This window comes from Mastacembelus armatus, chromosome 21 (genome assembly GCF_900324485.2).
Source record: "Mastacembelus armatus chromosome 21, fMasArm1.2, whole genome shotgun sequence".
NCBI lineage: Eukaryota > Metazoa > Chordata > Actinopteri > Synbranchiformes > Mastacembelidae > Mastacembelus > Mastacembelus armatus.
In genome coordinates, this window is record NC_046653.1 from 26,666,649 (window position 1) to 26,727,596 (window position 60,948).

A 60,948-nucleotide genomic window follows, 5' to 3' on the forward strand; every position below is an offset into this window, starting at 1 on the left:
GAGTTCTACCAAAACCTGATTGTTGAGTATTCATATGGTACAGCCGTTGATGATTTACTCCCGATTTTACCATATACATACACAGTGAAAGGAGATCCCCGTACTAGTTATACCATCAAAACACTAAGCAGTGTGTATACTACTAAAGTAGGGAGCAACATTACCAGTGGGTTTTTGACTGAGCTTAAGACTCTAGCCAAGCTAAGCGGCAAAGATTATGGGGAGGTGTTAAAAGAGATGATGTCTAAAATCAGTGAAGACATCGAAGCAATGAGCCCTATCACAGAGAGGGTTTCCCCCACACATGTCGAGACTACCACTATGACACCACACCTTGACGAGCAGCAACTCTCTATCTTGCCTCCAGTCGTCTCCCACAAAGACGACGCTCTCGGTGGCACAGAGTCAATTCTGATTACTCACGGAACCAGAGTCCCTTCCCTTTCAGTAAGTGATGTGAACCCCCCAGAAATACAGAAGGTTGTCGTTGAGCATATCGTGAAGAGAGAAGATGCTGGCCAGCACTTGCAGTCTCCAGTGAGGCTCCGCCCCTTCTCTGGGAAGGTTCCCAGGCCGAATAATGAATCTGATTATGAGGCTTGGCACTCACATGTTGAGCTGCTCTTAACTGATCCTAGCATGTCACAACTCCAGGTGTCCAGAAGGATTCTTGAGAGTTTGCTTTCACCTGCGGCAGATGTAGTCAGAGGTCTACGGCCTGATTCGCCTCCTGTGGCTTACTTACAGCTGCTGGACTCAGCTTTCGATGCAGTCCAGGATGGTGAGGAACTTTTTGCCCAGTTTATGAACACGCTCCAGGATCCAGGTGAAAGGCCCTCCAGTTACCTTCAGCGGCTGCAGATCTCTTTAAATCGGACTGTAAAACGTGGTGGGGTTGCACCTGGAGAGGCAGACAGGCATCTCCTTAAGCAGTTTTGTAGAGGATGTTGGGATAGTACCCTGCTGTCTACTCTGCAGCTAGATCAAAAGAGAACCAGTCCCCCTACATTCCCAGAGCTCTTGCTGATGTTACGCACGGAGGAAGATCGACAGCAGACAAAAGCCAATCGCATGAAAAAACACATTGGTGCTACTAAGCCACGAGCCCTACTTCAGTCACACAGTGCATGTGCTTGTGCAGAACCAAAAGAGAGACCAGACATCAGTTCCAATGCTGTTGAAGGTCTCATGAAACAGGTGGCTAACCTGCAAACCCAGATAGCCTCCTTTATGACTCAGAAAAAGGGAAATGGGGTTGGTAAGAAAGGAGCGGTTAGGAAACCTCAGGCCAAAATGTCAAATCAAGACAACACAAGTATAGATGTGTTAGTACAGACAAAGCAGAGTCAGGCAGCCAGGCCTAGACCATGGTACTGTTTTAACTGTGGGGAAGATGGTCACATTGCTCCGGCATGCACTGAGGCTGCGAACCCCGCTTTAGTGGCTAGGAAAAAGAAACAGTTAGAGGAGAAGCAGTATGCATGGGAAATGCAAAGCAGCTCCAACTCTCATTTAAACAGATAACAGTTCCTGTTGTGGGACAAACAGGAACTGAAGGAAGCCAACAGCGTCCCTCAGATGTGAGCAACAAAAGTAAAGCAAGTGATATCCTCGAACATTCCAATAAGAGCAATTCGTTCAGATTCCCAAAGGGGTTGGTTGGTACTAAAAGTACAGCTCAAGTTATTATTGACGGTGAGGAAGTTAACTGTCTAATTGATACAGGTTCACAGGTCACAACGGTCCCTCAGTCATTTTATGCACAGCATTTCTTAGGGGAAGAAATTAAGCCACTGCATGATCTCTTAGAGGTAGAGGGGGCAAATGGGCAGTTTGTACCATATTTGGGTTATATTGAAATGACTGTAACTTTTCCAAAAGTGTTTGTAGGAGCACCAATTGATGTACACACACTCGCCTTAGTTGTCCCTGATCTCAGAGCCACTACACAGCCCCTTGTACTGATAGGTACCAATGCCCTTGATGTATTGTATGACATTTATTCTGAAACAGGCATGACACACACTCAGCCCATTTCACATGGCTACAAAGCAGTTCTTAAAATTCTCGGGCTTAGGAAAAAGCAGATTGGTGCTAGCTATTGTGGCACTGTGAGGCTGCAGGGTGGGAGTCCTCAGGTTATTCCAGCAGGCAAAACTGTAGTGGTTGAAGGGGTGACTACAGCAAGTGGGTTTCAGCATGAGAGGTCAGTTGTTGTTGAGCAACCATCTTCAGTCTCTCTACCAGGTGGTTTGTTAGTAAGAACCGGCTTGGTCAACCTTCCAAAGCAGCGACCCTACAGGTTGCCTGTTGCAATTCATAATGAGTCTGGCCATGATATCACCATTCCTGCAAAGTGCACAGTAGCGGAAATTAGTGCTTACCAGAGCATCTTGTCAAAACAACACACGGTGGCAGAGTCACATGAGACATCCCCGACTCTTTCAGAAACTGAGTCGCCTCAAACCCCCAGCTTAAACTTCAATTTTGGAGAGTCCCCGATTCCCCCTGAATGGAAAGAGCGCATCACTCACCAGCTCAACAACATGTCTGGCGTGTTTGCACAGCATGATCTGGATTTTGGCCGAACTGACAAAGTAACACACCATATAAAACTCTCTGACAAGACTCCTTTTAAACAGCGGGCTCGATCGATACACCCCCAGGACATTGAGGCTGTTCGGAAGCACATACAGGAGCTTCTTGACGCAGGAGTTATCAGGGAGTCGGAATCACCATTTTCGTCACCAATTGTCGTGGTCAAGAAAAAGAATGGTCAGGTTCGCTTGTGCATTGATTACAGGCGCTTAAATCTCCAGACCATAAAAGATGCATATGCCCTTCCGAAGTTGGAGGATACATTCTCGGCACTCAATGGCTCCCAATGGTTTTCCGTCCTTGACTTGAAATCGGGATATTACCAAATTGAGGTTGAGGAGGCAGACAAGCCGAAGACTGCTTTTGTATGCCCTCTTGGCTTCTGGGAGTTCAACCGAATGCCTCAAGGGGTGACTAATGCCCCTGGCACTTTCCAGCGATTAATGGAAAAGTGCATGGGGGACATGCATCTGAAGGAAGTGTTAGTTTTCCTTGATGACTTGATTGTGTTTTCAAAGACCCTGGAGGAACATGAAGCAAGGTTGATGAAGGTGCTTACTCGCCTTAAAGAATTTGGGTTGAAACTATCTCCAGAAAAGTGCACATTTTTTCAGATTTCAGTCCGTTACCTTGGTCACGTGGTCTCCAGGGATGGCGTAGAGACTGATCCGGAGAAGGTAGCTGCACTTAAATCGTGGCCAGTCCCCCAGAACTTACGAGAACTGAGATCTTTTCTTGGGTTCGCTGGGTACTATAGGAGGTTTGTTAAAGGTTACTCCAGCATTGTTAAACCTCTCCACAACCTTACATCTGGCTATCCGCCTTCTCGGAGGAAGGTCGGACTGAAGCAAAGAGCAGATCAGTACCGGAGTCCGAAGGAGTCCTTTGGGCCTCGATGGACACCGAGTTGCCAGCAGGCTTTTGAGCAGGTTATTGAGAGACTCACCTCTGCCCCAGTCTTGGGTTTTGCTGATCCCCAGAAGCCCTACATGCTTCACACCGATGCCAGTACCATCGGGCTCGGTGCTGTCTTGTATCAGGAGCAGGAGGGCCAGTCTCGGGTTATTGCATATGCAAGCAGAGGGTTATCTTCTAGTGAGAGTCGCTACCCTGCACACAAACTGGAATTTCTGGCATTAAAGTGGGCAGTAACGGAAAAGTTCAGTGATTATCTGTATGGTAACCACTTCACCGTCGTTACGGACAGTAACCCACTGACTTATATACTGACTTCTGCCAAGCTTGATGCAACGAGCTACAGATGGCTGGCAGCGCTGTCCACGTTCTCTTTCAAACTCCTTTATAGGCCTGGAAAGCAAAATGGTGATGCTGATGGGTTGTCCCGCAGACCTCAGGAGAGGCTGGTTGATGACCCCAAATCTCTAAAAGAGAAAGAACGCATACTCAAGTTCACTAGAGATCATTTTTCTGACCCAGAGTTCATAAATGCAGTAGATCAGGCAGTTGTGCAAGCGGTATGCGAGAGGCAGCTTCTCTATAGCAGCAGCCTCGACAGCCAAAGCAGTACTGATAACATTGCTCTGGTTGAATGCCTTGCTGTCTCAGCTGATGCTGTGCCCGACAGCTATGCGCAAGAATATCAGCATGGGGGATTTCCAGTTATCCCCCACTTGACTGAAGCAGAGTTGGCAGATAAGCAGAGAGTTGACCCATGTTTAAGACATGTCATTTCTCAGCTTGAGCATGGTGACAAACCACCCCCCACCTTGAGGAATGAGCTCCCTGAGCTTCCACTCCTCTTGAGAGAGCTAAACCGACTGGAGCTTCTGAATGACATCTTGTACAGGCGACGCCAAGTAGGGCCGGAGGTAACTTTCCAGCTTGTACTCCCAGTTGAGCTTCGTGACATAGTTTTGACCAGCCTGCATGACCATATGGGCCATATGGGAATTGGCCGTACAATGGATCTCGTAAGAACCAGATTTTATTGGCCAAAGATGGCTTTGGATATTGAAAGGAAGGTGAGGACTTGTGGTAGGTGCGTACGGAGGAAGGCACCACCCGAGAGGGCATCGCCTCTTGTCAACATCAAGACCACAAGACCGCTCGAACTCCTCTGCATGGACTTTCTCAGCCTTGAACCTGACAGAAGTGGGACCAAAGACATCCTTGTGATCACAGATCACTTTACAAAATTTGCAGTGGCCATTCCGACGGCCAATCAGAAAGCCCGCACAGTTGCGAAGTGCCTGTGGGAGAATTTTATGGTGCACTATGGTATACCAGAAAGGCTCCATAGTGACCAAGGGCCAGATTTTGAGTCCCGCATGATAAAGGAGCTTTGTCAGATGGCTGGTATACAGAAAGGGAGGACGACACCGTACCACCCTAGGGGAAACCCCGTTGAGCGATTTAATCGCACCTTATTAGACATGCTAGGCACCCTTCACGACCAAGAGAAATCTCATTGGCGTGATTTTGTAAAGCCCCTGGTACACGCCTACAATTGTTCTAAGAATGACACGACAGGTTTTACACCATACGAATTGATGTTTGGTCGTCAACCCCGGTTACCAGTTGATCTGGTGTTTGGATTGCCAGTGAAAATGGGCCGGCACACGTCTCATTCTGATTATGTACAAAGCCTCAAATCACGTCTTGAACAAAGCTATAAGATAGCTATAGACAATGCTAACAAAACAGCGCACAAGAACAAGGCGAGGTTTGACAGGTGCGTAACTGCCTCAGACTTGGAAGCTGGAGATAGAGTACTGGTGAGGGATGTCCGCATTCGGGGAAAACATAAGATCTCAGACAGATGGGAGTCAAATGTTTATGTAGTGGTGAGCAGAGCAGGTAAACTTCCGGTGTATACCATCAAACCTGAAAGCAAAGATGGCCCTCTAAGGACGCTGCATAGAGACTTGTTACTTCCATGCGGATATTTGCCGAAAAATGAAAATAATGAGCCCGTCAGGAAACCTGCGAGGAGGCCAGCGACCCGTGCGAATCCTGCCGTGGATACCGGTGATTTCTCAGAGGATGAGGATGATGAAGTTATACCAGCGTACTGGTTTAGGCAACCCCCAGGTTCTCAGGTCTCCCAAACCTATGAGAGTGTGGAACAGGTTGATCCAGCGGCATCTGGTGCACACCAGCTGCAACATGCCACACCTCTGGATGTGTGTCCTGTGACGAGTCCTGTAAATACCCAAACTCTTGACTGTATTCCCAAAATCACCAACTCATTGGAGGGGCCTGCTTGTCACCAGATTGACAATGAGCGGTTGTTAAATGAAAGAGTCATACCCACCGAACGAAGCAGTACAGCAGACATCAGATATACAAGGGAAGGATGTAACTTGCCTGACACTGTTCACCCTGTGGAAGGAGGGAACTTGTCTGACGAAATTAATGATATTCAAAATGACCATTACACTCCATCTTCAGACTTGGTGGAGAGTGGTGAGGAAATAAGTGACCACGGAATTGATGAACCTGAGAAGGGTAAAGAGATTGAAACAGAGACAGCAGCAAGGGCAGAGACAGAGAGACCAACAGATGCAGGCCCCTTGGTCAGGAGGTCAGAAAGGATACGACAGCCGCCAAGAAGACTTGATTATCCTGAACTTGGAACTCCAATTGTCTCAGCAGTAAAGTCATTCCTGTACAGGTTGACCACTGCTCTGCTTGAAGCTGCAAATGAGGATGACAGCTCTCATCTTCATGTTCCGCCCCCTCCGATAGTAACGTCTCAACCATTATCATGTACAGGGACGCACATGAGTTCAAGGGGGGAGGATGTAACCTAGGTTTCAAATGCACAAATCAAATGGATGGATCATTGTGTGATTTTAGGTGCATGTTAAGAAAGGGTTAATGTTTTGGCTCTGTGGTCGGACATTGAGCTGGCCAATCAGCAAGCTAGCTAGCGTAATTGCCATCTAGCAGTTCCGCATTTCATTGTCCATGTTTTCCGGTTTTCACTGTGCGGACACAGCATGTGCGCCGCTCAGTAAATCGCAAAGACCATCTGTTGCCATCCGACTGGAAAGAAATGGTGCACAGAGCCGAATGTCTGATAAACTGATGTGGAAACTGTGAAACTACTCAATGGTGAGCGGTGTTGTTATGTTGAGAGACGTGATGAGTTACATTACATGTCGTATTATCGAGTCATGGTAATCTGAGGGTTAATTTTTGTGCATTTCTCTTACTGTTACCGGTGCAGCGAGGGATAAATAAGCACGTGAACCTAAATGCCCTAGGTTATTATCTGTGATTTAGTTAGGTCAAGTTAAAGGTGCAATATATGATTTGTTTTCCAATGCCAATATAATTGTTGATTGAACGTTTTTATGTAAAGAGGAGAAAATTCTCTGAATGTATTAACTTTTGATTGTGTTTACAGTTTATTAGGTAAATAGAATTGCTTGAACCAAAGATTTAAATTGTTGTACAACTAAACTTTGATATTTGATCTTAATTAATTGACATATCGCGAGGTGATAGGTTAATTAATTAATGCTTATGACTGGAGAATTACTGGATATGGTTTATTCTGACAGTATAAAACTAACTGGGATTGTTTGGGTTAATTTGACCTGTTTGTAGGTCAGGTTTATTCCCCGGGTACAGGAAACCCCAGAGGGATTTGAACTCATCCATGCCGATGAGTTCCATCTGAAGAACACCCACCTTCGGAGATTTGTTCCTTGGAGGGAGGATATTCCGGCACGTTTGACTTGAAGAGTTCCTAGTGGATACTAGGTGGCGAGCCAGTTTTGGATTACAGAGAGAGGATTTCTACGTAAAGGGCTTCCTGAATCCCCTCAATCACGGATTGTGTGGTAGGATCACTGTCGCTGACACAGACTTCAAGGGCCCCAACGGTTGACTATTGACTCTGGGAGAGTTTTATTTTATTTTTCAAGTGCACATTTTATTATTCAATTTATTTTCATTACTCTGTTTAAAGACTGTTTTGTGTCATTTACAAATTGTTATTAATACAATTGGTTCAATATAATTCATTCATTGTGTTGTTCCTTATTGACATTCAACCACTGGCTCATGAGAATCTGGCATCTTCTGGTGCTGGTCCAAATTTGATATTATTGAGATTTCCTAACTGTGCTCATATTACCAGGTCTTAAGTGAGGTTACACTACCCTTTAGTTCCTCATCTAGACCACTGCACAAATCTACCCCACACCAAGTGATAAAGGTTTTTAAAGTGGTACGAGCACCCTATTTTTTCAGATTCATTTATCCTCATAAGTTATATCTTCCGTTCCTATCACTGAACATTTTTTGAAAATTGTTCAGAAATAAATTGTGCCTTGATTTATACATTACTTGTAGAGATTTAAATTTAACTAGATCTTCAATTTTTATTGTTTGTGGCCTTAAAAACAGCAGGTTTGTGTGGTCCCAAAAACCAGTTTTATGTACAATCCTTATGGCTTTTTTTGTAGAATAAATGGAGTGTTTAGGTTTGTACTATATATATTACCCTACACCTCAAGACAGTAACTGACGTATGTTAATCTAAGTGTGCAGTAAACAGTAGTGCTGTTTCTAGCCTGGAAAAAATGTCTATTAACATATAAAAAAGCTCTCCGTAAAGCCAGAACTACATACTATTCATCACTAATAGAGGAAAATAAGAACAATCCCAGGTTTCTTTTCAGCACTGTAGCCAGGCTGACAAAAAGTCACAGCTCTGTTGAGCCCAGTGTTCCCTTAGCTCTCAGCAGTGATGAATTTATGAGTTTCTTTACAAATAAAATCACAACTATTGGAGATAAAATTCAGCAGATGCTTCCTATACCTGCAATAAATGAATCTTCTACTGCAGTAGCTCTTGAATCATCTGTAGGACCTCAGTTATGTTTAGACTGCTTCTCTCCCATAGATCTCTCTGAATTTACATCAGTAGTTGCTTCATCAAAATCATTAACATGTCTCTTAGACCCCATCCCGACTAGACTGCTTAAAGACACCCTGCCATTAATTAACTCATCTTTATTAGACTTGGTAAATTTATCTCTAGTATCAGGCTATGTACCACAGGCCTTTAAGACTGCAGTAATCAAACCTTTACTCAAAAAGCCTAGTGTTGATCCAGGATTCTTGGCTATTTATAGTCCAATATCCATGAACTATTTGAAGATTTTCAATCAGGATTTAGAGCACATCATAGTACAGAAACAGCACTGTTAAAAGTTACGAACGATCTTCTCTTAGCCTCAGATAATGGACTTGTTTCTATACTTGTCCTCCTAGACCTTAGTGCTGCATTCGACACCATTGACCACAACATCTTATTACAGAGACTGGAGCATGTGACTGGTATCAGAGGAACACCGTAAAAATGGTTCCAATCCTATTTATGGGACAGATTCCAGTTTGTTCATGTCCATGATGAACCTTACACATGCACAAAAGTTAGTTATGGAGTTCCACAAGGCTCTGTGCTAGGACCGATTCTGTTCACCCTGTACATGCTTCCTTTAGGCTATGTCATTAGGATCATGTATCTATCTATGAAACCTGATAACACAAACCAGTTAACCAGACTTCAAGCCTTTCTAACTGACATAAAGGCCTGGATGACCAGTAACTTTTTACTTTTAAACTCAGAGAAAACAGAAGTCATTATATTTGGGCCAAAAAATCTCAGAAATAACTTTTCTAAAATTATAGCTACTTTAGATGGCCTAACCCTGGCATCCAGCACTATTGTGAAAAACCTTGGAGTTATTTTTGACCAGGACATGTCCTTTAACTAACACATAAAAGAAATCTCTAGAACTGCCTTCTTTCACCTGCGCAACATTGCCAAAATTAGGAACATCCTGTCTCAAAATGATGCAGAAAAACTAGTCCATGCATTTGTTACCTCAAGGCTAGATTATTGTATCTCATTACTATCTGGATGTCCCAGTATCTCGATAAAAAGCCTCCAGATAATCTAGAATGCTGCAGCCAGAGTCCTGACAGGAACTAGCAAAACAGATCATATTTCTCCTATATTAGCTTCTCTGCATTGGTTCCCTGTAAAATACAGAATAGAATTTAAAATCCTTCTTCTCACATACAAATCCCTCCATGATCAAGCTTCTTCATACCGTAAAGACCTCATAGTACCATATTATCCCAATAGAGTACTTCGCTCTCAGAGTGCAGGTCTACTTGTGGTTCCCAGAGTTTCCAAAAGCCTTTAGCTATCAAGCTCCTCTCCTGTGGAACCAGCTCCCAGTCTGGGTTCAGGATTAGGCCGACTGGGTATTGGTATTGATATGCTGAGTGAAGGAGAGAGTACCACATGAACACATTATACAGTATGTCTGTCATTGGATTGTCTAATGCATTCACTGATACCCGACCTTGACATGAACTTGTGTGTGTGTTGAAATATTGCAACAAATACAAACCTCCAGAATACAAAGTGAACTGCTTGACTCTGTGGGTTGATTTTTATCAGCTTGTTTCTCCCTCCATGGATCTCATTAAACTCTCCACCAAGAGCTGTCGTCATGTGAACAACATCAGACTCTTCAGGCCTGAACCCGTGGAGGCCCATGGTATAGCTGACACAGGCAGTTTCCTATGGTGCTAATGTGTTGGGGGCACAGAGAAGGATAAACCTTCAGCATGGTCTGTGGACTGTGACCTCCACTACAGACATATGGACACTGCAACAATTAATATGTCCATATGTGCCTGAGTTGCCATTGCTGTCCTACACTGTAGTGGGCGCTGTGGACTAAACTACTGTAAACACACAGGAAGGCTGCTGTAGAAGCAGAAAAGCCAAATGTGATGGTTGTTAGTTAGATCATTGATAGAGGCGTCACACAAACACAGGTGACAATAACCTGATGAGATCAAGGTGAAATCAAAAATTCAGGCTTCCAGTTGCACCAAGTGAAAGACCATCTGATGCAGTATGAGGTATTGATTCTAACTGTGAGGAGCTAAAGGCAAATAATAAAAATAGCCACAGTTTGTGATTGGCCCATATTGAAGGACCAGCACCATTTGAGGGCTGTCAGCTTAGTTCCCAAATCCTACTGTCCATATGTCAAACTGTCCTTGAGCTGGAGGTCAGTGTGCTTGGGATCAGGATTAAAACCCTCAACGGTCAAGAAGAACACGGGCTTGGAGCAGGATGTATGAAGAGTATATGGATGCAGTGCCTGGAAAGTGTTAATGTGAGTAGATGGCAGTGAAGCTCTGGAGGCAGACTGGGAATCTGAATGGAGACCGACTGAGCTGGCTGACTCTCGGGCTAGGTGACTGTCCTCTGTTGAGGACAGCTGAGTCAGGAATGGCTTCAACATCAAACTTTTGGAGCACTTAATGGTGCTGTATGGCTGAGAAGATCATGTATTTGGAAGGCCTAAATGTATCTAATGACCTTGTCTAGTGATATGTCTCACTCTCCAGAAAAGACAAGGCAAGTCTCCACAGCAAAAAGACTGCTAGACATCAACAATGATGAACTGACAGCGATGCAATTTGGGGCCTGGTACAAACGGGCCTGGTACAAACCAGAGGTCAAGCGAGCTGCAGAGTACTGGGTCTGGTCCACAGATTGAGTTGAAGCAGAATAAAAGCAGACTGGAACAGATGCATGGCAATCAGAATGATCCTGGCCCCTGTCTTTGAGGCAGGAGGTAACATGATCAGGACCTGCTGGGGAACAGTCATATATGAGGCTACAGAAAAGCTATGGGACCTGGTATTAGTCAGAAATAAAAGTTGAACTCCTCCACCTGGGGCAGGATCTCTCCCCTGGCCTGGAGATGGCAAGCCACCTTTTTCCGGTTGAGTACAATGGCCTCAGACTTGGAGGTGCTGATTCTCATCCCACACGCTTCACACTGGGTGGCAAACCGCCCCAGTGCACGCTGGAAATCCTGGCTCGATGGATCCAACAGGACAACATCATCTACAAAAAGCAGAGATGAAATCCTGTGTCCTGAACTCCCTCTGGCCCCTGGCTGCACCTAGACATTCTGTCCTGCCCTGCCGGAGTCCAACGTACACTGGGAACAGGTCTGACTTACTACGGGAAATGCAAACCAAGCTCCTGCTCCGTTTGTACGGAGGATAGCCCTCAGCAAAGGGCCCTGGACCCCATACTCCTGGAGCACCTGCCACAGAATGTCACGAATGCCTTCTCCAAGTCCACAAAACACATGTGGTCTGTTTGGGCAAACTCCCATGAACCCTTGAGCACCCTCGAGAGAGTGTAGAGTTGGTCCAGTGTTCCACGGCCAAGACGGAAACCGCATTGTTCCTCCAAGATCCGAGGATCGACCACCGGCCGGATCCTCCTCTCCAGCACCCTGGCACAGACCTTCCCCGAGAGGCTGAGGAGTGTGATTCCTTTGTAATTGGAACACACCCTCCAGTCCCCCTTCTTAAAAAGAGGAACCACCACCTGGTCTGCCAATCCAGGGGTATTGTTCCCGAATGCCACGCGATGTTGCACAGGCGTGTCAGCCATGACAGCCCAACAACATCCAGAGACTTAAGGTACTCGGGGCGGATCTCATCCACCCCCGGTGCTTTGCCACCGAGGAGCTGCCGAACTACCTCAGTGACTTCAGCTTGGGTGATGGATGGATCAGCCTCCGAATCCCCAGCCCCTGCTTCCCTTATGGAAGACGTGTTGACGGGATTGAGGAGATCCTCGAACTACCTTCCAACGTCCGACAATATCCCCAGTTGAGGTCAGCAGCTCCCCACTTCCACTGTTCCACTTCCCCCTCCTGAGGCGCCGGATGGTTTGCCGGAATTTCTTTGGGGCCAACAGGTAGTCCTTCTCCATGGCCTCACCGAACTCCTCCCATACCGGAGTTTTTGCCACCATTATCGCCTGGGCTGCAGCACACTTGGCCCAACGGTACCCGTCAGCTGCTTTGGGAGTCCCACAAGCCAACCAAGCTCGGTAGGACTCATTCTCCAGCTTGACGGTGTCCCTTACCTCCGGTGTCCACCACCAGGTTCTGGGATTGCTGCCATGACAGGCACCCAAAACCTTACGGCCACAGCTCCTAGTCGCCGCGTCGACAATGGAAGTGGAAAACATGGTCCATTCGGACTCAATGTCCTCAGCCTCCCCTGGGATCTGGTAGAAGCTCTCTCGGAGGTGTGAGTTAAAGACCCCTCCGCCAGCGGATCCACCCTTATGCTTGAACATAGTGTTCATTATGGACAAACTGTGACTAGCACAGAAGTCCAGCAACAGAACACCACTCGGGTTTGTATCAGGGAGACCGTTCCTCTCAGTCATGCCTCTCCAGGTTTCACTGTCGCTGCCCACATGAGCATTGAAGTCCCCCAACAGAGTTATGGAGTCCCCAGTAGGAGCACCTTTCAGCACCCCCCGAGAGACTCCAACAAGGCCGGGTACTCTGAGAGAGACCTATCCCCGAAGGCACAGGGAAACGATCCTTTTACTCCGGGGGTAAAACTCCAACATGTGCCGGCTGAGCTGGGGAGCTATGAGCAAGCCCACACCAGCTCGCCGCCTGTCACCGCGAGCAACTCCAGAGTAGAAGAGAGTCCAGCCCCTTTCAAGGAGCTGGGTTCCAGAGCCCAGGCTGTGCGTGGAGGTGAGCCCGACTATTTCTAATCGGTACCGCTCTACCTCCCGCACAAGCTCAGCCCCCCCCCTCAGTGAGGTGACATTCTGTGGTAGAAATTTTGAGAGTTGCGAATTCTCAGAAAACAACCACAAGTGTGATGAATCATCTCAGGTTTAATTTCATGCGCATGGAGAGAGGACTTCAGTAAGCATTCTCTGACTTTGTGTTACAGTACTCAGGTTATATATGTTTGACAAGAGAGGGGTGGACTAATCTTGAACAGACCCACATGTTTGTTCAGGTATCTATCTTCAGCCTTCTTACCATCAAAGAAACAATTTGTTGGCAGTTATTTACAATCCTCTACCCTAAAACACTAAACCAATAAACAGACAGAACCACATACCATCAGAGGGTCAAGCAAACATTCATCCCCCACACTGGTTAAGTCAGTGACCATTTGCCGGGTGGGGCCCCGGCTTCGCCGTGCCGGTCGACGTCACGGTCTTCGGTTTTTTCTTCATAAGAGGTCACTGAACCGCTCTTAGTCTGGTCCGTCACCTAGGACCTGTTTGACTTGGGAGACCCTGCCAGGGGCATATAGCCCCGGACAACATAGCTCCTAGGATCATGCGGGCACTTAAACCCCTCCATGACAATAAGTTGGCGGTTCAAGGAGGGGGTCGCGGTCTAAGTCTCTGTTAGTAAATGATTTGATAACTGATCACTAAATTGACTTACTCTGTCTTACTGAAACCTGGTTACAGCAGGATGAATATGTCAGTCTGAATGAATCAACCCCCCTCAGTCATAAAAATTATCATGTTCCTCGAAGCACAGGTCGAGGTGGAGGAGTAGCTGCAATCTTCCACTCAAACTTATTATTAAACTTTCATCCTCAGAACAATTTTAACTCATTTGAGAGCCTCACTCTTAGTCTCTCACATCCAAACTGGAAAACACAAAAACCAGTTCTACTTGTCATTGTGTACAGTCCACCTGTCCCTTACTCAGAGCTTTTCACTTTTAATCCGTATGAACGTAAGGAGAAGTATGTTTTCTCCTGTCTTCCTCATTACAGGTAATATGATCCCGCCTCATACTGTTCACATGTAAATAATCTGAAGTGAACCAGGTAAATATGTGCACGCCCCCAAGAAATGACATAAAACGCCAAACTTCATCATAGAATTTACTCACTTTTCTGTGTTTGGATGATGGAATGCTATGCGGTTGAAGATGTCCTTCGTATGTTCCAGACAGAGACAAATAGTTTAGTTTGTTCTCAGAGTAAAAACATGACTCAAATGATGAATGTTTGACTGCATTGTTTTGTGTTGTGCTTCACTAATCCCCTCTATGCCACATTGACTGAAAGGCTCATTATGCAGGTCTTTGTTTAGTTGTTCAGTGCGTCTTTTGTCTTCTCAGGTAAATCACATGACTATTCATCCTGAGACACACCTTCTTGCATCTGCCCTCTCTAAACAAAAAGTATCTTAGAAAATTTAAGTCAGTATTTTGTTTACTGTGAATGAGTGAACAAGATGACCTTCACATCATTTTGAAGCAAACACTTTAAACTACAACATCCAGTTCTCCAAAGTCTTGTGAACCAATGTCCTGTTTGTGTTTTATGGCCTTATTTCAGTGACTTAAAATTGTAGTCTTTCACTAACCATGCATGTTTTCTCAAAAACACAATCATGTATAAACTTGCTGCTCACATATTATTGTAGCCCAGTTTGTGCTGATTACAGTGTTATCAGACTTTAGCCATTAATATGTTTAAAAGACACTGAAAAAAGCACAAATGTCAGGGCATATAAAAATTTGTCCAAGCCCCCAAACACCCTTAGACCCCAGACTTCCTGTCTGATTTAGTGCTTAGTTCAGATACAGTCATTATAGTGGGAGATTTTAACATTCATGTAGATGTTGAAAATAACAGTCTCAGCACTGCATTTAATTCAATATTAGATTCAATTGGTTTCATTCAAAATGTTAATAAACCCACCCACTGTTTCAATCACACCCTTGATCTTGTTCTGACCTATGGCATCGAAATTGAACATTTAATAGTTTTACCCCAAAATCCTATTTTGTCAGATCATTCTTTAAAAACTTTTGAATTTAAGATGATGGATCATGCAGCGTTTGGAAGAAAATTCCACTACAGCAGATGTTTATCTGACAACGCTGTTAATAAATTTAAGAAAATGATTCCATCTTTATTTACATCTATGCCAAGTATAAACATAGTGGAGGGCAGCTGCTTCAATCCCACTCCCTACCAAATTGATCATATTGTTGACAGTGCAGCAGCCTCACTGTGTGAAACGCTTGATACTGTGGCCCCTCTGAAAAAGAAGTTAGTGAATCAGAGGAGATTAGCCCCATGGTGTAATTTACATATTTGTACCTTAAAGCAGGCATCACGAAGGCTGGAAAGGAAGTGGCGTTCCACAAATTTAGAGGAAATTTTTCTAGCCTGGAAAAACAGTTTATTAACATATAAAAAAGCTCTCCGTAAAGCCAGAACTGCATACTATTCATCACTAATAGAGGAAAATAAGAACAATCCCAGGTTTCTTTTCAGCACTGTAGCCAGGCTGACAAAAAGTCACAGCTCTGTTGAGCCCAGTGTTCCCTTAGCTCTCAGCAGTGATGAATTTATGAGTTTCTTTACAAATAAAATCACAACTATTAGAGATAAAATTCATCAGATGCTTCCTATACCTGCAATTAATGAATCTTCTACTACAGTAGCTCTTGAATCATCTGCAAGACCTCAGTTATGTTTAGACTGATTCTCTCCCATAGATCTCTCTGAATTTACATCAGTAGTTGCTTCATCGAAATCATCAACGTGTCTCTTAGACCCCATCCTGACTAGACTGCTTAAAGACACCCTGCCATTAATGAACTCATCTTTATTAGACTTTATCTCTAGTATCAGGCTACGTACCACAGGCTTTTAAGACTGCAGTAATCAAACCCTTACTGAAAAAGCCTAGTCTTGATCCAGGAGTCTTGGCTAATTACAGACCAATATCCAACCTATCATTTATTTCTAAAATCCTTGAAAAAGCTGTTGCTAAGCAGCTATCAGACCACTTACACAGGGATGAACTATTTGAAGATTTTCAATCAGGATTTAGAGCACATCATAGTACAGAAACAGCACTGTTAAAAGTCACCAACGATCTTCACTTAGTCTCAGATAATGGACTTGTTTTTATACTTGTCCTCCTAGACCTTAGTGCAGCATTTGACACTATTGACCACAACATCTTATTACAGAGACTGGAGCATGTGACTGGTATCAGAGGAAAATGGTTCCAATCTTATTTATCGGACAGATTCCAGTTTGTTCATGTCCATGATGAACCTTCCACACACACAAAAATGTAACTTTTAAGGCTAGACTTAAAACCTTCCTCTTTAACAAAGCGTATAGTTAGGGCTGGCTTCAGGCAACCCTGAACCATCCCTTAGTTATGCTTCTATAGGCCTAGACTGCCCGAGGACCATCGGACCATCACTGAGCTCATAAGGGATTTGTTGGGTTTTTAGCTTTTGTAAAGTGCCTTGAGATTATTTGTATTGTGATTTGGTGCTATACAAATAAAATTGATATAGTGTTTTATCGTCTAGTATGTGCCTTTCTTTACCAATTATTGCAATGCTCTTTGCAATTTTTGATTTGATGCTGGTTATTTGTGGTTTCCAACTTAGTTTATGGTCAAGTGCAAGTCCCAGAAAGTTATGTTTATGAGCGTGAATACTCATATTACCAATTATTTTTTTAAAGTGAATGACAATTTATTGTCATTGAGCCATCTTTTTAACCTGTTCATTTCAGAGATAACCTTAGCTATCAACTGTGTGATTGTGGACTCTTAGAAATATCTAATCCACATTATATAGTGGACAATATAATGTCCATTTAAACAACAAACTGGACTGGTCAAACATGGACACATCATGTTTTGCATTATGATTACAGAAGAAATTAGTGTAGACATAACAACATTTAATAAAAAGAACAGGCCAAAAGCAGATATGGCTTTAGAAGTAACACAGAAAAGTTTGCAAATTTGATTATTACAAAAAATGACTTTCAGAGTAAAACTACAGAGTTTTGATCAGTTTTCCAATTACCACCTCCTGACGTGCAGGCCAAAGCCAAGCAAAAGCCAGAATGACACTGATAGTTCTTTTTGTCATGATAGTTGGATACTGCAGAGGTTTACATATAGACACATACCTGTCATAGGACATGGCTGCCAACAGTAAAAACTCTGAACCTGTTAATATGTAAAACAATGAAAACTGAACCAGACAGGCCTGATATGATATGATCTGTTGTTCAGATAAAAAGTCAATCAGTAGCTTTGGGTAGATATTAGTGCTGTAAAGAACAGAGTTCAGTAACAAAGCTGCAATGAAAATGTACATAGGCTCATGGAGGTCTCTGTGTTTCCAGATCAGGTACACAATAGTAGAATTACTGCAGATTATAAGAATATAAACTATTAAAAAAACCATAAAATAAAGGTATCTGTATTTGTGAACCTCCACATGCCCACCAAGAATAATAATGTCTGTCACATTTAAATCTTCTTCCATTGAGAAAGTCAAACTAAAATATTAAATAAGACAGGCAGATATTATAACAAAATTAGAGAAGAGATTTCAATTTTCAAAGTCATAAAAATGTTTGTTGTATTTGATTCTCTTGTTCACTCTCAGTTACCTGATCTTCAAACTCACTGAGTGCTCATGTCCAAAGCTCAGACATAGAACTGTTGGACCCAGTGACATATTTTTATCAGACTGATTCATCATCCATGGATCTCATTAAACTTTCCACCCAGACTGACTAACATGTAAACAACTTTATCAAACTCTGGAGGCCTGATTGTTGTTAGACCTGGTTTCCTGGAGCTTGGACCTACTAGGTTTGTCAGTAGCACATTACAAGTTATCATGCTGTTCATTTGTATGAAAACTGTCAACATGTGATAATAAAATATACATTCATTATTACTGTCACTTAGCTTCTCATTCAAACTGTCTCTCTTGTTAACTATTTATTACAGCAGCAAAGATATTTTTTTCTGACAGATGTCCAACTCTGTCAGAGGACAATATGGTCAGCTGTTACAGAACACACAGGCCTCATTTTTGAAAGGACATGACTGTCATGATTTGTATATCAAATTGTATGTATCACAACCCCGTCTAACACAAGCACCCAGGACACTGAAGCAAAATATTCCAAGGTTTATTAAATGCAGTACAATGAATTAAATGTGGGTCGTGGTTGTAGGCCAAATGATGATGAGTGTTGATCCAAGACGAGTCGGCAGGTGGTGGTTTCTCCGACGGCCAGTACCGGTACCGCCGGGCTGGTCCTCGGAGATGAAGGTGATATGACTGTCACGGGTCCGCAGAGCAGTATCTGACGGAGTCTGGGTCCCTCTGGGACCTACCAGAGGCCGGGGGCTCTCCAGGCTCGGAAAACAGGAAACAGGAGAGGACCAGGTTAATAAGGAAAGACACAGTAACAGCAACAGTGCTTGCTCCTAACCCTCCTCCGGAGCGGAGAGCTCAGTAGGTGCCAGTTTAGTGTCAACAAACAGACAAAAACGTAATCCACACGAGAAAAAGCGTCCCCCACGTCGAGTCTATTCCTCTTCGTGGGAACAACCGAACAAAGTACAAGAGCTAGCTCCTCCGAGCCGTATCCTCTTGATCAAACACAACAAACACAGACAGGCGCGGGACACACTGGCGATTCCTCCGAATCCCAGTTGTGCAGGACGCTAACCGACTTCCTCAAGAAGCGTACTCCACCGACGCCGAAAAAGAAATAAAAGTCACTTGCCGAAAACTGGAGACTTCTCTGAATCAATCCAGACGTCAAATAGCCGAAGCGTGAATCCTCACTGGTGTACGGCGACAAACAATCCGGCGATTTGTGTCCCCATGATCCCTGCTATTTAAGCAAAGGACCGCAGGTGACACAAATCAGCAATCAACTGTCAAAGAAACTGAAAACAACCAAACCAGTTCCTGTTATGATCCTCAAAAAAAAACAAAACAGGAAGTCCAGACTGCGGATCATGACAATGACAGAGGTTTGTCTTATGGAGGACACAAAGACACCAAAGGGATAGGTCAGGTCCAGAGAGTATAAGAGCTTCTAAGTGATTATTGTATATTTAGAATGTTTATAGTTGTTATAGTTACAATATTTACATTGTTATTGCACCAGTTACAGGTATTGCACTTGGACAGATATTGTTCACGTGTGGGAAAGTTTCATATATAATATACCAACTTTTGTTCCATCACAGATATAATTGCTGTGTGGACTCAACAGAGACCACTGATGTGTATTTCAGCAGGGGGTTGCAGGAAGCAGGTTGTATAAGCATGATTTACATGTTGTGTAACCCCTCAGGAAACCTGCGTTCTTGGTTGATCAAATCAACCCGTCTGGACGTACTGATCGAGTTTCTGCCAACAGTTCATAGTGTTCTGTTGTCAGACAACATGGATTAAGTGTTAAGTGTTCATCAGTGTGATCACACAGGGAAAGATACTGTCTTTGTGTCTGGTTGTTGTGGCATACAGCATTCTGTAGCTCTGATGAGAGGGGAAGAGTTCAAACAATTTGTGACCAGGATGTGAAGGGTCTGCAGAAATCTTCTCTGCCCTCTACTGACCCGCAGAGTGTACAGATTCCTGATGGAGGGCAGCTTGGCACCAGTGATTCTTGCTGCAGCTCAAACTGTCCATTGGAGTCTTTTCCTGTTGTACCTTTCTGATTTACAAGTTTAATTACTCCCCTGCAACATTAGAAAAGTCTTTCTAAAGAAGGCACAGTGTAACTTTAATAAATCACAACATTTTTCTGTTGCAAATTGCATCTGTACCAGAAATGGACCCGGACAAAAATGAAAACTTAAAAGATCAAATGTTTACAGTGTCATTGCCATTTAATAATATTCTGTTCTCCTAATAAATGACTGAGTATCTGCTTGATCTAAAATAATCTACTCCATGTGACTTTCTAATGGAACTGTATATCTTTATTAGGGTTATCCATTATACAGTTAATTTAAAGCTCAATGAAATATTCAGAATGAAACTTATGATCTTGAAATGTCGTGTTTTGGAATAATTGCAGAAATTGATCAGTGGTCACATTCTTGAAGCTGACAATGATCTTACTGTGTGTCAGGAATCAAAACAAATCCTGACAATATTTTACGGACTTTAAATTGCACCGGAATATTAGTCACTTTGAGTAAAATGGCCTTATTGAATGTAAGTCACTTTGTCGTATAAGTCGAACTTTAAAGTCTGCAGTGTAGCGCTTTCCTTTGGGCAGCATTTTCTATTGTGTTACTCTATTACATATAGCTAAGTGTGACCATGAATGTTTTTACTTTTTCGGCAGTACAGTATTATATTGAGCTGAATCAAAAGTGTCATCTAACGCTAATGACTCTTGGACAGAATGACAGTAAATTAACAAGTTGATTTGCAGCATACGCCAGAGAACTAAAAATAAAACATGACTTATATTCTGGGAAATACGGTAGTTTGGTAACGCTTAGTCTAGTCACATCTCTGCCTTGCTATTTCAGAATATGAACTAGCATTGATACAGTTACTGCATTTAATTTTGACAGAACAACTTCTTGAGGTGTTTATAAATTTCTTTCATTTTTAGTCCATATATAATTGGATTAAATAGAGGATTATACACAACTAACTGTAAAGTCATTACTAAACGTGCAGTTTTAGGGAAATCAGTTTCGAGACGAACAGTAATAACATCATATGTTATCAAAAAGAAATAGTTGAATAAAACCATCAGGTGAGGTAAACAGGTCTGTGCAGCTTTTCTCCTGACTTCTCCACAGCTGTGATAACATATTATAAGTATCCTGGTGTATGTAAAAAGTATGAAGAGCACAGGGAGAACAACAACATTCAGCAACATTAAGACACCACATATAGTTATGGCTTTTGAACTCACACAGAAAAGTTTGTAAATTGAGTTATTGCAAAAAATGACTTTCAGAGTAAAACTACAGAGTTTTTGATTAGCGCTCAGTGTTGTTAATCCCACCATCTCACATGCAGGCACAAGCCAAGATAAAGCCAGAAAGACACTGACTGTTCTTTTCCTCATGATAGTTGGATACTGCAGAGGTTTACATATAGACACATACCTGTCATAGGACATGGCTGCCAACAGTAAAAACTCTGAACAGCCCAAAGCATAAAACATAAAATACTGAACCAGACAGGCCTGATACAATATGATCTGTTGTTCAGATAAAAAGTCAATCAGTAGCTTTGGGTAGGTATTAGTGCTGAGAAGAACAGAGTTCAGTAACAAAGCTGCAATGAAAATGTACATAGGCTCATGGAGGTCTCTGTGTTTCCAGATCAGGTACACAATAGTAGAATTACTGCAGATTATTAGAATATAAACTGTTAAAAGAACCATAAAATAAAGGTATCTGTATTTGTGAACCTCCACATGCCCACCAAATGTTATATATGTCACATTTAAATCTTCCTCCATTAAGAAAGACAAACAAGAATACTTTTCAAATAGACAACATAACAGGAATATGTGAATTAAAACAAGGTTTCACCTTGAAGTTTGTAATAGACTCTTCTATCCTGTATTAGACTCTCTTACTCACTCACAGTTACCTGATCTTCAAACTCACTGAGTGCTCATGTCCAAACCTCAGAGAGAGAACTGTTGGACCCTGTGAAATATTTTTATGAGCCTGATTCATCCTCCATGGATCTCATTAAACTTTCCACCCAGACTGACTAACATGTAAACAACTTTATCAAACTCTGGAGGCCTGATTGTTGTTAGAACAGGTTTAAAAACATAATGTTCATTTCCTAGAATATAACAAATGTTTTAATAAAATACTGTACACATCCATGAATATTTCCACTTGTCTTCGTAATAAATCTGTTGTTTTTTTATCACTAAACCATTTTGTTTTTAAAAAAGTCACACGTTGTTTGTTGTGCCCAATATATCCTATGTCCTATTTTCCTAAAAGATTTTTCGCCTGTAAATAGTGAGTGGACTACTACTACTAGACTTCAATTTGGATTTGGGATCTAATCCCTTGGACTGTTTGTTTAGTTGTTAATGACATGTTTGTTTCCAACCTCTGCTTGAACATAGTCTTTGCCTCTTGTGTCTTCCTGACCTCTTACTTTACTGTTCAATTCAATTCAATTCAATTTTATTTGTATAACACCAAATCAGAATACAAATAATCTCAAGGCACTTTACAAAAAAAAAAATACCCAACCAAATTCTTTTGAGCAGGCACTTGGCGACAGTGGAGAGGAAAAACTCCCTTTAACGGAAGAAAAAAACCTCCAGCAGAACCGGGCTCAGTTTGGGCGGCCATCTGCCTCGACCGGTTGGGGTGAGTGGATAGAGCAGAGAGAAAAGAACAGCAACAATAAACAACAGATAGACACTGCAGGTTGGTGGGGCCAGTAACTGCACATCAGCAATATACAGCTCCAGGACCAGGGACACCTGCAGAAGGTACAGAGAGAGAACAGAGAGAGAGAGAGAGAGCACAAAGTTAGTGACATTCAATGGTGGAATATACATGTGAGGTGGGAGGAGAGGAAGAGAGGGGAAGGGAAGGGAGTGTTAGGGTAGGGGAGCTCAGTGCACCAATGGTCCTCGGGCAGTCTAGGCCTATAGCAGCATAACTAATGGATGGTTCAGGGTTACCTGAAGCCAGCCCAAACTACACTGTGAGCACAATTATTAGGCAAGTTGCATTTTTGACGATTGGATTTATTATTTAACAACAACAGTCCTCTTGGTCAAACCAAAATGTTTATAAACTTCAAACCTGAATATTTAAAGAAGTGAATGTGAGGATTTGGCTTTTTTACAAGAATATCTGTGTGTGCATAATTATTAGGCAACTATTAGTATGCAGAATTATTATGCAACTCAAAGAAAAACAAAAATTTTCCCATCTCACTTTTTCTTTTTCATCTGTTAATGTGAGAATAATAAAGAAACAACTCAAACTTTACAAATAAGCATTTTTATCATTTTAAAACATAAATCAGTGACCAATATAGCCACCCTTCTTTTCAATAACTCTCAAAAGTCTTCCATCCATTGTCTGTCAGTTTCTTGATTTCTTGACCATCAATTTTTTGTGCAGCAGCAACCACAGCCTCCCAGACAGCGTTCAGAGAGGTGTACCGTTTTCCTTCACTGTAAATCTTACGTTTAAGAAAGGCCCATAAGTTCTCAATGGGGTTTAGGTCAGGTGAGGAAGGAGGTCTTGTCATTATTCTTTCATCTTTAAGGCCTTTACTGGCTAGCCATGCAGCGGAATACTTTGATGCATGAGATGGAGCATTGTCCTGCATAAAAATCATGGTCTTCTTGAAAGATGCAGACTTTTTCCTGTACCACTGTTTGAAGAGAGTTTCTTATAGAAACTGACAGTAGGTTTGGGAGTTCAGTTTGAGTCCATCTTCCATCTGAAAAAGTCCATCAAGCTCATCTTTAATAAATTCCAGCGCATACCAGTACCCCATCTCCACCTTGCTGGCGTCTGAGTCGGAGTGAAGCTCTATGCCCATTGCTGAGCCAGCCGCGGGCCCATCCGTCTGGTCCATCAAGTGTCACTCTCATCTCATCAGTCTATAAAACTTTTGTAAAATCAGTCTTCAGATATTTCTTGGCCCAGTCTTGGTGTTTCAACTTATGTGTCTTGCTCAGTGGTGGTCGGGTTTCAGCTTTTCTTACCTTGGCCATGTTTCTGAGCACTGAACACCATGTACTTCGGGATATTCCAGGCAGGTTACAGTTCTGGAATAGGACAGCACTGGAAGATAATGGGTTCCTGGTAGCTTCACATTTGATTCAAATCTTTGGCAGTTAATTGGCATCTTTTTCTCTCAACACGTTTCTTGGGACCTTTTTAGGGATTTGCAACAAAATGTTTTATGGTTCTGTGGTCATGACCTAATATCTTGGCAATTTCAAGAGTGCTGCATCCATCTGAAAGATTTTTTCATAATTTTGTCTTTTCGGAGTGTGTTAAATCTTTTTTCTGGCCCATTTTCCCTGAGGAAAAGAAGCTACCTAATAATTGTACACACCTGATATAGGGTGTTGGTGTCCTAGGGCCACACCCTCCCTCAATACACAAATTTACATCACCTTGTATGCTGAAATTCAATTCAATTCAATTCAATTTTATTTGTATAGCGCCAAATCACAATACAAATCATCTCAAGGCACTTTACAAAAACTAAAACTAAAAACCCAACAATTCCCTTATGAGCAAGCACTTGGCGACAGTGGAGAGGAAAAAACTCCCTTTAACGGAAGAAAAAAAAACCTCCAGCAGAACCGGGCTCAGTTTGGGCGGCCATCTGCCTCGACCGGTTGGGGTGAGTGGATAGAGCAGAGAGAAAAGAACAGTAACAATAAACAACAAATAGACACTGCAAGTTGGTGGGGCCAGTAACTGCACATCAGCGATAAACAGCTCCAGGACCAGGGACACCTGCAGAAGGTACAGAGAGAACAGAGAGAGAGAGGGAGAGAGCACAAACTAGGGGAGAGAGAGAGCACAAGGTTAGTAACATTCAATGGTGGAATATACATGAGGTGGGAGGAGAGAAGAGAGAGGAGGGGAGGGGGGGTTAGGGTAGGGGAGCTCAGTGCACCAATGGTCCTCGGGCAGTCTAGGCCTATAGCAGCATAACTAACTAAGGGATGGTTCAGGGTTGCCTGAAGCCAGCCCTAACTATATGCTTTGTCAAAGAGGAAGGTTTTAAGTCTAGCCTTAAAAGTACAGAGAGTGTCTGCCTCCTGAACCCAGACTGGGAACTGGTTCCACAGGAGAGGAGCTTGATAGCTAAAGGCTCTGCCTCACATTCTGCTTTTGAGAACTCTGGGAACCACAAGTAGGCCTGCACTCTGAGAGCGAAGTGGTCTATTGGGATAATATGGTACTATGAGGTCTTTAAGGTATGAAGGAGCTTGATTATGAAGGGATTTGTATGTGAGAAGAAGGATTTTAAATTCTATTCTGGATTCTACAGGGAGCCAGTGAAGAGAAGCTAATATAGGAGAAATATGATCTCACTTGCAAGTTCCAGTCAGGACTCTGGCGGCAGTCTTCTGGATTAACTGGAGGCTTTTTATGGAGATACTGGGACATCCAGATAGTAATGAGTTACAGTAATCTAGCCTTGAGGAAACCAATGCATGGACTAGTTTTTCTGCATCATTTTGAGACAGGATGTTCCTACTTTTGGCAATGTTGTGCAGGTGAAAGAATGCAGTTCTAGAGATCAAGAGAAAAGTTTGTTCTCGCCAGGAGACTTCATACTCCGAGAAACTCAATTACATAAGTTCCTCTCACTGGAGTACACGTTACACTCGCTAAGCATTGTGGGAATCTGACAGAAACTATAATACAGCAGGTAAGACATCGGACATCACCGTTATTTATGACAGATGCTCTCCTTCGTACATAATGTTCGGGCTACCTCTTTCCACAAATTACTAGCATTTGTGTGTCTTTTCATGCCCTACAAGATGCGTTATAAAGATTTTCATAGTACCTCACTTCCCAGCTATTGCCAGGTCCATTGCTAATCCTAACCCTAACTGGCAGTGGAAAAAGCGGGAATGACATTTCCACTTTCCATATTAACCACATCTATTTCAAAATTCTGACCAATAGTTGTCAGACACCACACGAGAAAAAAGTTCTGCCCAGATGATGTGTCAAGAACAAGCTGCGAGAACTCCCAAACCAGGGCTACGAGAAAATAATGACATCATTATTTTCTCGTAGCTCTGGGAGAAAGAAATTTCTCACTTCTCACTAAGTATGTATAGGCCTTTAGCAAGCAAATATTTTGAAGGTAGCTCATAAGTAGACATTTAGAAATCACAAAAATTTACCAGGCTATAATACATTTCTTTTAGCTGAGGATGAAAAAATGCCACCCGTTATTGTTTTATCTGCCATAATTGACAAGTATTTAGGGGCAATGCCTCCATCCTTTTTACATCCTATAGCTGTGACAGATCGACCATTTGACCAGATAATATTCTACTGCATTGATCCACTGCCAAAAACAAAAAGTGTGATGCGGTCATGACAGTGCTGAACTGATTTTTCTCCATCAATGCACTTACAATGATGCAAAACAAGTGTGAGCTACTTGGGCCTAAATTAAGCAAGACCAGTAACGGATGTTTACAGTGTTTTATTAAAACATATTATTGATTTCGATGAAAAATATTATGACTTGTAATAAGCAGTGGAAAATACAGAAGCCCCAGTAAACAACAATCAGGCCTCCAGAGTTTGATAAAGTTGTTTACATGTTAGTCAGTCTGGGTGGAAAGTTTAATGAGATCCATGGAGGATGAATCAGTCTGATAAAAATATTTCAATCGGGCTGATAAAAATATTTCACAGGGTCCAACAGTTCTCTGTCTGAGCTTTGGACATGAGCACTCAGTGAGTTTGAAGATCAGGTAACTGTGAATGAGTAAGAGAGTCTAATACAGGATAGAAGAGTCTATTACAAACCTCCTTGATTTAATTCACATACTCCTGTTGTCTATTTAAAAAACTATTCTTGTTTGTCTTTCTTAATGGAGGAAGATTTAAATGTAACATATATAACATTTGGTGGGCATGTGGAGGTTCACAAATACAGATACCTTTATTTTATGGTTGTTTTAATAGTTTATATTCTAATAATCTGCAGTAATGGTACTATTGTGTACCTGATCTGGAAACACAGAGACCTCCATGAGCCTATGTACATTTTCATTGCAGCTTTGTTACTGAACTCTGTTCTTCTCAGCACTAATATCTACCCAAAGCTACTCATCGACTTTTTATCTGAACAACAGATCACATTTTATCAGGCCTGTCTGGTTCAGTATTTTATGTTTTATGCTTTAGCTGCTTCAGAGTTTTTACTGTTGACAGCCATGTCCTATGACAGGTATGTGTCTATATGTAAACCTCTGCAGTATCCAACTATCATGACAAAAAGAACAATCAGTGTCTTTCTGGCTTTATCTTGGCTTGTGCCTGCATGTGAGATGGCAGGATTAACAACACTGAGCGCTAATCAAAAACTCTGTAGTTTTACCCTGAAAGTCATTTTTTGCAATAACTCAATTTACAAACTTTTCTGTGTGACTTCAAAAGCCATATCTATATATGGTGTCTTAATATTGGTGAATGTTGAGCTTCTCCCTGTGCTCTTCATACTTTTTACATACACCAGGATACTTATAATATGTTATCACAGCTCTGGAGAAGTCAGGAGAAAAGCTGCACAGACCTGTTTACCTCACCTGATGGTTTTATTCAACTATTTCTTTTTGATATCATATGAAGTTATTACAGTTCGACTTGAAACTGATTTCCCTAAAACAGCACGTTTAGTAATGACTTTACAGTTAGTTGTGTATAATCCTCTATTTAATCCAATTATATATGGACTAAAAATGAAAGAAATTTATAAACACCTCAAGAAGTTGTTCTGTCAAAATTAAATGCAGTAACTGTATCAATGCTAATTCATATTCTGAAATAATGTGACCACTGATCAATTTCTGCCATTATTCCAAAACATGACATTTCAAGATCACAAGTTTCATTCTGAATGTTTCATTGTGCTTTAAATTAACTGTATATATGGATATCCCTAATAAAGATATACAGTGGGTACGGAAAGTATTCAGACCCCTTGAAATTTTTCACTCTTTGTGTCATTGCAGCTATTTGCCAAAATCAAAAAAGTTAATTTTATTTCTCATTAATGTACACTCAGCACCCCATCTTGACAGAAAAAAACCAGAAATGTAGAAATTTTTGCAAATTTATTAAAAAAGAAAAACTGAAATATCACATGGTCATAAGTATTCAGACCCTTTGCAGTGACACTCATATTTAACTCACATGCTGTCCATTTCTTCTGATCCTCCTTGAGATGGTTCTGCTCCTTCCCTGGAGTCCAGCTGTGTTTAATTAAACTGATTGGACTTGATTAGGAAAGGCACACACCTGTCTATATAAGACCTTATAGCTCACAGTGCATGTCAGAGCAAATGAGAATCATGAGGTCGCAGGAACTGCCCAAGGAGCTCAGAGACAGAATTGTGGCAAGGCACAGATCTGGCCAAGGTTACAAAAGAATTTCTGCAGCACTCAAGGTTCCTAAGAGCACAGTGGCCTCCATAATCCTCAAATGGAAAAAGTTTGGGACGACCAGAACTCTTCCTAGACCTGGCCGTCCAGCCAAACTGAGCAATCGTGGGAGAAGAGCCTTAGTGAGAGAGGTAAAGAAGAACCCAAAGATCACTGTGGCTGAGCTCCAGAGATGCAGTAGGGAGATGGGAGAAAGTTCCACAAAGTCAACTATCACTGCAGCCCTCCACCAGTCGGGGCTTTATGGCAGAGTGGCCCGACGGAAGCTTCTCCTCACTGCAAGACACATGAAAACCTGCATAGAGTTTGCCAAAAAACACATGAAGGACTCCCAGACTATGAGAAATAAGATTCTCTGGTCTGATGAGACCAAGATTGAACTTTTTGGAGTTAATTGTAAGTGGTATGTGTGGGGAAAACCAGGCACTGCTCATCACCTGCCCAATACAATCCCTACAGTGAAACATGGTGGTGGGAGCATCATGTTGTGGGGGTGTTTTTCAGCTGCAGGGACAGGACGACTGGTTGCAATTGAAGGAAAGATGAATGCGGCCAAGTACAGAGATATCCTGGAAGAAAACCTCTTCCAGAGTGCTCAGGACCTCAGACTGGGCTGAAGGTTCACCTTTCAACAGGACAATGACCCTAAGCACACAGCTAAAATAACAAAGGAGTGGCTTCAGAACAACTCTGTGACTGTTCTTGACTGGCCCAGCCAGAGCCCTGACCTAAACCCAGTTGAGCAAATCTGGAGAGACCTGAAAATGGCTGTCCACCAACGTTCACCATCCAACCTGACAGAACTGGAGAGGATCTGCAAGGAAGAATGGCAGAGGATCTCCAAATCCAGGTGTGAAAAACTTGTTGCATCATTCCCAAGAAGACTCATGGCTGTACTAGCTCAAAAGGGTGCTTCTACTCAATACTGAGCACAGGGTCTGAATACTTATGACCATGTGATATTTCAGTTTTTCTTTTTTAATAAATTTGCAAAAATTTCTACATTTCTGTTTTTTTCTGTCAAGATGGGGTGCTGAGTGTACATTAATGAGAAATAAAATGAACTTTTTTGATTTTGGCAAATGGCTGCAATGACACAAAGAGTGAAAAATTTAAAGGGGTCTGAATACTTTCTGTACCCACTGTACAGTTCCATTAGAAGGTCACATGAAGTAGATTATTTTAGATCAAACAGCTACTCAGTCATTTATTAGGAGAACAGAATTTTGTGTGTGTGTTTTAAGGAGAAGGGTTACAAAAACCCTTAGTTTTGTTCCTGCTAACATCATTGTCCTGTCACACATTAGATTTGTCTTGACATTCATGTGTTTGTGTGTGTATCTTAATCAACCTCGTCAAAGACACATATAGACTTACGCACAAACACGACAACCACTGAATATTAACCTTTCCAGTTTATACTGTTTGGTTTGGTTTCATGCTCACCTGGTCAATGGCAACATTTTGGGCAATATCACAGATTTCAGGAATGCTGTGTTCTCGTGTAATGTGATGTGAGAAGGCAGGTTTAGAAGCTTAAGATATTGATATATATTCATAATATTAACTGTAAATGCCTTGCTCAACAAAACCCTGCAGGACATACAGCACATGGCCAAAGCTATATGGACCGGCCTGTTCCAGAAGAATCATTTGTGTACAGCTATGTTACCAGCCACTTACAGTGTGGTACTGACCTCCCTTCCCAGGTTCCAGTTACAGAAGCCTAGCCAGCCAGATTAACTCTTTATAGATTTTTGCTGGAATCTCTTCAAAAGAGGTCTATTTCCAGGGGGCGGGCCAATGGACACAGAATAAACCAGTCAGAGAAATGAAGGATATGAAGGACACAAATGTTAACGCTCCAACACTCAACAAAGGAAGACAGGGGATACAAATAGACTCAGGACAGAACTAATTAACACAGGTGAAGCTAATCTTAACTGATGAACAAACGAGACACAAAACTGCCTATGATAAACATAGGTGAAAAACAGAAACAGACACAAAATAAAAGTCCATAAACTGGAACTGAAAATCTAACACAACTCCTCTTATTGAACAGAAAAACTGAACAGTCAGATGTGGATTATTAAATATTAGGTCTCTTTCATCTAAATCTCTGTTAGTAAATGACTTGATAACTGATCACCAAATTGACTTACTCTGACTTACTGAAACCTGGTTACAGCAGGATGAATATGTCAGTCTGAATGAATCAACCCCCCCCAGTCATAAAAATTGTCATGTTCCTCAAAGCACAGGTCGAGGTGGAGAAGTAGCTGCAATCTTCCACTCAAACTTATTAAACTGAAAAAGAAGTTAGTGAATCAGAGGAGATTAACCCCATGGTATAATTTACAGATTCGTACCTTAAAGCAGGCATCACGAAGGCTGGAAAGTAAGTGGCGTTCCACGTCTATTAACGTATAAAAAAGCTCTCTGTAAAGCCAGAACTGCATACTATTCATCACTAATAGAGGAAAATAAGAACAATCCCAGGTTTCTTTTCAACACTGTAGCCAGGCTGACAAAAAGTCACAGCTCTGTTGAGCCCAGTGTTCCCTTAGCTCTCAGCAGTGATGACTTTATGAGTTTCTTTACAAATAAAATCACAACTATTAGAGATAAAATTCAGCAGATGCTTCCTATACCTGCAATAAATGAATCTTCTACTACAGTAGCTCTTGAATCATCTGTAGGACCTCAGTTATGTTTAGACTGCTTCTCTCCCATAGATCTCTCTGAATTTACATCAGTAGTTGCTTCATCGAAATCATTAACGTGTCTCTTAGACCCCATCCTGACTAGACTGCTTAAAGACACCCTGCCATTAATTAACTCATCTTTATTAGACTTGGTAAATTTATCTCTAGTATCAGGCTACGCACCACAGGCCTTTAAGACTGCAGTAATCAAACCCTTACTGAAAAAGCCTAGTCTTGATCCAGGAGTCTTGGCTAATTACAGACCAATATTCAACCTGCCATTTATTTCTAAAATCCTAGAAAAAGCTGTTGCTAAGCAGCTATCAGACCACTTACACAGGAATGAACTATTTGAAGATTTTCAATCAGGATTTAGAGCACATCATAGTACAGAAACAGCACTGTTAAAAGTTATCAACGATCTTCACTTAGCCTAAGATAATGGACTTGTTTCTGTACTTGTCCTCCTAGACCTTAGTGCTGCATTCGACACTATTGACCACAACATCTTATTACAGAGACTGGAGCATGTGACTGGTATCAGAGGAACAGCGTTAAAATGGTTCCAATCCTATTTATCGGACAGATTCCAGTTTGTTCATGTCCATGATGAACCTTCCACATGCACAAAAGTTAGTTATGGAGTTCCAGAAGGCTCTGTGCTAGGACCAATTCTGTTCACCCTGTACATGCTTCCTTTAGGCTATGTCATTAGGAAGCACTCTATTAATTACCACTGCTATGCAGATGACACTCAGTTGTATTTATCTATTAAACCTGTTAACACAAACCAGTTAACCAGACTTCAAGTGTGTCTAACTGACATAAAGGCCTGGATGACCAGTAACTTTTTACTTTTATTCAGAGAAAACAGAGGTCATTGTATTTGGGCCTAAAAACCTCAGAAATAACTTTTCTAAAATTATAGCTACTTTAGATGGCATAGCCCTGGCCTCCAGCACTACTGTGAAAAACCTTGGAGTTATTTTTGACCAGGACATGTCCTTTAACTCACACATAAAACAAATCTCTAGAACTGCATTCTTTCACCTGCGCAACATTTCCAAAATTAGGAACATCCTGTCTCAAAATGATGCATTTGTTACCTCAAGGCTAGATTACTGTAACTCATTACTATCTGGATGTCCCAGTACCTCCATAAAAAGCCTCCAGTTAATCCAGAATGCTGCAGCCAGAGTCCTGACAGGAACTAGAAAGAGAGATCATATTTCTCCTATGTTAGCTTCTCTTCATTGGCTCCCTGTAAAATACAGAATAGAATTTAAAATACATCTCCTCACATACAAATCCCTTCATGATTAAGCTCCTTCATACCTTAAAGACCTCATAGTACTGTATTATTCCAATAGAGCACTTCGCTCTCAGAATGCAGGTCTACTTGTGGTTCCCAGAGTTTCCAAAAGCAGAATGGGAAGCAGAGCCTTTAGTTATCAAGCTCCTCTCCTGTGGAACCAGCTCCCAGTCTGGGTTCAGGAGGCAGACACTCTCTGGACTTTTAAGGCTAGACATAAAACCTTCATTTTGACAAAGCATGCTCTCTCTCTCCCCTAGTTTGTGCTCTCTCTCTCTCTCTCTCTGTACCTTCTGCAGGTGTCCCTGGTCCTGCAGCTGTATATCGCTGATGTGCAGTTACTGGCCCCAGCAATCAGCAGTGTCTTATTTGTTGCTGTTCTTTTCTCTCTCCTCTATCCACTCACCCCAACCGGTCAAGGCAAATGGCTGCCGAAACTGAGCCCGGTTCTGCTGGAGGTTTTTTCCTCCGTTTTTCCTCTCCACTGTCGCCAAGTGCTTGCTCATAATGGATTTGTTGGGTTTTTTGTTTTTGTAAAGTGCCTTGAGATTGATTGTATTGTGATTTGGTGTTATACAAATAAAATTGAATTTAATTGAATTGAACAGTAAAGTAAGAGGTCAGGAAGACACAAGAGGCAAAGACTATCTTCAGGCACAGTGTCAGGTTCCGGAAAATCAGAGGACCAGAAATGCCACACACTAGAATGCTTGTAACGAGTTTATTTTCAAAACAACGAGGGCTGGAGGCTTGAATGGAGACCGAGGATTATAGCATGAAGATTCCGGGGAAGTCGGCAGCTGTATGGCTTGCACCTAGGCCCACACCGGGTAAGTCCACGGGGAGTCGAGGTTGATGGAGGAAGAACCGGGGCTGGGTCCGCAGAGCAATATCTGGCGGTGCAGTGTAATCTTGATCAGGGATCCGGGTAGCGGCAGAACACAAACATAGATTCCTTGGGCATAAAGAAAAACACCTCCAAAACAAAACTCAGGTAAACGGTGGAGGGCAAAACACTCTAATCAATCCTTCTTTAAAGTCTTTCAGGTCAAAAATACTTATATCAGTTCTCTTTAAATCCTCACGCCGTTCCTCAGAAACTGAAAAGAGGTAATACTTCACAGATCGTCTCTGACGGACTGTCACGGGAAATACCAGGAGGAGTGGGACGGCGTGAGTCGATCCAATGCCTAGGACCGGAACGTAGCTCCGGGAAGCCCAGACGCACGGGGAGAATTCCAAAACAAGAGACGGCTGGGAATCTATGTTCCCAGTCGTGACAGTACCCCTCCCTTAACGGCCGACCCCCGGCGGCCCCTAGGTTGATCAGGGTGTGAACGATGGAAATCTTCAATGAGTTTAGGGTCCAGGATGCGCCCCCCAGGTACCCAAGCACGCTCCTCCGGACCATAACCCTCCCAGTCCACCAGGTATTGAATGCCCCGGCCCCTGCGCCGGGACTCGAGGAGGCGACGGACCGAGTAGGCCGGCCCGCCGTCGACGAACCGGGGGGGGGGGGGGGGCAAGGGGGGAGGCAGGAGGTTGCTGCTATGAACAGGTTTGACACGAGAGACATGAAACGTGGGGTGAATCCTCAGTGCTCTAGGCAGCTGCAGCCTAACTGCCGCCGGGTTTATCACTTTGGAAATGGGAAAAGGACCAATGAATCTAGGGGCTAACTTGGCATGTGGTACTTTCAGAGGAACTTCTCGGGCTGACAACCAAACCTTCTGTCCCTCCTTGTAGAGAGGTGCCGGCCGCCGCCTTCTGTTCGCCTGTCGGCAATAGCTGGAGCCAGAGATCAGGAGGGCCCGCCTCGCCCTCTGCCAGGCCAGGTGGCATTGGCGAAAACCTGCGGTGGCCGGTCCAGACCCCCCTCGGGGTAACGGCAAGTCGAACACAGAGGGCTGAAAACCATACACAATCTGAAAGGGAGAGATTTTAGTGGAAGAGGACGGCAGAGAGTTATGGGCGAATTCCACCCATGCCAAGTTCTTTACCCAGGACCCTGGATCCTCGGCGCAAAGGATGCGCAGACCCTTCTCCAGTTCCTGGTTCAGTCTCTCGGCCTGCCCATTAGTCTGAGGGTGATAACCGGAAGATAAACTTAGGGTAATTCCCAAAAGGCGGCAGAACTCTCTCCAAGACCTTGCGATGAACTGTGGTCCTCGATCGGACACGATCTCTTGTGGAATCCCGTGCAGGCGTACGACATGGTCAACCAGGGCCTGCGCGGTTCGGAGAGCTGAGGGCAGTCTGGGTAGAGGAACAAAGTGCACCATCTTGGAGAACCGGTCAACGATGGTTAAAATGGTAGTATTACCTAGTGATGGGGGAAGACCGGTTACAAAGTCCATGGCAATGTGGGTCCACGGACGCCGGGGAATCGGAAGAGGTTGGAGGAGTCCCGAGGATGCCTGGTTGGATGCCTTGAAACGTGCACAGGTCGAACAGGCCAGGACATACTGATGGACGTCTCCCCGTAACCCAGGCCACCAGAAGTGTTGTCGTACGACCTGGAGAGTCCGTCTTACTCCGGGATGGACGTGGAGCCGGGACGCGTGACAGACCTCCAGTACTCTGGAACGCAGCTGGGGAGGAACAAAGAGGCAGTGAGAAGGACAACGGGCAGGAGAAGGGTTACCTGCGTTGGCCTGAGAGACCTCCTGTTCCAAGGGAAGACGTGCTGCTCCTAGTCTCGCTGAGGCCGGCAGGATGAACTCAGGTTCTACCTTCGAGTCAGACGGGGAGTGAAGGCGGGACAGAGCATTGGCCTTTGAATTCTTGGCCCCGGGGCGAAAGGACAGGGTGAAATGGAACCTGGAAAAAACCCCTGACCATCGGGCCTGGCGGGGGTTGAGGCGCTTGGCAGTCCGAAAATGCTCCAGGTTCTTATGATTGGTGAGGATAGTAAAGGGGTGCTTGGCTCCCTCCAGCCAATGCCTCCACTCCTCTAAGGCCAGTTTTACTGCTAGCAGCTCCCGGTCCCCGACATCATAATTTCTCTCGGCAGGAGACAGTTTCTTGGAGAAAAAGGCGCAGGGGTGAGCCTTAGAATCCCTGGGATCTACCTGAGAAATAACTGCCCCCACCCCCGTGTCCGAAGCGTCTACCTCCTCCAGGAAGGGTAAATCAGGGTTTGGAAGGGTTAAGACTGTGGCAGAGGTGAAACGGGACTTCAGACTCGTAAAGGCCCTTTGGGCCTCGGGAGTCCAGAAGAAGGGAACCTTTACTGAGGTGAGTTGGTGGAGGGAGTGGGCTACAGAGCTATAGTTCCTAATGAATTTACGATAAAAATTGGCAAATCCTAAAAACCCTTGTAGTTGTTTGCGGGACTGGGGAACTGGCCATTCCCTGACTGCCCTCACCTTCTCAGGATCCATAGCGATACTACCCGGTTCTATAACGAAACCCAAGAAGGACGTCTTCTTGGAGTGGAACTCACATTTCTCCACCTTCACAAATAACTGATTCTGAAGGAGCCGCTGAATTACGGCCTGGACACGGTGAATATGTTCGGTCTAAGAACGGGAGAAAATGAGGATGTCGTCGAGGTATACAAAGACGAACTTGTTAATCATATCTCCCAACACATCATTGACCAGGTTCTGAAATACCGCGGGGGCGTTGGTCAGCCCAAACGGCATAACCAGATACTCAAAATGGCCGTTAGGTGTGTTAAAGGCCGTCTTCCATTCGTCCCCCTCTCTGATTCTAACTAGGTGATAAGCATTTCGTAAATCTAACTTGGAAAAAATGCTTGCACCCTGAATGAGTTCAAAGGCAGAAGTGAGAAGAGGTAGGGGGTAGGAGTTCCTGATAGTAATGTTATTAAGGCCCCGATAGTCTATACAAGGGCGTAAACCTCCATCTCGCTTCTTTACAAAGAAAAACCCCGCCCCTGCAGGTGACCGTGAAGGACGAATTATGCCAGAGGCCAATGATTCCTGAATGTAGGTTTGCATGGCCTCTCGTTCCTGCCCCGATAAAGGGTATAACCGACCCTTTGGGGGAACTGAGTCAGGTAGCAACCGAATGGCACAGTCATAGTGGCGATGAGGTGGAAGGGAAGTGGCTCTCTCCTTATTAAAAACCTCCCGAAGGTCGTGGTACACAGGGGGAACTTGGGCCAGGTTGGGCTGGTACTGATTCTTGGGGGCTGAAATGGCGGGGTTAAGGGCGGTGCGGAGGCATGTAGCATGGCAACTTGGACTCCATTCCAGAATCTCTCCTGTGGACCAATCAATCCGGGGATTATGAGCCTGTAACCAAGGAAGACCTAGAACACTTGAGGACAAGGGGGGGTCAACGACTAGAAAGGTGACGTACTCATGGTGATTTGCAATAGTTAAAAGAACAGGCTTAGCTCTGACCTTAACTTCATGGGGAGTCTGGTTGTTGAGAGCTTTGACCAGAAGGACCTGTTCCAGGGGCTCCGTGTCCAGCTGGAGTGCCTCTGCCACGGACCGAGAGATGAGATTGGTGTCTGAGCCGGAGTCAATGAGTATCGGAAGCTGTTTCCGATGTGGAGGAACCCCGAAAAGAGCCTTGGTAAGAGAGCGTGAGAATAACAGTTCAGAGGATGATTGGCTCAGTAAGGACCCCACTCTCCTCACTGAGCCTGGTCTTTTACTGGACATTGGCGAATCTGATGTCCCGATCTGCCACAATAGAAACAAAGGCCCTGGACACAACGTCGGTCTCGTTCTGCCGGAGAAAGCCGACCCCGACCAAGCTGCATCGGCTCCGGGTTTGGAGGTCGAGGCTGGTCCCTCGTAGGCTGGTAACTCGGGCGATGACTGCTGGGTAGAGGTCCGGACGAGTCCCGCTCCAACAGGCGTTCCAAGTACCGCTCCTCCAGACGAGTGGTAACATCGATCAAGCCCCTTAAATCCTTGGGGCGCGGTTGATGAGCCAGATCGTCCTTAAGTCTAGCGTTGAGTCCCAAGTAGAAATGGTCATAAAGAGCGGCCGCATTCCAGGTGCTATCCTCTGCCAGGCGTTGAAATTGGACCACGTATTCAGCTAATGGTCTATCCCCCTGTAGGAGCCTGGTGAGGTGGCTCTGGGCCCCTACCTCAGGTCGGACGGGGTCGAAGATGCTGGAGAGTTGGTCGCCGAAGTCCTTTGCTGATCTACAATAATACTCGTCTCCTCCATGCAGATGTTCCCCACTGGGCTGCCTCCCCCTCTAGTAGGGAGATGATATAAATGACCTTAGAGTCCTCAGTGGGAAAAGCCGAGGGTTGGAGGGAAAAAACAAAGTCACATTTCGTGAGGAAGGAGCAGCTGCGACCCACCTCCCCGCTGTATGAAGTAGGTGGAGGAAGTCGTGGTTCAGAGACGACGGAGCTCCTGACTGTGGGAGGGGAGGCCGGCAATGGAGTATCGGAGGCCTCGCGGGATGGACAGGCGAGAATCACCTGTTGGAGTTGGCCGGAGATGCGTTCCATGGACTGGGCGAGACTCAGGAATCGGGCTTCGTGAGACTGAAGGGCAGTTTCGATGCTGGCGCACCATGAAGACGTGGTAGGCGTGGCTTGGTCCATAGTGGCGAGATTGTACTGTCAGGTTCCGGAAAATCAGAGGACCAGAAATGCAACACACTAGAATGCTTGTAACGAGTTTATTTTCAAAACAACGAGGGCTGGAGGCTTGAATGGAGACCGAGGAGTATAGCATGAAGATTCCGGGGAAGTCGGCAGCTGTATGGCTTGCACCTAGGCCCACACCGGGTAAGTCCACGGGGAGTCGAGGTTGATGGAGGAAGAACCGGGGCTGGGTCCGCAGAGCAATATCTGGCGGTGCAGTGTAATCTTGATCAGGGATCCGGGTAGCGGCAGAACACAAACATAGATTCCTTGGGCATAAAGAAAAACACCTCCAAAACAAAACTCAGGTAAACGGTGGAGGGCAAAACACTCTAATCAATCCTTCTTTAAAGTCTTTCAGGTCAAAAATACATAAATCAGTTCTCTTTAAATCCTCACGCCGTTCCTCAGAAACTGAAAAGAGGTAATACTTCACAGATCGTCTCTGACGGACTGTCACGGGAAATACCAGGAGGAGTGGGACGGCGTGAGTCGATCCAATGCCTGGGACCGGAACGTAGCTTCTTAGTGCGATCTGACGGAGAAGCTGGAGAGACGTCTCGGCGTAGTTCTTCGACTGGCGAAGCAGACAATCCCACACTTGACTGTGGCGACCGAGGAGGATATATGCAGGGAATCCTGAAAGAGAGACAGGTGAGTGGAGTAGACTACTAATCACCGGAAGTCCGGGGAGCCTAGACGCACGGGGAAAATTCCAAAACAAGAGACGGCTGGGGATCTATGTTCCCAGTCGTGACACACAGGTTCGAAACAAATATGTCATTAACAACTAAACAAACAGTCCAAGGGATTAGATCCCAAATCCAAATTGAAGTTTAGTAGTAGTAGTCCACTCGCTATTTACAGGGGAAAAATCTTTTAGGAAAACAGGACATAGGATATATTGGGCACAACAAACAAGGTGTGACTTTTTTAAAAACAAAATGGTTTAGTGATAAAAAAACAACAGATTTATTACGAAGTCAAGTGAAAATATTCATGGATGTGTACAGTATTTTATTAAAACATTTGTTATATTCTAGGGAATGAATATTATGTTTTTAAACCTGTTCTAACAACAATCAGGCCTCCAGAGTTTGATGAAGTTGTTTACATGTTAGTCAGTCTGGGCGGAAAGTTTAATGAGATCCATGGAGGATGAATCAGGCTCATAAAAATATTTCACAGGGTCCAACAATTCTCTCTCTGAGCTTTGGACATGAGCACTCAGTGAGTTTGAAGATCAGGTAACTGCGAATGAGTAAGAGAGTCTAATACAGGGTAGAAGAGTCTATTACAAACTTCAAGGTGAAACCTTGTTTTAATTCACATATTTCTGTTAGAATTGCATTCTTGTTTGTCTTTCCCAATGGAGGAAGATTTAAATGTAACATATATAACATTTGGTGGGCATGTGGAGGTTCACAAATACAGATACCTTTATTTTATGGTTGTTTTAATAGTTTATATTCTAATAATCTGCAGTAATTCTACTATTGTGTACCTGATCTGGAAACACAGAGACCTCCATGAGCCTATGTACATTTTCATTGCAGCTTTGTTATTGAACTCTGTTCTTTACAGCACTAATATCTACCCAAAGCTACTGATTGACTTTTTATCTGAACAACAGATCATATCTTATCAGGCCTGTCTGGTTCAGTTTTATATGTTTTATACTTTAACTGATTCAGAGTTTTTACTGTTGGCAGCCATGTCCTATGACAGGTATGTGTCTATATGTAAACCTCTGCAGTATCCAACTATCATGAGGAAAAGAACAGTCAGTGTTTTTCTGGCTTTATCTTGGCTTGTGCCTCCATGTCACCATGTGGGATTAACAACACTGAGCGCTAATCAAAAACTCTGTAGTTTTACTCTAAAGGTCATTTATTGCAATAACTCAATTTACAAACTTTTTTGTGCAAGTTCAAAAGTCATAACTATTTTTGGTCTCATCATTGTCCTAAATGTTGTGGTTCTCCCTGTGATCTTCATACTTTTTACATACACCAGGATACTTATAATATGTTATCACAGCTCTGGAGAAGTCAGGAGAAAAGCTGCACAGACCTGTTTACCTCACCTGATGGTTTTATTCAACTATTTCTTTTTAGTAATATATGATGTTATTACTGTTCGACTGGAAACTGATTTCCCTAAAACTGCACGTTTAGTAATGACTTTACAGTTAGTTGTGTATAATCCTCTATTTAATCCAATTATATATGGACTAAAAATGAAAGAAATTTGTAAACACCTCAAGAAGTTGTTCTGTCAAGATTAAATGCAAACTAATTTCATCAACACTGATTCCTTATTGTGAAAGAATATTGCAGAGATGTGATTTGTCTGATCACTGGAAATAATTCAATGTTAGAATTTGGTGAGATTCCTTACACTCAGTAAAAAGCGTTGTCAGCTTCAATAATGTGATGACTGGTCAGTTTTTTTGCTATAACTCCAAATTCCATCTTTCCTGTTCTGTGAGTCACACATTTCTTTTTTATGTGTTAATTATATGTTCATTATTTGTTTTTATGTGTGACATTATGTGCCAATCAGCAGCCCATTATCAAAAATGTCAAACAGTTTAATAGTCTGATAGGCCTCCTTTTATTACAGTGCATTTTCACTGTGGCATTAGCCTGACAACCTTATGCAACAATAAGCGTTTCCATTTTTAGTCAGCACCTTTTATTGGTGACGGGACAGTCAAACCACTCCATAAAGTTTTCTCCAGGACATCCCAAAGACGTTCAGTGGGGTTAATTTTATTATAACATAGAATAGATGAGCCTGGAACTGAGCAACTTAAGCAAAGCAAGTTAAGTCAAATTTAACCAAATTATATCACACATTTCATAGCTCAGGCGTTGACTTTGTTTATATGCACAACACTTACTGTACATAATATACTAAAATATGGAAGATCAAAAGGTACTACATATATAAAAAAACAAAAAATAGAAATATATAATAGAAGACAATAAAAGGTGAAATAAGAAAGTACTCATGTAAAAGCATCAATAATATTAATTCTGAAATGAAGTTTTTAACTGACTTATCAAGTGAAGCGAAACAACGTTCCTCTAGGATCCACAGTGCTACATGAAACAGTATCTAATAATAATTAGCCTGAGAGCACCAAGCTTTGTAAAGGTGGTCCAGTTCACAAAGTGCAGACACTACATTAGACAATGTACAAGGCAAAGGCCAATAAAGAATAGTGCAGCACTGACCAGGACAGAGGTGAGAGGTGCAAATCAAGGTCAAAGGAATGAACCAATAACTGAGCCTTGAGGGGCAGACATGTAGTAACTCTGGCCCAGAGGCCAATCATGACATAAGGTGAGATTTCATATCAAGGCTTCCAAGGTAAAATGTATTCTCTATGGCCCGCCAGCACTGTCAGACAGCGTTGATACTGATAAGTCAGGTGGTATCCAACCTTCAGCGGACGTTTCGACCCTAAACCATGACGTCCTCCAGTTGGTGGGTTAGCAGAGATGACCAATTACTAATCTTCTCCTTCTGGCTTCCAGCTTTGCTCCTCTCTTCTATTCGAGCCGACATGAGGCTCTCTCTCTGCTGCTTCCACTAAACTGTGGAGGGCTGCTTTCCTCTCCCTCCTAGCAACTCCCAAAGCGCTGTCTTCCACGCCGACTGCGCCGGGAAACCTCTGCAGCCCACTTCAGTGGGGCAAAACCAGGTCTGCCACCCTTTGTCCCTGCATTGTTGGACGAGGTCATGGAATTTAGTAGCCTTCCTCTCCCAGGTATCGTCACAGCTGTCTTCTCAGGGAACAGTCAGTTACACCATAATGATATTCCTTTCCCCCCAGACCAAATGACTAGGTCTGGCCTCAGAGACATTTTTCAGCAGCAGGGACTGGGAGACTGGTCAGAGTTGAGGGAAAGCTGAATGGAGCAAATTACAGGGATATCCTCAATGAAAACCTGTTCCCCAGCGCTCAGGACTTCAGGATGGGCGGAAGGTTCAGCTTCCAACATGACTACGACATTACACCCACAACCAAGACAACACAGGAGTGGCTTAGAGACAACCCTGTGAATGTCCTGGAGTGTTCCAGCCAGAACCCTGTCCAACATCTCTGGAGAGACCTGATAATGGCTGTCCATCGATGGCCCCCATCCCACCTGACCGAGCTTAAGAGGATTTTTAAAGATGAATGGCAGAAAATCCCCCAGTCCAGGTGTGCAAAGCTCATTGCGTCATACCCAAAAAGCGAAGGGGGTCTGAATATTTTCTGAATGCACTGTAAATCCAAATGGTAACATTTATTTGGCCAAGCAGTGTATGCACTACATTCCTAAATAGTGATGAAAAAACCAGGCACTGCTCATCACCTGCCCAATACAATCCCTACAGTGAAACATAGTGGTGGGAGCATCATGTTGTGGGGGTGTTTTTCAGCTGCAGGGACAGGACGACTGGTTGCAATTGAAGGAAAAGTACAGAGATATCCTGGAAGAAAACCTCTTCCAGAGTGCTCAGGACCTCAGACTGGGCTGAAGGTTCACCTTTCAACAGGACAATGACCCTAAGCACACAGCTAAAATAACAAAGGAGTGGCTTCGGAACAACTCTGTGACCGTTCTTGACTGGCCCAGCCAGAGCCCTGACCTAAACCCAATTGAGCATCTCTGGAGAGACCTGAAAATGGCTGTCCACCAACATTCACCATCCAACCTGACAGAACTGGAGAGGATCTGCAAGGAAGAATAGCAGAGGATCCCCAAATCCAGGTGTGAAAAACTTGTTGCATCATTCCCAAGAAGCCTCATGGCTGTACTAGCTCAAAAGGGTGCTTCTACTCAATACTGAGCACAGGGTCTGAATACTTATGACCATGTGATATTTCAGTTTTTCTTTTTTAATAAATTTGCAAAAATTTCTACATTTCTGTTTTTTTCTGTCAAGATGGGGTGCTGAGTGTACATTAATGAGAAATAAAATGAACTTTTTTGATTTTGGCAAATGGCTGCAATGACACAAAGAGTGAAAAATTTAAAGGGGTCTGAATACTTTCCATACCCACTGTATATATATATATATATATATATATATATATACATACTCTACTCACAAAAAGTTAGAGATATTCGACTTTCAGGTGAAATTTTTGGAAAATGTAAAAAGTTCATACTACAGTGATATTATATCATAAAAGTAGGGCATTTAAGTAGAAGTATGCAATGGTAATTTCTTCATCTCAAACAATTTATTGAAACAAAAGCTAACAACAGTCATGGGCATACCACAACAAAAAATTTCAATGTCTCAATAACTTGTCAATTGTTAGGTGTCGTCTTGGTCTCATGATGTCAAAATGTGAACAGCATGATGAACAAGACTGTTTAAATACGAACTGTCATTGAACCAGAACATTTAGTGGTCGATGGTCATGGATCAGACACTTGTTGTGATTTTTGTGGTTAATCACCTTGTTAGAGAACATCATGTTATGCAATAAGTACTGAAACATTGAACAGTTGGACATGTGCATTCAAAAGTTTAGAGAAGGTCAAATTAAGTTCAGCTCTAAAGGTTATAGTGCATCTTAGGTGCATTCTGAAATTCTGAAAATGTCAAATATCCCTAACTTTTTGTGAGTAGTGTATGTCCAGTGATTCTGGCAAAAATGTAAATGAAAAAGATAAGAACTTCATTGTTACCTTCTCTTTGGTTTTTGTGTTCATGTATATATATATATATATATATATATATATATATATATATATATATATATATATATACACATATATATTTTTTATTTCCATAGAAATGAACAGAATGATGTCGTTTACGTAACAGTGCATTGAAAATAACAGCAGGTCCTAATCCTCAGTAAAACGTGGAACAACAACCTGGGATTCAGGCCTCCAGAGTTTGATAAAGTTGTTTACATGTTAGTCAGTCTGGGTGGAAAGTTTAATGAGATCCATGGAGGATGAATCAGGCTGATAAAAATATTTCACAGGGTCCAACAGTTCTCTCTCTGAGCTTTGGACATGAGCACTCAGTGAGTTTGAAGATCAGGTAACTGTGAATGAACAAGAGAATCCAACATTTTTAAAATCTTCAGAAGTCAAACACCTCAGTTTTTAAATCACGTATTCTTGTTATATGAAATATCTGTCTGATAAATCAATAGTTTACAGTTTGTCTTTCTTAATGGAGGAAGATTTAAATGTGACATATATAACATTTGGTGGGCATGTGGAGGTTCACAAATACAGATACCTTTATTTTATGGTTGTTTTAATAGTTTATATTCTAATAATCTGCAGTAATTCTACTATTGTGTACCTGATCTGGAAACACAGAGACCTCCATGAGCCTATGTACATTTTCATTGCAGCTTTGTTACTGAACTCTGTTCTTCTCAGCACTAATATCTACCCAAAGCTACTGATTGACTTTTTATCTGAACAACAGATCATATCTTATCAGGCCTGTCTGGTTCAGTATTTTATGTTTTATACTTTCGCTGCTTCAGAGTTTTTACTGTTGGCAGCCATGTCCTATGACAGGTATGTGTCTATATGTAAACCTCTGCAGTATCCAACTATCATGAGGAAAACAACAATCAGTGTCATTCTGGCTTTATCTTGGCTTGTGCCTGCCTGTCAGGTTGTGGGATTAGCAACACTGAGCGCTAATCAAAAACTCTGTAGTTTCACTCTGAAAGTCATTTTTTGCAATAACTCAATTTACAAACGTTTTTGTGTGAGTTCCAGAGCTGTAACTATATTTGGTTTGTTTATGTTGGTAAATTCTGTTGTTCTCCCTGTGCTCTTCATACTTTTTACATACACCAGGATACTTATAATATGTTATCACAGCTCTGGAGAAGTCAGGAGAAAAGCTGCACAGACCTGTTTACCTCACCTGATGGTTTTATTCAACTATTTCTTTTTGTCAACATATGATGTTATTACAGTTCGACTGGAAACTGATTTTCCAAAAACAGCACGTTTAGTAATGACTTTACAGTTAGTTTTGTATAATCCTCTATTTAATCCAATTATATATGGACTAAAAATGAAAGAAATTTATAAACACCTCAAGAAGTTGTTCTGTCAAGATTAAATGCAGTAACTGTATCAATGCTGCTTCATATTCTGAAATAATCAGGCAGAGATATGACTTGACTGATCCCTGATAAGTATTTGTCAGGGTTTGTTTTGATTCCTGACACACAGTAAAAATCACTGTCAGCTTCAAGAATGTGACCACTGATCAATTTTTGCCATTATTCCAAAATACGACATTTCAATATCTTAAGTTTCATTCTGAAAGTTTCATTGTGCTTTAAATTAACTGTATATATGGATAACCCTAATAAAGATATACAGTTTCATTAGAAAGTCACATGGAGTAGATTATTTTAGATCAAACAGATACTCAGTCATTTATTAGGAGAACAGAATATTATTAAATGGCAGTGAAAAAAAGTTTTCATTTTTGGCCGGGTCCATTTCTGGTACAAATGTAATTTGCAACATAAAAATGTGAAGATTTATTTTCTAATCTTGTAGGGGAGTAATTAAATTTGTAAATCAGAAACAATCTAAGGTATTATTTATCATTGCACAGCATCAGTATGGTGGTGCACATGAGTTCAGCAGCCCTTTGCTCTTTGGCATGGTGTTTTTTATTGTGCGTGCCATGTGTGTGTGTGTGTGTGTGTGTGTGTGTGTGTATGTGTGTGTGTGTGTGTGTTTGCTGAGCTTTATGAATCAGAGCATGTTTATAGTTGACAGGTGTTAATAAATTGTGAATTATTATCCAGTAACACTGCCGCAATGAACCTTCACAACATTCCTTTAGACAAAACCAGAACAAATGGGTCTCCATGTTATCAGGACCACCAAGTGGCAAAGACGAATGCAGGGGAAGCAGGAGCAATGATGGCGGGTGGGCCTACCCTCCAGGCTGAGGAAATGTGCTCATAAATGCCAGGCCCATGGCACATAAAATGAACAACATGGAGCCACTGATTGGTGCTCGATTTTTATATGATGATAACTACAAAGACCTGGTTTCACCTGGTGATCCCAGACACTGCTGTATGGTGCACCACCAAGACTGTACCAGACACCAAGGGTGTTTGTAGCAAACTGAAATGATCAGGGGCTAAGCCATGATTGCACTGGATTTATGTTTTTTTATTAACAAAAAAACTCATTTTACACAGACACACACACATGCCCAGAGGTTAAATTGCCACCTATCGGGTTTGTATATAGTATTTTATATGACTTTTTATATTACGACTGGTGTTCACAGAGCAGAATTATGGATCACCAATGCTCACCTGACATAGAGACTCAATCAGTCAGACACAGGACCTCTTATCGGCAGAAGGAGCTAACAACAGTGGTTATTACATCTGATTTCTGTCTGTCTGATATTACAACAGCAATCAGACACCTATGCAACAATGTGAGCAAACATTAGAAGGTATATCTCGATGGAGAACACAATATTGCTGGGGACTTTAAGGAGGCATGCTTAGAGACTATAATTCCAAAATGTATCTAACATATCTAATATTCCACCTGAGGAACCATCACACCTGATTGCATGTATTCAGATATCAGCCATGCCTACAGGTTCACGTCCCTTCCACATCTGGGCCTGTCCGACCACATTTCAGTGCCTCTCTAGATCTAATACTTTTATCGGAGTCCCAAAAAAGCCTGTTGCAGAGAGTCTAAATGATTACAGACCCACCACTCTTACTCCCAATGTTAGGAAGAACTGAGAGAGTAAGAAACTAGTACTGACGCAAATTAAAACCAGCCTCCCACCCTGGACCCCCACCAATTCACACACAGGCCTTGGAGGATGCTACGACCATAGCTGTCTGTACCTTGTTGGATCACCTGGAGTATAAGTCATTGATTACACCTCAGCCTTCAGTACCAATTTACAGACATATTGATTAGGAAACTGCTCCACCTGGGCCTCTGCACTTTGATCATACAAATCCACTCCTAGTCTGTCAACACTACAGTTGCTGTTACTAAAGCAAAGCAGCGGCTGCAAGTCCTAAAGAAGAACAATCTATACAATAGGCTGCTGGTGGCCTTCTCCCATTTTACAATAGATAGAACTGTAACAAGCTGCTTCACACTGCCATTCTGGCTTCTTAGCAAATAAAAAAGCACTGCAGAGGAAAGTCATCAGCTGTCATCTTCATTCACTTCATGACACTGTGAACAGCTGTGACCTTTCTAGAGCTAAGACCATTGTCATAGATCCTGTTTGAACATTTGCCCTCAGGGGAGGAACTGATAAATTTGGATTGTTTCTGATTTACAAGTTTAATTACTCCCCTGCAACATTAGAAAAGTCTTTTATAAAGGCACAGTGTAACTTTAATAAATCACCACATTTTTATGTTACAAATTACATTTGTACCAGAAATTAAAACTTGTTAAAAGATCAAATGTTTACAGTCTCATTGCCATTTAATAATATTCTGTTCTCCTAATAAATGACTGAGTATCTGCTTGATCTAAAATAATCTACTCCATGTGACTTTCTAATGAAACTATATCTTTATTAGGGTTATCCATATATACATTTAAATCACAATGAAACATTTGGAATGAAAGCTATGATCTTGAAATGTCGTGTTTTGGAATAATTGCAGAAATTGATCAGTGGTCTTCTTGAAGCTAACAATGATCTTTACCGTGTGTCACGAATCAAAACAAACCCTGACAATATTTTACGGACTTTAAGTTGCACTGGAATATTAGTCACTTTGAGCAAAAATGGCCTTATTGAATGTAAGTCACTTTGTCGTATAAGTCGAACTTTAAAGTCTACAGTGTAGTGATTTCTTTTGGGCAGCATTTTCTATGTGTGACCATGAATGTTTTTACTTTTTCGGCAGTACAGTATTATATTGAGCTGAATCAAAAGTGTCATCTAACGCTAATGACTCTTGGACAGAATGACAGTAAATTAACAAGTTGATTTGCAGCATACGCCAGAGAACTATATTCTATATTACTATGTTCTGGGAAATACGGTAGTTTGGTAACGCTTAGTCAAGTCACATCTCTGCCTTGTTATTTCAGAATATGAACCAGCATTGATACAGTTACTGCATTTAATCTTGACAGAACAACTTCTTGAGGTGTTTATAAATTTCTTTCATTTTTAGTCCATATATAATTGGATTAAATAGAGGATTATACACAACTAACTGTAAAGTCATTACTAAATGTGCAAGTTTTGGAAAATCAGTTTCCAGACGAGCTGTGATAACATCATATGATATCAAAAAGAAGTAGTTGAATAAAACCATCAGGTGAGGTAAACAGGTCTGTGCAGCTTTTCTCCTGACTTCTCCAGAGCTGTGATAACATATTATAAGTATCCTGGTGTATGTAAAAAGTATGAAGAGCACAGGGAGAACAACAACATTCAGCAACATTAAGACACCATATATAGATATGGCTTTTGAAGTCACACAGAAAAGTTTGTAAATTGAGTTATTGCAAAAAATGACTTTCAGAGTAAAACTACAGAGTTTTTGATTAGCGCTCAGTGTTGCTAATCCTGCCATCTCACATGCAGGCACAAGCCAAGATAAAGCCAGAAAGACACTGACTGTTCTTTTTGTCATGATAGTTGGATACTGCAGAGGTTTACATATAGACACATACCTGTCATAGGCCATGGCTGCCAACAGTAAAAACTCTGAACCAGCTAAAGTATAAAACATAAAATACTGAACCAGACAGGCCTGATAAGTTGTGATCTGTTGTTCAGATAAAAAGTCAATCAGTAGCTTTGGGTAGGTATTAGTGCTGAGAAGGACAGAGTTCAGTAACAAAGCTGCAATGAAAATGTACATAGGCTCATGGAGGTCTCTGTGTTTCCAGATCAGGTACACAATAGTAGAATTACTGCAGATTATAAGAATATAAACTATTAAAACAACCATAAAATAAAGGTATCTGTATTTGTGAACCTCCACATGCCCACCAAATGTTATATATGTTACATTTATATCTTCCTCCATTAAGAAAGTCAAACAAGAATACTTTTTAAATAGACAACATGACAGGAATATGTGAATTAAAACTAGGAGGTTTCACCTTGAAGTTTGTAATAGACTCTTCTATCCTGTATTAGACTCTCTTACTCATTCACAGTTAACTGATCTTCAAACTCACTGAGTGCTCATGTCCAAACCTCAGAGAGAGAACTGTTGGCCCCTGTGAAATATTTTATCAGACTGATTCATCCTCCATGGATCTCATTAAACATTCCACCCAGACTGACTAACATGTAAACAACTTCATCAAACTCTGGAGGTCTGACTGTTGTTAGACCTGGTTTACTGGGGCTTCTGTATTTTCCACTGCTTATTACAAGTCATAATATTTTTCATCAATAAAACACTGTATACATCCATTACTGTTCTCATTTAATTAATTTCAACTAATCTGCCTTGACCGGTTGGGGTGAGTGGATAGAGGAGAGAGAAATAACAGCAACAATAAAGAACAAATAGACACTGCAGGTTGGTGGGGCCAGTAACTGCACATCAGCAATATACAGCTCCAGGACCAGGGACACCTGCAGAAGGTACAGACAGAAAGAAAGGACAAAGTTACAGAAATTCAGTGGTGGAATATACATGCGGGGAGTGAGTGGGGGAAGGGAGCTCAGTTCGCTGATGGAGAGTCCTCGGGCAGTCTAGGCCTATAGCAGGAAAACAAAGGGATGGTTCATGGTCACCAGAAGCCATCCCTAACTATACGCTTTGTCAAAAGGAAGGTTTTAAGGCTAGGCTTAAAGGTCCAGAGAGTGTCTGCCTCCTGAATCCAGACTAAGAGCTGGTTCTACAGGACAGGAGCTTAATAGCTAAAGGCTCTGCCTCCCTTTCTGCTATTGGAAAATCTGGGAACCACAAGTAGACCTGCACTCTGAGAGCGAAGTGGTCTATTGGGATAATATGGTACTATGAGATCTTTAAAGTATGAAGGAGCTTGATCATGAAGGGATTTGTATGTGAGTAGAAGGATTTTAAATTCTATTCTGTATTTTACAGGGAGCCAATGAAGAGAAGCTAATATAGGAGAAATATGATCTTTCTTGCTAGTTCCTGTCAGGACTCTGTCTGCAGCATTCTGGATTAACTGGAGGCTTTTTATGGAGATATTGGAACATCCAAATAGTAATGAGTTACAGTAATCTAGCCTTGATGTGTCAAATACATGGACTAGTTTTTCTGCATCATTTTGAGACAGAATGTTTCTAATTTTGGCAATGTTGCGCAGGTGAAAGAAGGCAGTTCTAGAGATTTGTTTTTTATATGAGTTAAAGGACATGTCCTGGTCAAAAATAACTCCAAGGTTTTTCACAGTAGTGCTGGAGGCCAGGGCTATGCCATCTTAGACACGCTTGAAGACTAGTTAACTGGTTTGTGTTATCAGGTTTCATAGATAGATACAGCTGAGTGTCATCTGCATAGCAGTTGTAATTAATAGAGTGCTTCCTAATGACATAGCCTGAAGGGGCATGTACAGGGTGAACAGAATCGGTCCTAGCACAGTGTCTTGTGGAACTCCATAACTAACTTTTGTGCGTGTGGAAGGTTCATCATGGACATGAACAAACTGGAATCTGTCCGATAAAAAGAATTGGAACCATTTTAATGCTGTTAATGCTCTGATACCAGTTACATGCTCCACTCTGTAATAAGATGTTGTGGTCAATAGTGTCAAATGCAGCGCTAAGGTCTAGGAGGACAAGTATAGAGACAAGTTTATTATCTGAGGCTAAGAGAAGATCGTTGGTAACTTTCAACAGTGCTGTTTCTGTACTATGATGTGCTCTAGGATTTTAGAAATAAATGGCAGGTTGGATATTGGTCTATAAATAGCCAAGACTCCTGGATCAAGACTAGGCTTTTTGAGTAAGGGTTTGATTACTTCAGTCTTAAAGGCCTGTGGTACGTAGCCTGATACCAGAGATACATTTACCAAGTCTAATAAAGATGAGTTAACTAATGGCAGGATGTCTTTAAGCACTCTAGTCGGGATGGGGTCTAAGAGACACGTTGATGATTTCGATGAAGCAACTACTGATGTAAATTCAGAGAGATCTATGGGAGAGAAGCAGTCTAAACATAACTGAGGTCTTACAGATGATTCAAGAGCTACTGTAGTAGAAGATTCATTTATTGCAGGTATAGGAAGCATCTGATGAATTTTATCTCTAATAGTTGTGATTTGTAAAGAAACTCATAAATTCATCACTGCTGAGAGCTAAGGGAACACTGGGCTCAACAGAGCTGTGACTTTTTGTCAGCCTGGCTACAGTGCTGAAAAGAAACCTGGGATTGTTCTTATTTCCCTCTATTAGTGATGAATAGTATGCAGTTCTGGCTTTACGGAGAGCTTTTTTATATGTTAGTAGACTGTTTTTCCATGCTAGATAAAATTCCTCTAAATATGTGGAACGCCACTTCCTTTCCAGCCTTCGTGATGCTGCTTTAAGGTACGAATATGTAAATTATACCATGGGGCTAATCTCCTCTGATTCACTAACTTCTTTTTCAGAGGGGCCACAGTATCAAGCGTTTCACGCAGTGAGGCTACAGCACTGTCAACAATATGATCAATTTGGTAGGGAGTGGGATTGAAGCAGCTGCCCTCCACTATGTTGGCACATGGCATAGATGTAAATAAAGATGGAATCATTTTCTTAAATTTATTAACAGCATAGCCAGATAAACATTTACTGTAGTGGAATTTTCTTCCAAACGCTGCATGATCCTTCATTTTAAATTCAAAAGTTATTAAAGAATGATCTGACAAAATAGGATTTTGGGGAAAAACTATTAAATGTTCAATTTCGATGCCATAGGTCAGAACAAGATCAAGGGTGTGATTGAGACAGTGGGTGGGTTTATTAACATTTTGAATGAAACCAATTGAATCTAATATAGAATTAAATGCAATGCTGAGGCTGTTATTTTCAACAGCTACATGAATGTTAAGATCTCCCACTATAATGACTTTATCTGAACTGAGCACTAAATCTGACAGGAAGTCTAGAAATTCAGTTAAAAACTCTGAGTAAGGGACAGGTGGACGGTACACAATGACAAGTAGAACTGGTTTTTGTTTTTTCCAGTTTGGATGTGAGAGACTAAGAGTGAGGCTCTCAAATGAGTCATAACTGTTCTGAGGATGAAAGTTTAATAAGTTTGAGTGGAAGATTGTAGCTACTCCTCCACCTCGACCTGTGCTTCGAGGAACATGACAATTTTTATGACTGAGGGGGGTTGATTCATTCAGACTGACATATTCATCCTGCTGTAACCAGGTTTCAGTAAGTCAGAGTAAGTCAATTTGGTGATCAGTTATCAAGTCATTTACTAACAGAGATTTAGACCAAAGAGACCTAATATTTAATAATCTATATCTGACTGTTCTGTTTTTCTGTTCAATAAGAGGAGTTGTGTTAGATTTTCAGTTCCGGTTTATGGACTTTTATTTTGTCTGTTTCCGTTTTTCACCTATGTTGATCATAGGTAGTTTTGTGTCTCGTTTGTTCATCAGTTAAGATTAGCTTCACCTGTGTTAATTAGTTCTGTCCTGAGTCTATTTGTATCCCGTCTTCCTTTATTGAGTGTTGGACTATTAACATTTGTGTCTCTTATGTTCAAGGAGTGTTTCAGTTTGTTACCTGCCTGCCCACCAAGTGGCAGAGATACATGTGTTCTGCCCAGCCTGGTCAGTCCGGGTCTATTAAAGAACTTGTCCAGCACTTGGGGTCCTCTCCTCTCCTCTCCTCCTTCACCACCACCAAAACACGGTGTAACAGAATGCTCCAACCAGCCAAGGACCCAACGGACAATGACAGAAGAGAGCGAGAGGAGGAGTGTGTTCTGGGGTCCCTCCGCGCCTTTCGGCTCGTCCTCCGGATCTCCGAGGATTACCTGGTGGTTCTAGCTTCGTGCGCTCAGCAGGCACAGGTGCTTCAGCACTCCATCCGCAATGCACCGATGGAAGACGTGAAGGGACTGTTGGGCCTTTTTCCTTCCCTGTACGCCATGCTGAAGGTGTGTAGAGACCTGCTGGTCCCCTTCTCCAAGGCAAGACGCCTGTGTCTTGCCCAGCTCCAGTTGCCCGTTGTGGCATTCTCGAACCCAAACCCACAACGAAACTGCCAGAACCCGAACCCACGGCAAGACTGCCAGTACCCGAACCCACAGTGAGACTGCCAGAACCCAAACCCACGGCAAAAAGCCAGAACCCAAACCCACAGTGAGAAAACCCGAGCCCAAACCCACGGCAAGAATGCCAGAACCTGAACCCCCGGCCAGAGTGTCCGGATCCCTCATCGCTGCCCAACGTTCAGAACCCCAGTGTGCTGACGAGACTGTCAGTTGTTCGACAACTGAGGGGGTTCCTGCCTCAACAAAAGTCAGGCATTTGAGTCAACCCATTATTGGCTCTTACCGTGAAGTCTCTGCGTCAAGGTTTATTTATCTACACACATTGATTTCCTTTCATGAAATTAATTTATCTTCATGGTCTGTTTGTCCATTTATAATATATCTTGTATATAGTAAAGTGTATCAAGGATTCATTGCAACATCAGACCAATTGTTGTTACCACAAAGTGACCTGGGCGCTTGGACTGTAAATCCCCCAATTTTGAACGTTCCTAGAGCACCCATGAATTGTGAAAAACCGCAAATTTTGGATGTGGTCAATAAAATGCCTACAAATTCCTATTTTTATTGATTAAACTCTAAATAAGTTCCCAAAACATTTTAATTTCATTTCATATTGAGCTTTGATTATTAGTAAACAAATTAAATTATAAATTAAATTGTTCTTAGTAATTTAGCATAAAAATGCATGAAAAATTATATATTGCCCAGAAAAATTCCATAAAAAATTGTGGATGATATTTGCGGTTTCCGTGAAATTGCAGGGGTTTCCACAAACAATTATTAGTTAAGTTCTAAGGAAAAATCCACGAATGACTTAGGTCGCAAACCCTGAACTGCGGCTTCACAGGGTACACTCTACCTGCTCAGAATTTGACCTGACAAAGGTGGTGTACATTACCTGATCTATCATTCACCCTCAAGGGTCTTTGTTTACATATGTTAGAACACCTTCTGAATAGTCTTTTAACTGTACTTCAGCTGGTGGAGGAAGAACTGTAGTCAGAACACACTGTGTTGGAATAGATAGTGAACAGACCCTGGAGGCTGACTGTGTATCTGAAGGGCCTAGTTGCATTTACTACTTTTAATACTTATGTCTTTCCCTTGACTCATCCTATATTTGTTGGTGCATGACATGACAACATTGCCTGCATTTTTTATGGAACTGAATGCAAATGTTTTATTCATTTCGTTATTTATTTCACCATTTTGTTGTTTTGTATCACTGTGTAAATACAATTACAGTAAAGATTTATTCATTCCATTTTGTCCATTATAAAATTATCATTACCTACTGATTCATTAATAATTCTAAATTATATACCAGTGTGTCCTGCTGCAGAGGGTGTGGCCCCCACACAACCCTGATCTCAACATCAGCCTGGGATCACATGAAGACAGAAGACATTAAGTCAACCTGAACCCACAGAAGAACTGTGGCAGCTTCTCCAAGATCCATAGAACCATCAACCTTATAATATTTTCTCTCCTCACTCTGCTGAGTGAAGCTCAGTGTTTCCTTGTGGGCAGTAACAGCATCAGAGTCTAGAAGCCAAACCTTAACACTGAACATATTCCACTTTAATGTGAAGGTCATGATAATGGGTTGCTGATTGACAGGTGAAAAAAGAAATATGGGACTCAGAACAGGAAAGATGGAATTTGGCAGAAACCGAGCAGTCATCACATTATTGAAGCTGACAATGCTCTTTACTGTGTATAAGGAAACTAAACACATCCTGACATTAAATTATTTCCAGTGATCAGACAAATCACATCTCTGCAATATTCTTTCACAATAAGGTATTAGTGTTGATGAAATTAGTTTGTTTTACCCTGACAGAACAACTTCTTGAGGTATTTATAAATTTCTTTCATTTTTAGTCCATATATAATTGGATTAAATAGAGGATTATACAAAACTAACTGTAAAGTCATTACTAAACGTGCAGTTTTAGGGAAATCAGTTTCAAGTCGAACAGTAATAACATCATATGTTATCAAAAAGAAATAGTTGAATAAAACCATCAGGTGAGGTAAACAGGTCTGTGCAGCTTTTCTCCTGACTTCTCCAGAGCTGTGATAACATATTATAAGTATCCTGGTGTATGTAAAAAGTATGAAGAGCACAGGAAGAACCACAACATTTACGAAAACAAAGACACCATATACAGTTACAGCTCTGGAACTCACACAAAAAAGTTTGTAAATTGAGTTATTGCAAAAAATGACTTTCAGAGTAAAACTACAGAGTTTTTGATTAGCAGTCAGTGTTACTAGACCCACAAACTCACATGCAGGCACAAGCCAAGATAAAGCCAGTAAGACACTGACTGTTCTTTTTGTCATGATAGTTGGATACTGCAGAGGTTTACATATAGACACATACCTGTCATAGGCCATGGCTGCCAACAGGACAAACTCTGAACCAGCTAAAGTATAAAACATATAAAACTGAACCAGACAGGCCTGATAAGATATGATCTGTTGTTCAGATAAAAAGTCGATCAGTAGCTTTGGGTAGATATTAGTGCTGAAAAGAACAGAGTTCAGTAACAAAGCTGCAATGAAAATGTACATAGGCTCATGGAGGTCTCTATGTTTCCAGATCAGGTACACAATAGTAGAATTACTGCAGATTATTAGAATATAAACTATTAAAACAACCATAAAATAAAGGTATCTGTATTTGTGAACCTCCACATGCCCACCAAATGTTATATATGTTACATTTAAATCTTCTTCCATTGGTAAAGTCAAACTCAAAATACTGATTTATGAGACAGTCAATATAACAAGAATATGTAATTAAAAAGTGAGGTGTTAAACTTCTTAAGATTGTACAAGTGTATCTCCTGTATTAGACTCTGACTCACTCACAGTTACCTGATCTTCAAACTCACTGACTGCTCATGTCCAAAGCTCAGAGAGAGAACTGTTGGACCCTGTGAAATATTTTTATCAGACTGATTCATCCTCCATGGATCTCATTAAACTTTCCACCCAGACTGACTAACATGTAAACAACTTCATCCATCTCTGGAGGCCTGAATCCAAGATTGTTGTTAGATCTGTTTTAGTGATGCTTGGGACCTTAAGCCAATTCACATGTGGTCACTGCGCCACAGTGCAGTGGTATTACTCGCGCACTGCCCATGCATGAGGTGCACAGCCTCGGTTGCCTGCTCTGCCAGTGCTGGGGTCAGGGTATTTGGCTGGTGGACGGGCTGCTCCCTGGAGCTTACTTCTCCTCTCAACCCACAGCTCGCTTTAGATGGTACTGGGCTCCACTGGACCTATCTGTGTCTTCTGTAAGACACAGTGCATCTCAGTGCATACTATCCTTCTCCAGTGGTGGGTGAAACTCAATAGAAATGGATTGATGTCGTTTGATTTTGTACAGACTGCGGGTATTTATTCTTTTATTTATTGGAAACATCGAACTGGGCCAGACACTCTTATGTCTCTCTGTACTTTTTTAGGTTTTTATAAGACTGTAGTGATAAAACTGGTGGTGATGTTGCTGTCTATGTTGATCGAAAATATATAATTAGTCATGAATTTCACACATCAGAATTCAATTATTATTATAACATATAAACCTTCCAAACAGTAATACAAAATCTCTGATCACTCTGTTATTTACACCATTAGAAAAAATATCAAATTCAAAGCTATTCCAGTTCAATGCTGAAATTAGTAACATTGACTGGAGTAATGAATTATCCTTAGTGAATCCTGAACAACTTTTAGTACATTTTCGTACAAAAGTAGGTACAGTCTGTAAAAAATTCAGTTCCGTCCAAAAAACAAGAGGACGGCACAGCAAACTACCTTGGATCAACTATGAAATATTAGAACTGCTTAAAGAGAATACTGCCTCCCTTACATTGTACAGAATCTCAAAGATCCAGGAGAGAATATCACAGTTTATGCGGATTAGAATGTTCCTGTCACAGGAGCTGTATTCACTGACTTTCAGAAAACATTTGATACAGTGAACCATCAGATCTTGTTAAAGAAACTTGTATCATTTCATTTTTCCTCATCTGTCATACAACTGCTCTTGTCATATCTGTCTAATAGGTCACAGGTTGTTAAAGTTGGTCACACTAAATCTCAGCCCTTAGACTGCAAAATGGGTGTGCCACAAGGCAGTATTCTAGGCCCGCTACTTTTTCTCCTCAGTATTAACGATCCTCCTCTGGTGTATAATTATTCTGTTTACCATATGCACATGACACTATAACATATTATTCTGATTCAAATCCCAATATTATAAACCCCAAACTGTCATCTACAGAACTGGTTGAGGGATAATTATTTTACAATCAATGTAAAGAAGACAGAATGTATGTATTTTCACTCACCCAGGAAACTTTTATCTATGTCTAGCTCAGTAGTTTTTGCCACTCTCAACTATAACTTATATATATCTTGGTGTGTTCCTGGACTCACATCTGTCCTACAGAGAGTACACTCAAAATTTAACTAAAAACTACAACAAAATTGTATGTCTATAACTAAATTAGACCTTATCTGTCTCTCTCTGCCTGAAACATATTTACATGCAGTAATTCTCTCGACCATGACTGACTGGTCCCTCACCACAAAATGACATCATAGAACCGGTGGCTAGACTCTGCAACAGAGCCCATAAGATCCATTGTAGACTCCCTGCATGGGTCCACCACTGTACAGCACTGTCTCAGGCAAATGCTCTAATTTTTCAGAATTATGTTAAAAGTCATGGCACTAATATTTATTTTCAGATAAAAAGCAAACTTCTGTTACCAGCTGTAACTGCTCTTATTCTGACAGTAAATACAGGGGTGTCCAAACTTTTTTCAAAGAGGGCCAGATTTGATAATGTGAAAATCTGGAAGGGCTGGCAGTCCCTTCTGGTATTTTCAGAACCATAAGTTACACATAAATGCACTGTTCTGTAAGAATCTTTTCGATGACAATGTAACTAAACGGAAACCACTCAGGTGTAAACATGACAATGAGACATGAGCATATGAACAGAGAATAGTAATGGACTGAGAATAGACCCTTGGGGTACACCCTACATTATATTAGAGAAGGAAAACAAAAAATCATTTAAGGAAACAAAATTTCTGTTTGATAGGTATGAAGAAAGTCATTTTAGAGCCACTCCTGATATGTCGGCCCAATGTGTCAGTCTATCTACAAGAATTCCAAAATCTATTGTGTCAAAGGCTGTACTCAAATCCAGCAGCATCAGAATTGAACAAAGGCCAGAGTCTGCTGTCAATAAGACGTCATTGCAGACACTCAGGAGGACTGTCTCTGTGCTGTGAGAAGGACAAAACCAAGATTGAAACTTTTCAAAGGCAGAGTTAAGCCTGATACATACTCCACAAGAAGCGAGAAATTTGTTCATTTTCTCGTGACATTTCATACTCCACGAGAAACTCAGCTGCCAAACTCCTGGGAGGTCCCTGCTACTGCAGCTTACATCATGCGTGCTAAGCATTGTGGGAATCTGACAGAAACTACAACACAACAGATATCGGATATCGCCATGTTTTATGACAGACACGCTCCGCTGTACACAACGTATCCTCTATCCACAAATTATTAGCCAATTGTGTCTTTATATGCCTTACAAGATGTGTTATAAAGACTTTCACACTTCTTCACCACCTCTGGCAGCTGTTCCTCAAAACTATCCATTGCTAGTTCTGCCCAGATTCTCTCAGCCCTAGGAGCGAGAACAGATTTCTTGCTTCTCACAGAGTATGTAGAGCCCTTTACGTTCCAGGGCAGCAAGCAATTGCTTTCAAATGGTCTTCTCCAAGACCTTGGAAATAAAAGGGAGCTTGGAGATTGGGCGATAGTTATTCAAGATAGAACCATCAGGCTCTGGTTTCTGAAGAATTGGTTGAACGCAGGCAGTTTTGAAATAGTCAGGTACACAACCATTTAACAATGAACTGTTAAAAACCTACAGTAGGAGGGGACCAACACAGTCCTATAACTCAATCAAAATCCTTGTGAGGATAAAATCAAGAGGACTGGATGCTACTGGCATGCGGAGTATAATGTTCTTCAGAACAATGTGCATAATCCACTTTAATGTGAAGGTCATGATAATGGGCTGCTGATTGACAGGTGAACATAAAAAAGAAATGTGGGACTCAGAACAGGAAAGATGGAATTTGCTAGAAACTGATCAGTCATCACATTATTGAAGCTGACAATGCTCTTTACTGTGTGTAAGGAAACTAAACACATCCTGACATTAAATTATTTCCAGTGATCAGACAAATCACATCTCTGCAATATTCTTTCACAATAAGGTATTAGTGTTGATGAAATTAGTTTGTTTTACCCTGACAGAACAACTTCTTGACGTGTTTATAAATTTCTTTCATTTTTAGTCCATATATAATTGGATTAAATAGAGGATGGTACAAAACTAACTGTAAAGTCATTACTAAACGTGCTGTTTTAGGGAAATCAGTTTCGAGACGAACAGTAATAACATCATATGTTATCAAAAAGAAATAGTTGAATAAAACCAGCAGGTGAGGAAAACAAGTCTGTGCAGCTTTTCTCCTGACTTCTCCAGAGCTGTGATAACATATTATAAGTATCCTGGTGTATGTGAAAAGTATGAAGAGCACAGGAAGAACAACAACATTTACGAAAACAAAGACACCATATACAGTTACAGCTCTGGAACTCACACAGAAAAGTTTGTAAATTGAGTTATTGCAAAAAATGACTTTCAGAGTAAAACTACAGAGTTTTTGATTAGCAGTCAGTGTTGTTAATCCCACAACCTCACATGCAGGCACAAGCCAAGATAAAGCCAGAAAGACACTGATTGTTGTTTTTGTCATGATAGTTGGATACTGCAGAGGTTTACATATAGACACATACCTGTCATAGGCCATGGCTGCCAACACAAAAAACTCTGAACCTGTTAAAGTATAAAACATATAAAACTGAACCAGACAGGCCTGATAAGATATGATCTGTTGTTCAGATAAAAAGTCAATCAGTAGCTTTGGGTAGATATTAGTGCTGTAAAGAACAGAGTTCAGTAGCAAAGCTGCAATGAAAATGTACATAGGCTCATGGAGGTCTCTGTGTTTCCAGATCAGGTACACAATAGTAGAATTACTGCAGATTATTAGAATATAAACTATTAAAACAACCATAAAATAAAGGTATCTGTATTTGTGAACCTCCACATGCCCACCAAATGTTATATATGTGACATTTAAATCTTCCTCCATCAAGAAAAATAAGAATGCAATTATTAACAGAAATATGTGAATTAAAACTAGGACGTTTCACCTTGAAGTCTGTGAAAGACTCTTCTATCCTGTATTAGACTCTCTTACTCATTCACAGTTACCTGATCTTCAAACTCACTGAGTGCTCATGTCCAAAGAGAGAACGGTTGGAACCTGCGACATGTTTTTATCAGCCTGATTCATCCTCCATGGATCTCATTAAACTTTCCACCCGGACTGACTAACATGTAAACAACTTCATCAAACTCTGGAGGCCTGATTGTTGTCAGACCCGATTTACTGGAGTTTATGAATTATCCACTGCTTATTCAGGGCTCGCAAAAT

General features: G+C 41.8%; 7 protein-coding genes across 7 annotated transcripts; 3 read left to right on the forward strand and 4 right to left on the reverse strand.

The window, feature by feature from the left end:
- Window positions 1–20,859: 20,859 nt before the first annotated feature.
- Window positions 20,860–21,777, reverse strand: LOC113123687 (olfactory receptor 6N2-like). The gene has a single exon (XM_026295920.1). The coding sequence runs from the start codon at window positions 21,775–21,777 to the stop codon at window positions 20,860–20,862; it is 918 nt and encodes a 305-aa protein (XP_026151705.1).
- Window positions 21,778–26,901: 5,124 nt separating this feature from the next.
- On the forward strand, window positions 26,902–27,819 carry LOC113123186 (olfactory receptor 11A1-like). Its single transcript, XM_026295005.1, has one exon. The coding sequence runs from the start codon at window positions 26,902–26,904 to the stop codon at window positions 27,817–27,819; it is 918 nt and encodes a 305-aa protein (XP_026150790.1).
- Window positions 27,820–39,454: 11,635 nt separating this feature from the next.
- LOC113123187 (olfactory receptor 11A1-like) lies at window positions 39,455–40,372 on the forward strand. The gene has a single exon (XM_026295006.1). It carries the CDS (start codon window positions 39,455–39,457, stop codon window positions 40,370–40,372), a length of 918 nt encoding a protein of 305 aa, XP_026150791.1.
- Window positions 40,373–44,283: 3,911 nt separating this feature from the next.
- LOC113123188 (olfactory receptor 11A1-like) lies at window positions 44,284–45,201 on the forward strand. The gene has a single exon (XM_026295008.1). It carries the CDS (start codon window positions 44,284–44,286, stop codon window positions 45,199–45,201), a length of 918 nt encoding a protein of 305 aa, XP_026150793.1.
- A 3,037-nt stretch (window positions 45,202–48,238) lies between these two features.
- LOC113123189 (olfactory receptor 11A1-like) lies at window positions 48,239–49,156 on the reverse strand. Its single transcript, XM_026295009.1, has one exon. The coding sequence runs from the start codon at window positions 49,154–49,156 to the stop codon at window positions 48,239–48,241; it is 918 nt and encodes a 305-aa protein (XP_026150794.1).
- Window positions 49,157–55,153: 5,997 nt separating this feature from the next.
- Window positions 55,154–56,080, reverse strand: LOC113123683 (olfactory receptor 11A1-like). The gene has a single exon (XM_026295915.1). It carries the CDS (start codon window positions 56,078–56,080, stop codon window positions 55,154–55,156), a length of 927 nt encoding a protein of 308 aa, XP_026151700.1.
- A 3,596-nt stretch (window positions 56,081–59,676) lies between these two features.
- Window positions 59,677–60,603, reverse strand: LOC113123676 (olfactory receptor 6N2-like). Its single transcript, XM_026295901.1, has one exon. The coding sequence runs from the start codon at window positions 60,601–60,603 to the stop codon at window positions 59,677–59,679; it is 927 nt and encodes a 308-aa protein (XP_026151686.1).
- Window positions 60,604–60,948: the final 345 nt, after the last annotated feature.

Excerpts from the sequence above, each read along its gene's own strand:
- LOC113123683 (XM_026295915.1), bottom strand. The coding sequence starts at position 56,080 with ATGGAAGAAGATTTAAATGTAACATATATAACATTTGGTGGGCATGTG.
- LOC113123188 (XM_026295008.1), top strand. The coding sequence starts at position 44,284 with ATGGAGGAAGATTTAAATGTGACATATATAACATTTGGTGGGCATGTG.
- LOC113123187 (XM_026295006.1), top strand. The coding sequence starts at position 39,455 with ATGGAGGAAGATTTAAATGTAACATATATAACATTTGGTGGGCATGTG.
- LOC113123687 (XM_026295920.1), bottom strand. The coding sequence starts at position 21,777 with ATGGAGGAAGATTTAAATGTGACATATATAACATTTGGTGGGCATGTG.
- LOC113123186 (XM_026295005.1), top strand. The coding sequence starts at position 26,902 with ATGGAGGAAGATTTAAATGTAACATATATAACATTTGGTGGGCATGTG.
- LOC113123189 (XM_026295009.1), bottom strand. The coding sequence starts at position 49,156 with ATGGAGGAAGATATAAATGTAACATATATAACATTTGGTGGGCATGTG.
- LOC113123676 (XM_026295901.1), bottom strand. The coding sequence starts at position 60,603 with ATGGAGGAAGATTTAAATGTCACATATATAACATTTGGTGGGCATGTG.